The 70,994-nt window shown below is 44.5% G+C and overlaps 4 protein-coding genes and 1 long non-coding RNA gene across 26 annotated transcripts in view; all 5 read right to left on the bottom strand.

Annotated features, from left to right (window-relative positions):
* srebf2 (sterol regulatory element binding transcription factor 2) overlaps positions 1-9,530 on the bottom strand; it is a 14,365-nt gene extending 4,835 nt beyond the window's left edge. For 2 of the 7 annotated variants that reach the window (XM_045714318.1, XM_014193150.2), the window contains exons 1-13: positions 9,181-9,529; positions 3,761-4,291; positions 3,423-3,577; positions 3,097-3,246; positions 2,589-2,864; positions 2,194-2,305; positions 1,947-2,098; positions 1,612-1,816; positions 1,254-1,429; positions 819-1,068; positions 524-693; positions 224-395; positions 1-112 (exon numbers count right to left, since the gene is read on the bottom strand). The exon at positions 1-112 is cut by the window's left edge and continues 6 nt beyond it. In XM_045714318.1, coding sequence (XP_045570274.1) covers positions 1-112; positions 224-395; positions 524-693; positions 819-1,068; positions 1,254-1,429; positions 1,612-1,816; positions 1,947-2,098; positions 2,194-2,305; positions 2,589-2,864; positions 3,097-3,246; positions 3,423-3,577; positions 3,761-4,291; positions 9,181-9,280 — 2,561 coding nt within the window. In that variant the 5' untranslated portion in view covers positions 9,281-9,529. 7 annotated transcript variants of the gene reach the window in all.
* Positions 9,531-10,479: 949 nt separating this feature from the next.
* Positions 10,480-18,385, bottom strand: LOC106601214 (uncharacterized). Its single transcript, XM_014193235.2, has 2 exons — positions 18,202-18,385; positions 10,480-13,041 (listed from the first exon to the last, which is right to left on the bottom strand). Exons 1-2 carry the CDS (start codon positions 18,221-18,223, stop codon positions 11,099-11,101), a joined length of 1,965 nt encoding a protein of 654 aa, XP_014048710.2. The 5' UTR covers positions 18,224-18,385; the 3' UTR covers positions 10,480-11,098.
* Positions 18,386-18,492: 107 nt separating this feature from the next.
* LOC106601215 (coiled-coil domain-containing protein 134-like) lies at positions 18,493-37,820 on the bottom strand. 6 transcript variants are annotated; one of them, XM_014193240.2, is made up of 12 exons: positions 37,686-37,820; positions 37,221-37,305; positions 36,593-36,774; positions 35,636-35,717; positions 30,264-30,432; positions 22,242-22,345; positions 21,793-21,900; positions 21,539-21,660; positions 21,060-21,144; positions 20,631-20,812; positions 20,370-20,441; positions 18,493-20,092 (listed from the first exon to the last, which is right to left on the bottom strand). In XM_014193240.2, coding segments are annotated over exons 6-12 (696 nt in total). In that variant the 5' UTR covers positions 22,243-22,345; positions 30,264-30,432; positions 35,636-35,717; positions 36,593-36,774; positions 37,221-37,305; positions 37,686-37,820; the 3' UTR covers positions 18,493-19,966. The 6 variants fall into 6 exon arrangements, with proteins under 6 accessions (XP_014048715.2, XP_014048713.2, XP_014048716.2 ...); XM_014193238.2 differs by lacking the exon at positions 22,242-22,345; XM_014193241.2 differs by lacking the exons at positions 30,264-30,432; positions 35,636-35,717; positions 36,593-36,774; positions 37,221-37,305; positions 37,686-37,820 and adding an exon at positions 28,022-28,310.
* LOC106601176 (meiosis inhibitor protein 1-like) lies at positions 37,697-43,393 on the bottom strand. The gene is made up of 5 exons (XM_014193160.2): positions 43,279-43,393; positions 43,016-43,175; positions 38,525-38,629; positions 38,123-38,234; positions 37,697-37,835 (listed from the first exon to the last, which is right to left on the bottom strand). Exons 2-4 carry the CDS (start codon positions 43,170-43,172, stop codon positions 38,128-38,130), a joined length of 369 nt encoding a protein of 122 aa, XP_014048635.2. The 5' UTR covers positions 43,173-43,175; positions 43,279-43,393; the 3' UTR covers positions 37,697-37,835; positions 38,123-38,127.
* A 61-nt stretch (positions 43,394-43,454) lies between these two features.
* Positions 43,455-69,989, bottom strand: LOC106601216 (uncharacterized). 11 transcript variants are annotated; one of them, XR_006769205.1, is made up of 15 exons: positions 69,716-69,989; positions 69,135-69,580; positions 68,537-69,051; positions 67,767-67,871; positions 63,010-63,278; positions 62,710-62,879; positions 62,459-62,536; positions 59,348-59,454; positions 58,812-59,125; positions 58,319-58,718; positions 58,129-58,189; positions 57,574-57,671; positions 47,945-48,120; positions 47,057-47,149; positions 43,455-43,566 (listed from the first exon to the last, which is right to left on the bottom strand). It is a non-coding gene; the product is annotated as an uncharacterized lncRNA (long non-coding RNA). The 11 variants fall into 11 exon arrangements; XR_006769202.1 differs by lacking the exon at positions 43,455-43,566 and having other exon boundaries at positions 47,063-47,207; positions 58,812-58,903; positions 59,017-59,125; XR_006769203.1 differs by lacking the exon at positions 43,455-43,566 and having other exon boundaries at positions 47,063-47,207; positions 68,537-68,618; positions 68,715-69,051.
* Between the last annotated feature and the right edge of the window lie 1,005 nt (positions 69,990-70,994).

Below are 70,994 nucleotides of genomic sequence, written 5' to 3'. Positions count from 1 at the left end.
TCGTTCTTGGGCTTGCCTGCCTCCGTGTCAGTGTGGGGCTGGATGAGGGAGTGCACAGCCCTCTCCAGCAGCTTCTCACAGAAACAACGATGCAGCTGGGCGATGGGGTCAGCTTAAGGTAAAGAGAGAAAGAAGGAGGGAAAGATAATTAAAAGGCCTAATTGTTGCATGAGGGCATTTCTGTATACACTATTATCTCTTCTGTTGACTTTATTGTCCATGCCTGGGTCTCTCTGGGAAGTGTACACGCCTTCTCTGCTCTCAGACTTCACAGACCAATCACAGCTGAGGAAGAACTGCCTGCCCAATGGGGTGAAGAGCCAGTGCAGACAGTCAGGGATGGGCTTGGAGTCTGATTGGCTGGCCACACCCTCAGCACAGCTCAACAGGTAACCCTGGGACACAGACATGTAGGGAAAGATGACAGTGTGTGGATAGTATCAGAGATATCATTACCATAGCAGTAATGGAGGGATGTGGAGGGTTAGTAACAGAGGATGGAGGGATGCCCTGAGAAACTCACAGGCAGGCAGGAGAGATGGTGGCCCAGTACAGTGCGCAGAGCTGTTGCCGCGGTGACATAGATCTGGGCCTGCTGGGCGGGGGCCATCTTGCTTTGGGCGCTCTCACTGAGGTTGACGGCACTCATAGACAGAGACAGAGCCCACAGGCCACTGCGCTGGGGAAGCTTCCCTACACAGAGAGAGAGAGAGAAGTTCCAGACAGAGGATAGGGTACTACTGTGTTATGTTATCGTGTTTACAATGACTAATGATACTGACTTAGGCTCAATGTTCTAGACTATTCACTGTAGTCACCTGTGAGCTGCAGCTGGCTCAGCCTATGGTAGACCAGAGCTGCGTCCCGGGAGCTGGTCTTGGACTCCTCCCCCTTGTGCTTCCCACCAACCTGGCGAACCAGCCAGCCCAGAGGGGTGGGGTGATGCAGACAGTAGCGAATCAGGTTCCAGGAGAGGGAGAAGAGGAGGTCCCAACTGGTGGTGGGCATGGCTCTGGTCAAGACTGACAGGCAGGTTTTCAAACTGGCCATGGCTGCTGTATAGTCACCCTGTAGGAGTGGAGAGGTGGGAAAATCTATAAGAATACTTATGGAACTTGGCATTCATGTACCTATAGACAGAGAGATGGTTTAACCCAATCAGGGCACCAGTTTAAGAGATACTCAAACACAAGTACAGAGAAAAACAATGAGATAGGGGAAAATCCTTTAGACATAAAGGGATGTGAACTCACTCTGTTGAGATGTAGGTCTGCTTGTTTACGCTGCCTCCAGAAGGAGACGGATTTGGGCGAGTGGAGGGGGGTGACAGGCTCCCAGAGGTAGAGGACCCTAACACAGCCCCACACTGCCCCAACACCACTCAACATCCACACCGTCAACCATGGTAACAGGCACCAAAGCCAGGTCGCTGTGGGAAAGAGAGGGAGGAGTCAGTATAAGATACATATACTCTAATACATCCTCAAAACAACTCCCAACCGGGAACTACTACTGTTAAGAAAAATAATGACTGACTATAATAGCCTATCGTGAATGTATACATGCAAAAGGACTTGTATGGTCAGTGGAAGGGTAAACTAAGGGTCTGACCAAAGTTCTGGGTCTGGCTGGGTAATGAGAACAGCGTCCTGGAGGCTCCGTGTGCAGAGGTCAAGCCAGAGCTGCCCTGGGCCTCAGATCCCAGGAGAGAGGGCAGGGGGTTGAGGGAGAGGCAGAAGAAGGTGAGGGCGCAGAGGAGGAGACGAGAGCGATCCATCACTCCCACGGAAGAGGGTGAGCCAGGCTCACTCTTCACCTGAGAGAAGGAGAGAGAGAATAGTTCAACTACTATGTAAGTGTTCAACCTTCGCAACATTCAATTCAAACAATTTCCACACAACAACAAAAACCTCACAGTTTCTTGACTATCATCATCATCACAGTACCTGCTCATGGTCCAGTAAGGGACTGCCAGGCTCGGAATCGATGCAGTATGGAGAGAACTCACGAGGAGATCCTGAACCAGACTCTGAGGCTGGAGGTGACATCATCAGCATCTCTGGTTTCATCTCCACATCGTCAGACAGCACCACTGACTCTGACAGAGAGGAAGTGGGAGAGAGCCCAATGTGTTAAGGCCCGTTCACGAACGGAAGTTGTGATGGATTAACTAGTAATAAATGGAGGACTTACTGTTCTTGCTGTTCATCTTGAGGGCCAGGTTCTCCTGCCGTAGTTTGTGGTTGACCTGCTGCAGGTATTTGATGTAGTCGATGGCTTTCCTCAGCACTCCTGACTTGTGCATCTGCGTACAAACACATTAGCAATGTGTCAGTGTTCATTTGGTGAGAGTGCCCTATAGGTACAACTCCATTCCTCTGACTTCCATGCACTCTAAGAAATACCAAGAGTCTGTTGTTTAGCATATAGCCTAATTAAGTTTGACATCTGTGAAACATTCAAATTGTTCTAGCATGCTCCTCTCTAAGTTCCTATCGGACTTGGACCACAAAATAAAACTAAACCCACTGTTCCTGTAAGGTCAAAGATAGTCAATATTGACTATTGTATCACTTGGTTTTCCTGACCTTGGCGTCGCCGCCCATGACCAGTTCTCTCAGCTCCAGGATCTTGTCATTGATGGAGGAGCGGTACCTCTTCTCGATGATGTTGTGGGTGGTTCTCCTCTCCCCCTCCTTCATCACCCCCCCTGGACCCATCACCATCCCCATCCCGTGGTCCATCACCTGCCTGTTCCCACCTACACAGTGGGAGGTGCCTGACGACAGCTGTTTGATGGGCAGCTTGTCTCCGCCCCCCATCATGACAGGCACAGTGGTCAGGATGTTACTGCCCATCAGAGTCTGAGGGAAGAGTTAAGGTTTAAGTCAGTGGTGACATAGGAAACAGCTCAGATACTAAGGGGGACAGAGCAGAGAAGCATGTTCCATGGAATTCTCTTCTCATCTCTATTTAAAGTACTTTTCAGTCCAAGTTCAGGTTTAAATCGGGGTCTTTGTGACTGTCCCCATTAGACGCTGAACAGAGAGAATAGAAAGGGAGAGAGCGAAGCAGACAGATAGTATAGAGACCTACCGGTACCTGTAGAGTCTGTGTCTGGATAGGATGGGTCAAGGTGGTGATCCCAGGGTTCTGCATGGTGGACAGAACCTGTGTCCCGTCAGGCTTCAGGGTCGTCAGAACCAGATTCTCTGTCTTCAGAATCTGAGGCTGGTGGACCAGAAGCTGAGAGAGACCAGGGACACTGGATCAGTTACAACCAATGATGCCATACACAACACAAGGTCTATGGTTACAACATGCTAGGATCTGCACGTATTTAGAGAGACTTTATAAAGATTGGATGCAGCTAGTTTTGATTAGGGACTCAAACATTGTAAAGTATGAAGCTTGATACTCACGGGTACCTGTTGAACCTGCTGTTGCATGGTGTGGACTGTAGGCGCGGTGGAGAGAGTCTGGATGGTCTGGCCCGTCTGCAGTAGTCTCTGGTGCTGGATGGTCATGGGTTGAACCTGTGGTGACGTCATTATGCTCTGCATCTGCGGTTGGAGGACTGTGGGGAAAAAGAGAGGTATGTAGTAAGGATACATTGTCAAAGAGCACCATTCATATAGAAAAACAAGTAGGGCTCTGAATATCTTCACATGATAAACATCTTTAAGTGCATTTATAATGAATAACCCCGTTTCCCAGTGACCTAATCTTTTCAGTAAAAAACAAGAACGTTGCTCCTAACCTTGGAAGCTTGTAGTGGGACTCTGGTGGCAGATGACAGGGTTCTGGATGAAGCGGGACTGGCCGCCGCTGGATGTGATCATCACCGTCTGGGCCTGGGTCTGGATGGGCAGAGCCTGGTTGTGGGTCTGGACCAGGGTGTGCACAGGGAAGCTATGCGTCTGCATGGGGATGCTCTGGCTGTGGACCTGGATGGTGGGTTGCTGCTGGGGCTGGGGCTGGATGGCCTGCATCTGGGGCCGGGGCTGGAGCAGGGGAGGGGCGCGGATCTGATGCTGCCCTGAAGAGAAGGTCTGGACTGGGGTCTGTGGTGGGGTGAGGGGCAGGGACTGGGGGGCCAGTGTTTGGGTGGGGGTGAGGGTCACATTGCTGTTCTGGTAAACTGTGGTAGTGGTCTGGGGTGTCTGTGGGGCTTGAGGGGGTGGGCGTGGGGTGGGCCCAGCACCGTTCTGTAGGGAGCCCGCAGAGGCCATCTGGTCCTCAAAGAGGTCGGGGAAGTCCCCCACCTGGTTGCTGACGAACTGGAGCATCTCTGAGGAGAGAGAATAATTCAAGGGGTTCATGAGTCTCTGGTTGTGGGTGAGCTAAAATGCACTTTATTTCAAGCCATAAAATCATGTGCAATGGCAATTGATTGACTAGACAACAAATTTGACTTTACAGAGTTAGCATAAAATTGGCTTATTAGACATAATCAATTGGTTAATATGGCCCTCTAATGAGGTAGGGCTTCATCGTTGCAGTCAAATCAAATCTTATTTGTCACGTGCTAAATACAACTTAACCAACAATGCCGTTCAAGAAATACAGAGTTAATAAAATGTTTACTAAATAAACTAAAGTAAATCAAAAAGTAACAAGAAATGTACATAACAATAACGAGGTGATATACAGGGGGTACCGAGTCAATGTGCAGGGGTACAGGTTAGTAGAGGTAATTTGTACAGTGACTATGCATAGATAATAAACAGTGAGTAGCAGCAGTGTAAATAGGGGGAGGGGTCAATGTAAATAGTCCAGGTGGCCATTTGATTAGTTGTTCAGCAGTCTTATGGCTTGGGGGTAGAAGCTGTTAAGGAGCCTTTTGGTCCTAGACTTGACACTCTGGTACCGCTTGCTGTGCGGTAGCAGAGAGAACAGTCTATGACTTGGGTGACTGGAGTCTCTGACAATTTTTTGGTACTTCCTCTGACACCGCCTAGTATATAGGTCCTGGATGTCAGGAAGCCTGGCCCCAGTGATGTGCTGGGCCGTACAACCTGTCACAAGGGGAGATCCACAACTAGGGACTTTTCTAACGCCTTCAAAGGCCTGCCTTAAGGAAGTGGACCTGGAGTTCCTATCACTTTTTTAATAAATCTTTATTAAGAGCTGTCATTTATTATGAGGAAATGGAGTAATCTGACATTTTTTCAGTTTTGTCCTCTTATGTGAGTGAGGCATTGGAAAACCTCCCTGGTCTTTGTGGTTGAATCGGTGTTTAAAATTCACTGCTCGACTGAGGGACCTTACAGATAATTGTATGTGTGGTGTACAGAGATGGGGTAGTCACTCAAAAATCATGTTAAACACTATTATTGCATACAGTCCATTAAACTGTGATTTATTAAGCAAATGTTTTACTCCTGAACTTATTTAGGCTTACCAATACAAAGGGTTGAATACTTATTGACTTAAGACATTTCATCTTTAAAAAATAAAATTTAAAAAACATAATTCCACTTTGACATTGAGGTATTGTGTGCAGGCCAGTGACACAACATCTCAATTTAATCCATTTTAAATTCAGGCTGTAATAAAACAAATTGTGGTAAAAGTCAAGGGGTGTGAATACTTTCTGAAGGCGCTGTAGATGATTAACCTGCATTAGAAACTGGCATTGAGTGAAGAGATCACAGGAAAGAGGAGAATCCACAGTGACCTCCAGTAGAGATTTACAACAGTGACAATGCTATTTACTGCCAGGGCAAGGTCACTGAAGGAATTAAGAGGTTTATAGAGTAGTGGCCTTGGTTTGATACACTGCTTCTGTTCCGGCATCGAGTCAAGGAAGAGAGCGCCAGTTAATGCTTATTGGAAAGCCTTCCAACGACTAGCCCTGAAAAATGACATGGTAATCTAGTACAGATGCCCTGAGAGACCATGAGAACGAGGTAAAAGAACACCCTGGTAAGAACATTACTTCAGCTACTAGTGGAGTATGTCTTGATTGTAGATGGCTTTGTACTGATAAGAGCTGTGGAGTTGCACATGCTAAAAAAAAAAACGAGTAGTTTCAAACCGGTCTTGCAAGAAATGAGAGTAGCCTACATGTTGAAACTGTTTCTAACGCCCTCTACTGCAGGGTGTGTTTAACACTTGTCCATTTATCGTAAGACCACGTCTCAACCATGCCGGCATGCCATCTCTCAAATCCAGAGCTAGGCTAAATGTTCTCATGTGGTTTACCATTGTCTGGGGTGCATAACAGGCCTGTGATCAGTGGGAAGAGGGTGCCATTTCTCATTATTCAAATGACAGCTTTACATTTGACAATATAATTTTGTCCAGTTTAAAACTGCTGCTGTTAACAATACTGCCAAAATCCTTTCTCTAATGACAATGTCAAAGACATGTCACCTTATAGAGAAAGCATGTCCAGAGCATGGGCTTCAAAGGACTTTGGCATGGTCTTATAGATTACACTGTGACAGGAGGAAAAACTGTCCTGTAGGGACCTATGTATAGATAACGTTGCTCGAAGATTCAGGGTTAAAGAATATTCACACTTTTATCAATGAGGGGCTGCAACCTTGAACTCACACTTGCGATAAAGAAAGGCTGGACACCTAGGCCAATAAATGCACCGTCCTCCCACTTATGATTATGGTGACACCATTTATCAGAACGCAGCAGCCACTAGTCTAAAACCCTTGGATGCAGTGTACCATAGCCTGCTTCGCTTTATCACAGGTGACAGGTTTAATATCACTGCATCCTTTATCAGAAGGTCAGCTGGACCTCAATTCCCGTACTTTCTCCTTTTCGTTTACAAAGCTATTCTGTTAAAAGGATACTTCGGGATTTTGGCAATGATGACCGTTATCTACTTCCCCAGAGTCAGATGAACTCATGGATACCATTTACATGTCTCTGTGTCCAGTATGAAGGAAGTTAGAGGTAGTAATGACTTGAAGTCTATGGGTATCTACTAGCATGCTAGCATTGAATTATCATGTGAGTAGTTTGTTTTCAGGGCACGATTGGGAATGAGGCTTGTGGCTTCAAATTGGGCTCCCCTGAATAAATAAAAAAAGTGTCATAAATAATAACATTACTGTAAAGTAACATTACTGTAATAACATTACTATGGGTCAATTGATGAAATGGCTTATAGTGTCCATCTCACATTCGAAAAGGCTCGGAAAAAAATAATAAGTGGCGAGTCTAATATTAATCATTCATTGGAATCGTCTGCTTCATCGACCACACCAAAGACAGACTCACATGTACATGCGCACGGACTCCACAGGGGTTTGGCTTTCAGAGGCACAAAACAAAACAGAGCCCCAAGCCCCTAGACAATTGTGACACAAATGACTAAAACTGTCAAAACGGGGACAGTTTCCTAGGGCTGCTCAGCGCAGAGAAAATAGGTTATGCAACTAGAGCAGCTATTGCATTGGGAATAGTGGGGAGAAAAGTCTAGATAGTAGGGCCAGGACGATACCAGTATCACTCGTTGGTATTGTGGCAAGGAAACAAAACACATAGCGGATTTAACTTCTTTAGGAAAACAGCCCTAATGTTGGAAACAAACAACATTATCAGTCATATTGAATTATTTTCCAAGCCGTGGCACACTATATTTCACATACAGCAGAGACCTGAGGGGATCCTTAGTTCCAAGACTTAAATAGCCTAGATGTCATATAAAGGTATCATTAAAACACAAGTGAGTTTCTAATTGCATTAGTTTCTAACCTATATAGAGGCAAACAAAAGATTATACAGAGTCGCCCACCATCAAACTATTTAAGAGCTTTGGACTACATCTGGGTACCCTTTTAAAAGTTTAAATTGCTACCAAATCACAATCATTCCCAATATGTTTTCCTTTACATAGGTATAACATCTGACCAATTCAACTTACCAAATCTTTATTGTGGGGAGGAGTACATTTTTCATGAATAATTTAAGACTAAATTGAGTTTGACTCATACACAACGTTCTCTTTTTCCCCATTATTTAGTTATACCCAAGTCAAGGGGTCATAACTCTTTGCATACTTCTCTTTTTAACACTAAAGAGGGATTACATAGCATAGCCCCCGGGTTCTCTTAGTTCCTGCACTGCAATGGGTCCCATTTATCCCATATTGTATGACAGCGTCACATCATTTCGGTGACTTAGCATTCAGTAATTGGAATCTGGTGACCTACGCCGGTCAATTCTGTGTCCAAAGCTCCATCCTTTCACTGTGTGCCAAGGGTAAAACTGCTGTTTTGATAACATCACTGTTCCCATCTTATCTCCATACTGAGTCAATGTGCTGAGTCTGTGAATGAGCAGGGTGAAGCAGACATGTTTTCCCATCAAAAAACAGAAGGGGTATTAATGATGGGCCAGTAGACATTGCGAGTCACATTTTCTCCATAATTGATGAACAAACCCTCAATGGTATGACAGCCAGGTTAGGGGTAGACAAGCATGACAAAAAAAACATCTCATAACAAAATGTAATGAAGAACATAGATAAATAGGAAACTAGTAAAACTAGGCTAATAAGCCATTGGGAAAGTATAACGAACTTTTTGCCTACAGATAATTGAATGACACAGCTCACAGTTGAGTCACACTCAGTTACATTTGAGGAGTTGTTTATTCACACGCACACACTAAACTGTTGCATGACCACTGTGCTGTAGGCCAACCACCCATTTAAAATATGCTTGAATCTTCACCGATGTAAAATGCGATTGCAATATTAAAATCAGTGACACAGAATCATTTAAGCAAACTATTGTTTAGAAATGTAAAATTGTGGCGTGCTAAGTGTATCTAAGTATCCTATGCAACGCCCCCAAATAAAGGGTGAACAAGTTCCAATCCTATGGCATCCACAATAGTTTCATGGATGACGACATGGCCTACTGCCAATATTTGACACAGACAGAAAGTATATAATTATTTACACTCTTTTAATGTGAGGTGCATCATAATTAGCTAGTCTAAATACAGTACCTATATGTAATTGTAACCAATTGACTATCAACAAGCGGGCTTGTTTGACACATGATACAAATCGCCAGACTTCCGGCCTTACCGCAACGACGACACACAATACTGTCAGAAATCAGAAATAGGACACAAACTTTCGTGGACAAACACACACAATAATTCCATATTCTCTCATCAATTATGACATAAATAGTAACTCACCATCGATGTCTCCCAGTGTAAATTCGTCCCCTAGTTCTGACAAAGTCGGATCCATATTTTCCATGGTCGAGATGTACTCCCCACTAACGTTACTGTCCATAATGAAATTCAGAACTTCGCCTCCCCGGCTTTAACCGGAGGTTGCTGAAGGAAAGAACCAAGATGTCCAGAGATCTTTGAAGCGTTAACAACGCATAAGGTCACTTTATCTTAGCTCTAAGTTTATTAAACTATCAGAGGACAGGTAACACCTCACCAACGCCCCAGAGAGGCCGATTTCTATTTAGATAAAGTCATTTAGAATTTAGACGTCGCCATCTTGTTTCCACTACTTACGTCATTTACAAACAGTGTTTGTGAACCAGGACGACTCTTGATTGGCTTAATCCTGGCTGTTGTTGTCATGAGACCAGGCACCATTGTCCAATAGAAATGTCACCTTTACCGTGGCCTGATAGTACGTCAACGATCAGAAGCTTTCATGAAATTTACATTGACTCCGCCCAATAATTCCCTTTAAAAAAGAGCCCATCCAAAGAGATTCACCCTAATAAATATTTAATGATATCTGACTTTATATATGAGCCCGCCCCATCTGAACAACATTATTCATGTTCTGGCTATCCCCAGATGTTACGCAATACCTACCATCAGGATATTAATTACACAATAATAATTTAAAAGTTCACTAATTAATATTCTCATGTTTGTGTGAAAAAAAATCTAGTTGTTAGACGGTATGAAAATGACCTCAAGTATAAATACATTAGTTACATTTTGTAAACACAAGTAACATTTTATACAGATTTTCAACAAAGTCAAGAAATACTGCCTTGTTTCATAAAAAAGTTACTTGTTGCATGAATGTTAGTATGTCAGGGACGGAGTGTGATATCAAGATAAATGAAATAGTAACCGGTGCCCCCTCACATTTACTACGCCTCGCTATTGTTATTTTACTGCTGCTCTTTAAATTTGTTACTGTTATTTCTTTTTTTTTTAGGTATTTTTCTTAAAACTGCTTTGTTGGTTAAGGGCTTGTAAGTAAGCATTTCACTCTAAGTACTACACCTGTTGTATTTGGCACATGTGACAAATAACATTTGATTAGATTCAGTATGGCTACTAAACACAGTCACTTCTGTGTGTGTGCCTAAAGTCTAATTCTCTGGTGTGTCAACTGAGCTGAGGGTGACATACTATTTCTTAAAACCCACATCCTTGTATTAATTCATATTTATTCTGTGCACTCAATATTAATGTTGATCTGTATAAAAGAAAAAATGACAAGGACAGACATTTTTATCAGATTTCATTTTATTATGCATTTCAATTCTTTCCCCTTCAAAAAGCCACAACACTGCAACTGAATACATAATGTGAAATGTGTGTTATACAGTACATCATTTCAGTTGTGAATAAGAGCTAAAAAATATGTTTTGTAATACTGGACCCGACTAAAAAGTCAGATTATATCAGTGGATTTATGAAAATCTGCATGCAGAAATAGATAACTGTCTTTCATTAAAACAGTAAACTACTAATTTGATTGAATACAGTGGAAAACCATATTCTATAATGAATTAAAAATAACTATAGGATCACAAGTAACCATACAAATGGTGTAAGTGCATACTAAAAATCTCAAATAACCACGGTAAGTGCTTGAACAAAGCTAAAACGGTAGTTCAGTAATATTGTGGGAAAATACTTCACTGCAGAAGAGCTATAGTTTATTAACAGTGAATAGAGGAAATCACACCATCCACTGCCAGTAAAAAGAACAAAGACTTGCAACGTGCTTTTATTGATAATTGTGATAAGTTGCTTAATGATTGAACCTGAATCCACATTTTGAAAAGTCCTGAGAGTATCTTTTTCTTCTGTGGTCTGGTGGTGTTGCAGGCCTAACTGTCCTTTATTTGTTCCAGTAGATCTCATAGGACTTTTTCTCTGTGTAGTTGGCATCTGCTGAGCGGTTGCTGTTCCTGACCCTCTCCTTCACTACCTTCACCACCAGCCCTCCTGCCAAGGCAATTCCCGCTGCAGCCTTGCCTATCTCTGCCACCGCTGTCAAAATGCATGCTGTCGCTCCCATGGAGCCCCAGGCACCAGAAACAACCCGCCCTGCAGATCCACACACCCCACTGGCCTGAACCAGCGTCCCACTCGCAGCCACCCCATCTGCCACAGCGGCGGCTGCGCACTGAACAGCTCCAGTGGCCACTGCTTGCTGCCCAGCTGCTACTGAGCCAATAGTAGTAGCATTAGCCACACCTACTGCCCCTGCTGCGGTGCCCACCCCTGTCAGGGCAGTTGTGCTGACAGCTGCACCTTCCAGAGCAGCCCCCAGGGCCGCTCCTGCCCCCATGGCACCCCCCACCCCTGCTGCAACTCCTACTGCTGAAGTCCCAATCAGGCTCACCTGCCCTAGAGCATCCAAGGCAGCTGCCCCAGGACTGGCAGCTTCTGCCCCAGCTAGGGCGCCCACAGATCCCCCCAGCACTCCTCCGGTCGCTGCCCCGAGAGCCATGGCTGTTTTCCCTGTGGCTGCTGCCACTATGGCGCCCACAGCTTTTCCCATCCCTGTGCCGCCTGCCACCGACATCCCAGACAGCTGCCCAGCAGCAAAGCCCACAGTGTTCCCCATGGCTGCAGCTCCCGCCGCTGCAGCTAGAGGGGCAGCCGCCCCGAACACTGCCCCCACGACCATGCCAGTGGCTCCAGCAGCCACCAGGATCTTCACTTTCTCTAGGACCTTCTCAGAAAGGGCAGCCTCCCTCCTGAACTGCCCCAGGGCAGAGAGGAAAGACTGCCTCCTACTCAAGGCCCTGTCGCTGCCCCGCCGCCTGGTCTTGAACAGCTCCCTCCACCTGTCCCCTCTGTCCCTCAGGAGGCTAACAGCACTTCCTTTCCTCTCCTCTGTCCATCTCTCCACCTTCCATCCCTCCTCATTTACTCCTCCTCTCTCCAGGTCTCTCTTCTTTAATCCTGAACCTCCCACAGCTGCCCCCCTCCTCTCATCCCACCCACTCCCACTCTGTTCTAGATCACACTTCCGTCTTTTGGCCATCTTGTTCTCCCTGCCTTCTCCCTCCCCTCTCTCTCTCACCATCCTCTCCTGCTCCTCCCTGATAGCAGCCTCAGCCTCTCTGAACATAGAGTTGATGTAGAAGCCTCCATTGTTCTCTTCCACAATCCTCTCCACCTTCTCCAGCAGCCCTACAACCTGGTGCAGGTCACTTGGGTCTCTGTTGTTGAGGACGTGGTACCTGCCCCCACACCTCTCTATCAGGGCCTTCAGCTCCACCGGGGCGCTGGCTCCGAGGTACCCCTCCATCCCCCTCCCTTCTAGGTCATCACCACGAGTGAACAGGACCAGTGTGTGGTCATGGACCGCCCCCTCCCCAAATATACGGACCATGTCCCTCACGGCTCGGTCCTCATCCTCAGTGTAGCGTCCCAGTGGGATCACCAGGAGGAATGCATGGGGGCCTGGGGCAGACAGTGCCACACACTTGGCTATTTCAGAATGAGTCTGCTCAGCATCGAAGCGTGTGTCTCCAAAACCTGGCATGTCTACCACCACCACTCTCGTCCTCTTCCTCCTGACTCCTTGTCCTTCCTCCTCCTCCTCCTCCTCAGTCAGGTCTGCGCTGCCTTGTTCACAGATTTGGGTGACTGAGCTGGCGCGGAGCTCTGACAGGAAGTGCCTGCGGCCCAGGATGGTGTTCCCAGAGGCACTCTTCCCTGATCCTGTCTTTCCGATCAGGACAAGACGGAGCTCTGTGGCTAAGGACACATCCTCCTCCTTGCTCTCCGAAAAGTCATCAGGGTCTTCTCCCTCCCCTCTTGTCCTTCCTGGATGGACATGGAAATACAGTTTAATTTCTAATGACACAAAACAGCTATACAGTATTATTAGCTGCAGATTTAGCAAACAAATAGAAAATACATATATCATATATATAAAAACAATATGTTGACATCAATGATAGATATCTATCTATATCCCTGGATTGCTAATGATATGTATTGGCCAATGAGAGGCTTTGAAGCCACAGGTCAGCCATATTGGCACTCCCCAGAAGAAGCAATCCTTCATAGGAATGAATGAACTTCTACAGTATTTCAATTAAATGTTTCTAGGACAAAATTACATGTATTTGAGTATTTTTTGTTGTTCTAGTGGAGAAAATAAGATTATATATTTTTTCAAGTAAACTTCAAAGGCATGTAGCAGCTATTTCTCAATGACAGAAAAGCATATAATAGTAACTTAAAACCTTGCCAAATTACAAACTCTTAAATAAATTTTTATAATACTGTAATATTGTTCTAAAAGTTGGGTTAAAGAGGTTCTTTCAAAATCAGCTCTAACTTCAGAAACAATCCCACAACTCCCCGCGGTCAGCGTCACAGTGAGGAAATCAAAATGCATGCTCAGCCTTCATGTACTCGTGGGTCAAAATAATAATAAAAAACAGCCCGTAAATTCCAGACTATAAGCCGCAACTTTTTTCCCAGGCTTTCAACCTCGTGGCTTAAACAATGACGCGGCTAATATATGGATTTTTCCCGCTTTCAATTTTTTTTCTCCAAAAAAACACATTCTGTGACATGCTCAGTTTTTTGGCGGCATGAAGCTTTCATTAGACCAATGAAATTGCCGAACGGGTTAAGGTCAAACAACTTTTTTGTTTACTGTTTAGATTAAATCGAGCGCGCTCAAACTTCCCATCATTCTGATTACGGTAGTCATTTTGTCACCTTCATCATGGCAAAGACACGGAGAAATGCATATGATGCAGCTTTCAAGTTGAAGGCGATTGATCTGGCTGTTGGAAAAGGAAATAGAGCTGCTGCACGGGAGCTTGGTCTTAATGAGTCGATGATAAGATGTTGGAAACAGCAGCGTGAGGAATTGACTCAGTGCAAAAAGACAACTAAAGCTTACTGCTAATTTTTTTTTTTTTGTTACAAGCCGTGTTTCGTTAAAGCCTGTGTAAAGTATATTTGTTTCAATGTACCGGTAGGCACCTGCGACTTATAGACATGTGCGGCTTATTTATGTTCAAAATAATATATATTTTTTAATTCAGTGGGTGCGGCTTATATTCAGGTGCGCTTAATAGTCCGGAAATTACGGTAACTTGTGTGTTAGTGGTATGGAGCTAGCTAGCAATTGTATTTTTATTCATCAAGATGGTCAAGCTTTGTGTGGTAGCAGGGTGTAGCAACACTTACTACACAAATGTGAGTATGCCTCTATGGCGACGCAAATTAAACACTTCGTAAAAAGTGGGATACATTAATGAGAATGAGAGGAGCAAATTTGGCATCTACTCGTCAATCTGCGGTGCAAATTCCATGGCTATCAACAATGAAAGGAGGGCTTCAGTCAAATGATTAATGCTAAAGTAACCAAATGAACATGTCTGCCAGCTGTTGGTAGCTAACTGCTATCATACTATAGATAGGCTTGTACTTGTTTGTTTCTGTATAGACCCTGTGGCTGGGACTGAAACTGTGCGTGTGTGGATGGCGGGCTAAAGTGAAACGCAACACTTCAGCCATGTATTCTATCATGGATCTGGTGGCATTTCGGAAAAAGGAGCCAGGATTTCTTTGGAGGGGTGTATTGTGAACTTTACTCATTGGGAAAGTTTGTTTTTAGATCTTAGGATTTGGTATTTATTAGGATCCCCATTAGCCGCTGCAAAAGCAGCAGCTACTCTTCCTGGGGTCCAACGGAAACATGACATAATATAGAACATTATTAGTCAAGGACTGAACTACATTCATTTAAAACGTCACACATAGCCTACATTCAGTGCATTCGCAAAGTATTCAGACCCCTTCACTTTTCCACATTTTGTAACGCTACAGGCTTATTCTAAAATTGATTAAATTATTATTTCACTCAATCTACACCCAATACCCCATAATGACAAAGCAAAAACAGATTTTTAGACATCAGAAATACCTTATTTACATAAGTATTCAGACCCTTTGCTATGAGACTCGAAATTGAGCTCAGGTGCATCCTGTTTCCATTGATCATCCTTGATATGTTTCTACAACTTGATTGGAGTCCACCTGCGGTAAATTAAATTGATTTGACATGATTTGAAAAGGAACACCTGTCTATATAAGGTCCCACAGTTGACAGTGCATGTCAAAGAAAAAACCAAGCCATGAGGTCGAAGGAATTGTCCGTAGAGCTGCGAGACAGGACTGTGTCGAGGCACAAATCTGGAGAAGGGTACTAAAAAATGTCTGCAGCATTGAAGGACCACAAGAACACAGTGGCCTTCATCATTCTAAAATAGAAGAAGTTTGCAACCACCAAGACTCTTTCTAGAGCTGGCCGCCCGGCCAAACTGAGCTATCGGGGGAGAAGGGCCTCGGTCAGGGAGGTGACCATAGAACCCGATGGTCACTCTGACAGAGCTCCAGAGTTCCTCTGTGGAGAAAGTTCCAGAAGGACAACCATCTCCGCAGCACTCCACCAATCAGGCCTTTATGGTAGAGTGGCCAGATGGATGCCACTCCTCAGTAAAAGGCACATGACAGCTAGCTTGGAGTTAGCCCAAAATAAATCTCAGACCATGAGAAACAAGATTCTCTGGTCTTATGAAACCAAGATTTAACTATTTGGCCTGAACGCCAACGACCCTATGCACACAGCCAAGACAACGCAGGAGTGTCTTCTGGAAAAGTCTCAATGTCCTTGAGTGGCCCAGCCAGAGCCTTGACTTGAACCCGATCAAACATCTCTGGAGAGACCTGAAAATAGCTGTGCAGCAACGCTCCCCATCCAACCTGACAGAGCTTGAGAGTATCTACAGAGAATGGGAGAAACTTCCCAAATACAGGTGTGCCAAGCTAGTAGCGACATACCCAAGAAGACTCGAGGCTATAATCGCTGATAAAGGTGCTACAACAAAATACTGAGTAAAGGGTCTGAATACTTAAATGAGATGTTTTTATTTATTATAAATTAGCGAAAATGTCTAAAAAACTGTTTTTGCTTTGTCATTATGGGGTATTGTGTGTAGATTGTTTTTTTCCCTCATCAATTTAATATTTTTTGAAATAAGGCTGTAACGTAACAAAATGTGGAAAAGTCAAGGGGTCTGAATACTTTCCGAAGGCACTGTATATCAAATGACTGTCTCTTCACAGTCCCCTGTGTGCAGTATGGTGTTATTTTATCTGGTTGTATTGCTAGCCATGTAGTCATGGCTCTATTTAATACTGTGCGTTTCCCAGCCTCTGTTCTGAACCTGGGGACTGTGAAGAGACTTCTGGTTGCATGTCTTGTGTTGTACCGATGAGTGTCTGAACTTTGTGCCAACTGCATGAAGACAGTTCGGTACCTTCAACACATCAATACCTCGAACAAAGACGAATAGTGATGCAGTCAATCTCTCAACTTTGAGCCAGGAGAGACTGACATACATGTTACTGACGCTTGCCTTCTGTGTACATCTAAGTGCGATATGTGCTGCTTTGTTCTGGACCAACTACAATTTACCCATGTCCCTCTTTGCTGTACATGACCACACAGCTTGGCAGTTGTCCAGGTGCGACAAAACTAGGGCCTGTAGGACTTGTCTGGTGGACTGAAATGTCAAGAAGGCAGAGCAACGCCCTATCATGGACATACCTCTTCCCATTTTAGCAACCATTGAGTCTATATCAGTGGAGGCTGCTGAGGGGAGGACGGCTCATAATAATGGGTGAAATGGAATGGCATCAAACCATGTGTTTGATAATGTGTTTGATTCAGTCCAAAACAAAAAAAATTTGGGGGACAAAACATGCAACTAATGAATACCACAAACCCCCGAGGTGCCTTTTTGTTATTATAAACTGGTTACCAACGTAATTAGAAGAGTAAAAATAAATGTTTTGTCATACCGGTGGTATACGATCTAATATATCACAGCTTTTAGCCAATCAGTATTCAGGGCTTGAACCCCCCAGTTTATAATAGTCAGGGTTGTTTGAGCCCTGAATGTTGATTGGCTGAAAGCCGTGGTATATCAGACTATACACCAAGGTATGACACAAAATTACTTGTTCACTGTTCTAATTATGTTGTAACCAGTAAGGAACCTCTGGGGTTTGTGGTACATGGCCAAAGGGCTGTATTCAGGCACTTTCGTTACATCGTCCTTAACAGCCCACAGCGTGGTATATATGACAGGGTCCATTATCTGCTACCTGGACTTTAAGGAATATGTTTTAATATATTTAATGATTTATTTTTATATTTAGCTTACATAATATAATTTCAAAGTATGCATTAAGATGTCTAATAGAATAAACGTGGAAAAAACAAGTGTAGACAATACATGTATTTTTCTGTAGCTTCCTAAATATTTTTTTACACTGCTGAAGTGCCAAGATGGCTTCAAAACAGCGCTCGTCAGTAATCTATTTTATATATAAATAATTGGTTGACAGACAAGCAGCTGATTCTGACATTACTTAGGCTAGGTTCATATGTGCAGTTGTCAGCTGAACAGTCTGCAAACTACACTCGTTCTGAGAGACTAGGCCTACTATTTATACAGTTTTAAACAATTAGTCGAATCTATCCACTGTGCATTAACGTTACATAACTTGGTGTAGGCCTGACCTCACACCATTCTTTCACAGGCTGGTGAAGAACAGTCAGGAATGTTCAACTAATATACGCCGCAGATTGTTCAGCTTTGTTTCCCTTGTGAAAAACAGCACTGTTTATTAACGTTGACTAGAGACAGCACAATCATTAACTAAACATTGCCAAAAGATCAACCTTCAAATAGCACGTTGGTTAACTATTTCCTATTCTTTAAATAAAATTATAAATAGGACTATAGCTAGCTAACGTCAGCTAGCTCGCTCCGTTGTTGACAGCATGCTGCTAGCTAATGTTAGCTAGCTAGATTTGCATGAGTTTTAATTTAGCTAAATGCTATGTTCCAAACTGTCAATAAATATGTAGGAAAAAAAACCTTGGCCTACCCGATTCCACGAAATTAGACATGATCTCTGTCTGATTAAGATTCACGTCTACATTCGGGCTTGTTGTGTTGCGTTGGTGAAGTGTTTATGGCGGAGATTACGCTCTGTTCGGCAACAGTCCAATGACTTTAACCAAAAACAGTGGGGGAAAATATGACTTCATGACTGTCGATTGCACACCTTTGGCGCCGTCTAGTGGCAGATGTTCCGCATTCTGATTTCATTACATTGACTTTTATCATAATCTTCAACGATTGAGTGATTTATTTGTAATTATTTCAAATGAACAAGTATGATTCATAGTAATTTAATTTTATTAAACATTAAACAAAATGTATAAATCTCACGATAGTAAATTCTCAGCAATGAGACGCTTCATCTGAACCAGAGGAGGCTGGTGGGATCAGCTATAGGAGGAAATGCTCATTAAAATGGCTGGAATGGAATAAAACACAAACCTATGTTAACTCCGTTCCATTAACGCCATTCCACCCATTAAAATTAGCCCATTGACCTTTAGCTCCTCCCACCAGCCTGCACTTCTCTGAACATACATAAATAGTCGCATTTACAAAACAAACAAATCAATCAGTCATCACCTCTGTATATTGAATATAACTTATTTGCATTAAAATGAGCCAATTTCCCTCAAAATGTCAGAGGGAACAAAACACTAGGGGAATATCCCAATTGCATACTCCTCGCATCCTCTGGCTTTCTCAAAACCCATAGGAGGTGGTCAGAGAGGAGGGATTTCTGGTTGAATGGATTTTGAGACAGGACAGGAGGAGTATGGAATTGAGATCTTCCCTAGATATGCCAAAATATAGATGTTTTTTTAAAGGCATTGTTCTAGGTGACTGCTGTTCTGACATTTCATTACGGCCATCAGATGGACAGAAACAAATGTGACATATAGAAGTTTAAGCTGATGAGTGGTTGCCAAAAGACACAGCTCTAAGACATTATCCCTCCCTAATGGTAGGCAAAATAATATGTAAAATAGTTTTATTCAAACTCATAAGTGACCAAACCCCATTTAACAGTCATACGGACAGTCACACACAGAGAGAGCTAAGAAAGCATTCAGCTCTAGGAAAGCAAGTGGCAGACATGACAAATGGTTCTGCGATCAACACTTGTACCGCAAATCAAGAGGACACACCTAGAGTAGGACCATTCAACAACAAACTCATAAAATCTCTTATAGAAATCTGCTAACTCCAGAGAAGGTGACAGGAAAACTTAAACACAAAACAGAATTCAACATATTCAAGCTTTATATTTTAAAGCTTGTTGAATGGGAATGTAAACTCATACGTACAAATGCCATCATCAAAACAATTGTATGGTAGTAAATTGTATTCAATCTATTCACAAAAAATACAACATATTGGGTATTTGCTGTTTCTTCCAAAGTACAGTTATGTAATCTAGTTATGAAAATTATCTTTCCTTATTAAATCTTCAACATGTGCTAGCTGTATTTTCTTTGTTTCATAATAACTGCAGATTGGGCACAGTTCTGTATACAGTAAGTCTGAATCCACAGATGGAGCTCAACCTCCTTTCCTTCTCTCCAGTTTGTTCCTGCGCCACATAAACACTTCTAGTTCCCTCTCAAATTTTCTGCTGCCACTTTATCCCTTTGACAGAACTCATCAGTTCCAAGACCCAACCTCTTCATCACTGAATGTAGGACTCAGGACATCCCCCTACATTTTCCTTCTCCTCGTCATTTCTCTCCAAGAGTTGAGGTAAAGTACTATAGCTCAGTACGGGAGCGGGAGATGCGGGGCCCCTTCCTAATCTCTTTCCTCTTGTCCTCTTTCCTCCTCCTCTTCTCCTCCTCCCTCAGGATCTTCTGAAAAGCCTCTGCGGTGTGAAGCACCTGCACCAGAGAAAAGCAGAGCTCGTGAACGTGTGTTTTGAGAGGCATTTTTTTATAATATGTGTATGGAGTGTGGAGAATCAAACAGCAGAGGTTGGGAAAGCATAAAGGTGCAGTCAGTATGAGTTTTACTGATGTTATGCTCGTCTCAAACATAGTCAAGCTTGTTTGTTAAACAAGCCTTAAAAGAACACGCTTTCCAAGTCTGTCTGTTAGGCTTCCCTGCGATTGTATACAATGTGGTTACAGAGGCTGAGAGCCACTGTGTGTTACTCACGTTGTCTCTCTCAGTGCGGTATGGGTTGGTGAAGTCTGGGGATTTCTCTATTATTCCCAACTCCTGCGACATCTGAGAGACAAGGAGCGAGAGTTATCAGCCATTTTGAATCCATAGAAAAGTTATAATAGTATGCTTACAACATGCTTATAAAATGAAGTAATAAGGAGGTTATAATACATTACACCTGTTGACGTTAAATAAAGCATAAACATTTCCTCTATACCCCAGAATATACCCCCAGTTCTATCCCCGTCTCACCAGTGAGAGAACATGCTGGTGTGCCCCCCCGGTGAACACCCCAGTGAGGTTGCAGAAGCGTAGACCCCACCGCAGAAGGCCGCCCCAGTCAGGGTTACGGTCGTAATAGTGGTGGACGATACGTGGGAAACGCAACGCCACGTCCCCAAAGAACGCTGTGTTCTCCACCACATGGGAGTAGGCTATGGAGCGAGATAAAGAGAGTAGTCTACATTTCATACTTAGTAAATAAACTAGAACGTAAATCACTGCAGACTGACATACTAAAAGAGAGCGTAAGAGGCGGAGAGGGAAAAGTGGAGGGAGAGGGGAGGCAGGCAGAAGAGAAGAAAAACAAGATGGTGACAGACAAAAATCAGATTAGCATCGAGTGAGAAAGAGGGAGGAGAGAGCAAAGTGTAGTAACGGTATAATGGTCCATGATCTGACCTTCTTTGATTTTGTCATCCATGGGGAAGGGATCATCAGCCTGCATGTTGGCTGCAATAAGGACGGCCTTTGAGTCCTCCAACACCTTCACAGAACACACACACACACACACACAATGTAGATTGCCCACTGTGGGTTGACCACCATAGTTGTCCTTGGGCAGAGAGCAGATACAACATAGCAGATATGTCCTCTGGGAATCAAACAGTATATATCTGGGAAGAATACAGTATATACAGTGAGGCTTCAAGCACAATAGGAAGACTTGGAAGCTAAATCCGGGTTACTCTAGTCTTATTAGTGACCGGCTACTTAGATACTGCATAGCAAGTGGCCTTATTTGCCTACTCATGAGCTCATAATAATCTAAACATGCTAAGAAACTAACACCGCAATTACTTCCCGCTAAGGCCACAACATCCTGTTTCTAGCTAATGGTCAGCATGAAGGGAAGTTAAACAGGAGTGGAGCCAGCGTACCTTAAACAGGCCCTTCAGCATGATGTCTATGATCTTATATTGCTGGTTGATGTCATTGAGCTCCACCAGGTTCTTCAGAGCATTTAGCTGGTCTTTCCTCTTGGTCTCAAACAGACGCTTGTCTGAGAGAGGGGAGGGGGGGTGTTCAGGAAGAAATGCTGACAGACATTTCAATACATACACACTAATCAAGGGTCATCCAAGAGGACACCTCTTCTAATATTCTGAAGAAGGAAACAGACACAGTAGGATACAGATCTCCAGGTTGGAGTCGGAGTCTGCAGAGGAGAGGGCTGCAGCAGCAACCACCAGGAGGACTGTACACACACTCAGCATGGTCAAGAGGTGGCGATGGTGAGCCACTAACGCACACAGAACACAGTACAAGAGAAAATGCAGTTAAACAGTATTCTGAAATATTTATTACAATGTTTTTACTGAACTTGTAAAACCAACATTTACAGTAGGTCTGTCTGGTTGACAGAGCATATTTAGTATTTTGCTGTGTGTTTTGAGGGTTATCTATATTAAAAAATAATAATTAAAAGTATATTTAAGATCATATTTGTACTTTTTAAATCCAGTTTGGTCCTGTACAATAAATTACACAGGTTCTAATGAGGTTATACGTGTCCCATTTAAACAACTTCTAAAAGCCACTTGACATGTCACTTATCTAAACCCCAAAATAACTTTCACTGACTTCTTGCCAGCCCCTGTCTTGCATCCTCTTTCTTCCTCTCATCCACTCTCCATCCTCTAAGCTGTGGGCTGCCTCAACATTCCCCCAGGTCCAGCCTCCTCTCCCTTGGAGCATGTTAATACATTTGAACAGGATAAAAATGAGTCTTGGACTGCTGCATATTTGATGAGCATTGGCTTTTAAAACAACAATCAGCAGAAAACAAAAGTGTAGAGGGAGGAGACGACAGCATCGATAGAACACCAAATGTATAATTCAGCAATGTCTCCATCGATAGTATTATCAGAGAGTGCGAGAAGGGGAAGTGGCGGGGGGACGGGTGTTGTGAGAGGCAGAAGAAAGATGAGGAAAGTACTGTGGGATGAGAGAGACCCTGTGGGAGCCAACTGCTTTTCTGCTGAATATTTAATCTCTTTTTCAATATGCAACAAGGTTAAGCCTAAAGACAGAGATCTGATAGTGAGAGAAAGTGTCAGGGATGTGAGTGAAAGAGAATGAGGACTGACACCTGAAAACATCTTTTCAGCTGTTTCTCAAAACGGAGTCTCTCTATTCTGAACTCTTCAGTTGCATTCCCCTACTCTGACACTGACCCTCCTATGGTTAGACTATTTAATTAAAATACTGCCTGAAGATTCAGAGATTGGGTTATGCAAGCCGCATGATTTGACATAGGCTATGACAGGTCATTTGCCCGAATCACCACGACATACTTTGAGAAACTTTGCAACATCTACTCTGTCCGCAAAAATTGGTGCTGATGAAAAAGTTGGAGCAGCAGAATACAGACAGTGTTCGATTAGGAACAATTTGTGCATTCTGAAAACATCTTTGGGCCGCCTTCCAGCTTTTTGTACTAAACATGCAAGTCAATAAGTCAAATATTTCTAAGACGGACAACCAGGGAAGAGGCTTAGTAGTAGGGAGCCCCATATCCATGTTTTGTTACAAGCATAGCCAAGAAGGCCATAGATATTATTAGTGTCAACACCATGGACAAATGGAAACATCAATGCTGGATGCCCATCGGACTAGACAAAGTGCTGGGATATTAAGGTGGAGCAGAGGGGGCAAGCGACTAGGACAGATCAATCATATCCCACAGGCATCATGCAAAGCACAGAATTTGAGAAATGACACTCCAAAATGCACCCATTTACTGTAAGCCCCCCCATCAGCTGTGTCCAGAGGTGTCATGCACATAGGGGGGACAAGGGCACATGCCCCCTCAGATTTGTCCCATTTTAAACATTTTCAGATGTTAAATTAATGACTAAACTTCATTTTTAAGCCCATGTTTTATAATAATTTGTCAGTGGTACTTTACAGAGGGGGCACACTGACTGGACCACACAAACAGTAACCTTCCTATTCTCCCTAGTAAGTGGTTCCTTACAAGGTGCACCAAGGAGCAAGATATTCTAGGCAGGACATTAGATTTTTATTTAACTAGGCCTGTCACTTAAGAACAAATTCTTATTTACAATGATGGCCTACCCCGGTCAAACCCTCCCCTAACCCGGACGATGCTGGGCCAATTGTGCACCGCCCTATGGGACTCCCAAACATGGCCGGTTGTGATACAGCCCGGGATCAAACCCAGGTCTGTAGTGACGCCTCTAGCACTGCGATGCAGTGCCTTACACTGCTGCGCCACTCAGGATCCTTAGTGCATGCAGACAGTATTGTCAGTGGAGGAGACACACACAGCGTTTGATTTGATATGCCAGTGATGGGCAGGACTTGCAGGAGGTATGTTTGTAAATGAATTTGATGAAGCTTTGTAGCCTATTGATTAATAAATCAAACTAAAAATGGTTGTTTCTCTGTAATAATAGCCATTTAGCTAGCCCAGATAGTTATGAGGTTGGGCGACTGGGAAACTAGCTACCAAGCCATTGCAGGCGATCAAGTCAGAGTAGCTTGTCTAACTATCTTATCAGGCATGCCTGCTGGCAAGGTCGGTAGACTTTAGAAAAGCAAGAAATTACTAAATAAGACTCACGTTCCTTTAAATATTTTAGCAGAGATGTAGGCCAACCGGCCGTATTATTCCTTTTACGTAATTTGTCATCTGCATCCAACTGGGCTCCATGCAGCTGGCTATAGATGGGTTAGCTGACAACGTCACGAAAACGATGCGCACGCTTCAATGGGGCAGAGGTCCGTGAGTTGTGATTCTGGATGGCCAGATAGCTACAAACAATGACAAGAAACTCCCATGTGGGGAATGGTAAGTGACCCGTTTCAGCTAGATTCATGCCATTCTTGATATCATGTCTTGTTTCGGAGGTGTAAAGGATTTCATGTCAATGCTAAAATGGCTCAAATTCACTAGATAGCTAACCAACAACTATAACAATGTATGAGAGACAACAAGCACTCATTGTGCAAATGCATTTACACTGGACAAAAATAGAACCAACTGTTAACATGTTAAGTTTATATGTTTCATGAGCTGAAATAAAAGATCCCGGAAATGTTACACACAAAAAACTTAATTCTCTCATGTTGTGCACAAATTTGTTTACATCCCTGTTAGTGAGCATTTCTCCTTTGCCAAGATAATACATCCACCTGACAGGTGTAGCATATCAAGAAGCTGATTAAGGGCCATCGCAGTGGTAGCTGTGCCGCTAGAGATTCTGGGTTCGAGTCCAGGCTCTGTCGCAGCCGGCCGCGACCGCGAGACCCATGGGGCGGTGCACAATTGGCCTAGCGTCGTCCAGGATAAGGGAGGGATTGGCTGGCAGGGATGTCCTTGTCCCATCGCGCACTAGCGACTCCTGTGGTGGGCCAGGCACAGTGCACGCTGACACATTGGTGTGTCTGGCTTCCGGGTTAAGTGGAAATCGTGTCAAGAAGCAGCGCGGCTTGGTTGGGTTTCGGAGGACGCACGTCTCTCAACCTTTGCCTCTCCCGAGTCCGTATGGGAGTTGCAGCGATGAGACAAGACTAACTACCAATTGGATACCACGAAAAAGGGGGTTAAAAAGAAGCTGATTAAACAGCATGATCATTACACAGGTGCACTCTTACTAAGGCCACTAAAAAGTGTCATTGTGTCACAACAATGCCACCGATGTCTCAAGTTGAGGGAGCATGAAATTAGCATGCTGACTGCAGGAATGTCCACCAGAGCTGTTGCCAGAGAACTGATTGTTCATTTCTCTACCTTAAGCCGCCTCCAATGTAATTTTAGAGAATTTGTCCAACCGGCCTCACAAGTGTAACCATGCCAGCCTAGGACCTTCACATCCAGCTTCTTCACCAGCGGGATTGTCTGAGACCAGCCACCCAGACAACTGATGAAACTGTGGGTTTGCACAACTGAGGAATTTCTGCACAAACTGTCAGAAACCGTCTCAGGGAAGCTCATCTTCATGCTCGGCGTCCTCACCAGTCTTGACCTGACTGCAGTTCGGCATCGTAAACGACTTCAGTGGGCAAATGCTCACCTTTGACGGTCACTGGCACGGTGGAGAAGTGTGCTCTTCACAGATGAATCCTGGTTTCAACTCTACCGGGCAAATGGCAGACAGCATGTATGGCATCGTGTGGGCAAGCGGTTTGATGACAACTTGGTGAACAGAGTGCCCCATGGTGGGGGTGGGGTTATGGTATGGGCAGGCATAAGCTATGGCAAACGAACACAAATGCATCTTATCAATGGCAATTTGAAAGCACAGAGATACCGTGACGAGATCCTGAGGCCCATTGTCGTGCCATTCATCCACCGCCATCCCCTCATGTTTCAGCATGATAATGCAAGCCTCCCCATATCCCAAGGATCTATACACAATTCCTGGAAGCTGAAAATGTCCCAGTTCTTCCACGGCCTGCATACTCACAAGACATGTCACCCATTGAGCATGTTTGGGATGCTCTGAATCAACGTGTACAACAGCGTGTTCCAGTATCCGCCAATATCCAGTAACTTCACACAGCCATTGAAGAGGAGTGGGACATTCCACAGCCTGATTAACTCTATGCGAAGGAGATGTGTCGTGCTGGATAAGGCAAATGGTGGTCACACCAGTTACTGACTAGTTCTGATCCACCCTCCTACTTTTTATTTATTTTTAATAAAAAGGTATCTGTATTCCCAGTCATGTGAAACCCATAGATTAGGTCCCAATACATTATTTCAATTGACTGATTTCTTTATATGAACTGTAACTCAGTAAAATCTTAGAAATTGTTGGATGTTGCATTTATATATTTTGTTCAGTGTATGTTTTCAATAAACACTTGGAGACAAAATGTAGTTTACATGTTAACAATCTAAGCCAACCCCGTCTGTTTTCTCCATAGTTGCGCACGTGTCAGTTTTGTTGCGAAACAAACAACCCCTCTATACACTCATCCCCTGGCGACCGGCTCATACATAAAGCATCCTCAATTCAGACTGTAAGGGCTTCAATTTCCTCAACTAGTTTTAAAGAGCCACTGGGAAAAAATATGGGTACTGTCTAAAATGCTCCACCACCATGCTAGAGTGGCTAATGCTACCTCTGATGTTCAGCCAATCAGGCTGCAGCAGTCTGTTTATCCCTGGCTGAATGCAGTATGCAACATCAGGAAGTAGCACTAGCCACTCAAGCATGGTGGTCGAAAATTGTGTTTTATTAAGACAGTGTGCATATTTTTAAAGCTAGTTAAGGAGGAAATTGGCGCCCTCGCCCCTGAAAGGAGGATGTTTTATGTAGAGCCAGTCGCCGGCTGCATAGAGTCCAGTTGGATGCAGATGACAAAAGATGGAAAGGAATAATAAGTGCAATATGCAGCCAGTTGGGCTAGCAAAGATGCAGAGAAGCATATTTAAGGTTATGATACTATATACACCAGTGTGTCATTTTAATGAAAATTACAATTGAACAGGAAAAGAGGTATGCTTACATAACCTATGCAGAAAAATACATATCTTTTACATGGAATTAGGTATAATCATATGGCTATAGATTGAAAAATCCTAAATTGTCCAACACCTGAAACATCTTTTTCTTACAATCTGGAGGGGGCTCTAGACCATGCTAAAGAATTCAGCCACACATAATTCGTGCCCCCTATAAACTAATGTGTGCATGACGCCCCTGGCTGTCCATCATTACAGAATGGGCCATCCAATTCTGTGTATGTAGGCTGTTGTAAAATATTTTATTAATACATGAAATGTAATCTAGTACAGTATGTTGTACCATATAATCTGTCGGAGGTTTGAGGTTCAGGGTGGGACACATAAAAATATCTGAGCTCTCTGCGTGATACATACAGCTGTTATTTTATGCTTTCAGAGAAGCCCTGGGTATTGACTTAGTATTTTGTTGGCAATAATTGATACTTTGAGGAAAATGTCATACAAAACGTAAACTTGTTGAGATAAAGGTTAACATACTGCCAATCAAAATGACCCCTTTCTGACCCTGCTTGGAAACTGTTTTGCATACAGTGGACTTGAACGATCCCTTTAATTTCATGTTTCCCAGCATTAGTATGTCAGACACCATTTCAAGGAAGAGGCTCGAGCCACAATGATCTGTGTTGCATGGTTTTAGAAAACGTTCGCGTTTTTGTGGTGTGCAGTTCGTTATCTTTGAAAACAACCGAGGCACATGAAATAGCAGCATTTCATTACCTGACGGGACTACTTGTGAATAAACCGGTCATCGAGAATTTGAATGGCAATGTAAACCCATCTGGATCTGAATGCATGTATTTCGCTCGCTACAGGTCAGCTGTGGACACTAGACTTCGACATCACAAACTCGCCGTTCACTCACCTCGTAGTAAGAAACAGCACGATATTAAACGATAGCAAAACCAACGATTCTTTCACGCTAGCATCCGTTTCCTCGTAAAGATGGAGACATAACTTGCGGAGTATTTGCTGCAATACTCAGCTGACAATATCGCGTTTGAAATGTTAATTTACATACAGAAGTCGCTTGCTCCACTCCGCCAGTGCCACAATCGCACCGGCTGGCTCTGCTTGGACGAATGACAGCCAGCGATTACATGGAAGGAGGTGGTTTCCAGACGGTATATTTTGAGCGGCACACAGGCCTTTGTACGCGGTAAATCCCTCCCCCTCCCGCTTATCACGAAAGCAAGTAAACCCATAGACCGAGGACTCTAATGTCAAAAGCCCGTTTCAGCATGGGCAGCACCATTTGAAGTAGTCAACTGGGTGGGACTTCCTATGGGTTATGAAGGATCACATACAGTACCTCCATCCAGGTCATCAGGAGGGATAAGCCAATGAACTATACTCGTGAGCAAACATTCCATAACTGCAGTTGGCAGTAAATCGGCTAGAAGGGATACAGCAAGTGTAGGCAACCCTGGTCCTGGAGTGCCGCAGCCACTTCATATTTTTTGCTTTAACCAGGAAGACCAGTTGTGTTGAATTTAGGCAATCACTTTACTGATCAATTAGCTCAGTTGGTCAGGTGTGGTGCCTAGTTGGGAACAAAATCCTGCAGTACTCAAGCAACAGGGTTGCCTACCCCTGGGATACAGCTTATGTCAGAATTGACCAGAATGTACTTTTAGTAGCAGGTCAGGAGAACTTACGCAGCAGGTTAGGACAATTAACGTAGCAAGTTAGGAGAATTAGGTTCATCTTAGGAAAAGAGTTATGGTTAGCTAAAATGCAAAAAACAAAAACGTTTGACGTAAATTTGACATCTGTATCCCCTCTAGCCATGACCATCCAAATCGGTGGCCTCAGATTGGCTTATATTTCTACTGAAATGACATATGACAACTGTTCTTTTCCAAACAACTCTTTATTATAAACTTATGTTATTGAAGACCTCAAACCTAAAGGCAAATGAATGGATGCTCCCCCCTAGTTTTGTTACTGACACAGTCGGTCAGTAATAATGACAGGAGTCCTACCAGACACCTCTTCAGAATAAGGCTGTTTGGTTGCAAAAACAGCCATAAATAAATAGATCAATAAATCAAACAGGTCTATAACTGAGAGCCAATGTGTCCGTCTGTCTTCACAGTGAAGTCGGACAGGCAGAGATACATCTCTCCAACACGCCTGAGAAAGGGGGTTAAGGACAGATAGGAAGGAGAGAGAAAGAGAGCTCCTAGAAAGAGCACTGTAATGGCATGTGTCTGATGACTAAAACAAGTTGATGTACACCGTTGGTAGACAGATGTACTGAAACATGAGTGGAGACTCAGTATGTGGAAACAGCAGGGACAGCACAAGAGATGACGTGAAATCCATCACGTATGACAGATGTAGTCAATGGCCTGTAAAAATCAATAAAGACTGATAAGTACTGCTCTGTCGACTTAAAAAAAAAGAGGAGCATCTCTTGCACTAACTATCTTTTATGCTATAACCTGTGTGTGTGTGGGGGGGGTCGCTGCCCAGCTTTTCTTAACTGCCTGGCTGAACACACCTTATCATCTGAATCTGTGTTAGACCATCACCAAGACTTGGCAGATTTATACATTTGTTTTGTTTGTATTTACAGCATATTTCAGATTCTCTTTGTAATGAAAAGCGCAATATAAAATAAATCTATTATTATTACTATAAGAGGCAGCATGCAGCAGATATCGTGACAGGACAGTCTCCCATAAGACCCGCTCTGATATGACAAGCTACTGAAGCGCACACTGCTGGAGTACATTCAGCTCTGTTAACGCCTGAATAAGTCACTGATCACACGCACACACTTGTCAAAGCTCTGTCACTAAGGGAGGCAGCAGGGCCAGCACGATGCTGTATCACATGACAAATGGGGACAGTGATGACTTTTCAGTGCAGTGACATTCCATTACTGAGCCAGATGAATCCTATGAGGGCCTGTGTCCTGCCACTCATGTGTGACACAATGGCGTAGAGGTGGTGACAGGGGGCTGCTTGGACATGGGACAATTAAAAGAGTGCGTCTCAGTGACATTCAACATAGTCTCTCAGAGCTCTGTCTGTGTGCTCTCTGTTTGCGTTTTACTCTGCTGCTGTATGTGTTCAAGTCAGTGTGTTGTGTACTCTACCTGTGTGAGCAGCTTTCTCAGGGCCTGTGTTGTGTTCTCTCCCAGCTTGTTCAGGCCTCTCTTCTCCACCGCCTCCAACACCTGACACAGGTCTGGCTCCCACAACACCACACCAACAGTAGTATGAGTGTGTCTGGGTGCAGTCTTGAAGCATCTGCATATTTCCCATCTGAAACAGTTCGGAGTAGTTCATATATGTGCATTTATTATGACACCATTTTGGGACGTTTTGGTCTTCGGCAAGGGCTTTTTCGGTTATTTGTCCACACAAACATTTTTCTTGTGACAAGCTGAAATTCGGTAGAAAATGTCTACGCCCCTTCTTCGGTGATTGGTCAACAGTAGGGATTCTTCAATTAAGTGATTGTTGTCATTCAACGACAGAAAATTATTTTTCATGCAGATATTTTCACTTGAGAAATACTGCACCAAACATAAGTATGCTGAAAAATGAATCAAATGGCCACCGGACTATTTACATTGACACCCCCCCATTTGTTTTGTACACTGCTGCTACTCGCTGTTTATTATCTATGCATAGTCACGTCACCCCACCTACATGTACAAATTACCTCAACTAACCTGTACCCCTGCACACTGACTCGGTACCAGTACCCCCTGTATATAGCCTCGTTATTGTTATTTTATTGTGTTACTTTTAATATTTTTTTTAAACTCTTCTTGTACTGCACTGTTGGTTAAGGGCTTGTAAGTAAACATTTCACGGTTAGGTCTACACTTGTTGTATTCGGTGCCTATGACAAATAAAGTTTGATTTGATCTGATTTGAGACATGAAAAGACAACCAGACACTGGCCATACAATGACAAAATCACCAGCACACACTGTGGCAAAACTCTAGATCACCTTTACTCCACACACCTTCCTCGCCCTCCCATTGGCAAATCAGACCATAACTCTATCCTCCTACAAGCAAAAACTCAAACAGAAAGTACCAGTGACGGACTCAATACAGAAGTGATCCGATGATACGTATGCTAATCTACAGGACTGTTTCGCAAGCACAGACTGGAATAGGTCCCGGGATTCATCCGATAACATTCAGGAGTTTACCTCTTCAGTCACCGGCTTCATTAATAAGTGCATCGACGACGTTGTCCCCACAGTAACCCAACCAGAAGCCATGGATTACAGGCAACACCCACACTGTGCTAAAGGCAAGAGCTGCTGCTTTTCAAGGAGCGGGTCACTAATCTGGATGCTTATAAGAAATCACGCTTAGACCGCCAACGAGCCATCAAACAGGCAAAGCATCAATAAAGGACTAAGACTGAATCCTACACCGTCTCTGACGCTCATCGGATGTGGCAGGGCGTGCAAACTTTCACAGATTACAAAGGGAAACCCAGCCGCGAGCTGCCCAGCTACCCGAGCCTACCAGACAAGCTTAAATGCCTTCTATGCTCACTTCGAGGCAAGCAACACTGAACCATGCATGACAGCGCCAGCTGTTCAGGAACGACTGTGTGATATTGTTCTCTGTAGCCGATGTAAGACCTTTAAACAGGTTAACATTCGCAAGGCCACGGGGCCAGACAGAATACCAGGATGTGTACTCAGAGCATGTGCTGACCATCTAGCAAGTGTCTTCACTGACATTTTGAACCTATCCCTGACCCGGTCTGTAATACCAACTTGTTTCAAGCAGACCACGATAGTCCCGGTCCCCAAGAATGCCAAGGTAACCTGCCTAAATAACTATCGCCCCGTAGCACTAAGATATATAGCCATGAAATGCTTTGAAAGGTGGGTCATGTATCACATCAACACCATCATCCCAGACACCCTGAACCCACAGATGATGCAATCTCTATTGCACCCTACACTGCCCTCACCCACCAGGACAAAATGAATACTTATATAAGAATGATGTTCAATGACTACAGCTCAGCAATCAACACCACAGTCCAAATAAACAAATAGTCACCAAGCTCAGGACCCTGGGACTGAACACCTCCCTCTGTAACTGGATCCCAGACATCCTGACAGGCCGCCCCCAGGCGGTGAGGGTAGGCAACAACACATCCGCCCACGCTGATAGGACTGATCACCGACAACTATGAGAAAGCCTATAGGGAGGATGTCAGAGACCTGGCAGTGTGGTGCCAGGGCAACAACCTTTCACTCAAAGTCAGCGACACAAAGGAGCTGATCGTGGACTACAGGAAATGGAGGGGCGAGCATGCCCCATCCACATCAATGGGGCTGTAGTGTAGTGGGTCGAGAGCTTCAAGTTCCTCAGTGTCCACATCACTAAGGAATTAACATGGTCCACACACACCCACACAGTTGTGAAGAGGGCACAACATTGCCTCTTCCCCTGAAGAGGCTGAAAAGATTTGGCATGGGCCCTGAAATCCTCAAAAAGCTCAACAGCTCCACCTTTGAAAGCATCTTGACTGGCTGCATCACCGCTTGGTACGGCAACTGCAAGGCGCCTGACCGCAAGGCTCTACAGAGGGTGGTGAGTAAGGCCCAGTACATCACTGGGGCCAAGCTCCCTGCCATCCAGGACCTCTATACCAGGCGGAGTCAGAGGAAGACTCCAGCAACCCAAGCCATAGACTGTTCTCTCTGTTCTACCTGCTACAGCTTCTAACCCCAAGCCACAAGACTGCTAAACAAGGCTGCTAAATAGCTAATCAAATGGATACCCGGGTATACCTGCAATGACCCTTTTTTTAACTAAATCTCACAAACACTGGACTCTACCCACACACTCACACATACTTACACTGACACCCCAACACACACACTACATATGCTCACACACACACATAACATGCGCATACAGGCATTCTGACGCCACACACACACTTTCACACTCACCACATACACTGCGGCTACTGTCTATTATCTATCCTGTTGCCTCGTCACTTTACCCGTTACCTATATGTACACATCTACCTCAATTACCTCGTACCTCTACACATCGACTCGGTACTGGTACGCCCTGTATATACAGTTGAAGTCAGAAGTTTACAAGCCCTTCGGTTGGAGTCAGTAAAATTCTTTTTTTCAACCACTCCACAAATTTCTTGTAAACAAACTATAGTTTTGGCAAGTCGGTTAGGACATCTACTTTGTACATGACACAAGTAATTTTTCCAACCATTGTTTACAGACAGATTATTTCACTTATAAATCACTGTATCACAATTCTAGTGGGTCCGAAGTTTACATACACTAAGTTGACTGTGCCTTTAAACAGCTTGGAAAATTCCAGAAAATGATGTCATGGCTTTAGAAGCTTCTGATAGGCTAATTTACATAATTTGAGTCAATTGGAGGTGTACCTGTGGATGTATTTCAAGGCCTACCTTCAAACTCAGTGCCTCTTTGCTTGACATCATGGGAAAATCAAAAGAAATCAGCCAAGACCTCAGAAAAAAAATTGTAGACCTCCACAAGTCTGGTTCATCCTTGGAAGCAATTTCCAAACGCCTGAAGGTACCACGTTCACCTGTACAAACAATAGCACGCAAGTATAAACACCATGGGACCACACAGCCGTCATACCGCTCAGGAAGGAGACACATTCTGTCTCCTAAAGATGAACGTACTTTGGTGCGAAAAGTGCAAATCATTCCCAGAACAGCAGGAAAGGACCTTGTGAAGATGCTGGAGGAAACAGGTACAAAAGTATCTATATCCACAGTAAAACGAGTCCTATATCGACATAACCTGAAAGGCCGCTCAGCAAGGAAGACGCCACTGCTCCAAAACCGCCATAAAAAAGCCAGACTACAGTTTGCAACTGCACATGGGGACAAAGATCGTACTTTTGGGAGAAATGTCCTCTGGTCTGATGAAACAAAAATAGAACTGTTTGGCCATAATGACCATCTTTATGTTTGGAGGAAAAAGGGAGAGGCTTGCAAGTCGAAGAACACCATCCCAACCGTGAAGCACTGGGGTGGCAGCATCATGTTGTGGGAGTGCTTTGCTGCAGGAGGGACTGGTGCACTTCACAAAATAGATGGCATCATGAGGACGGAAAATTATGTGGATATATTGAAGCAACATCTCAAGACATCAGTCAGAAAGTTAAAGCTTGGTCGCAAATGGGTCTTCCAAAAGGACAATGACCCCAAGCATACTTCCAAAGTTGTGGCAAAATGTCTTAAGGACAACAAAGTCAAGGTATTGAGGTGGCCATCACAAAGCCCTGACCTCAATCCTATAGAAAATTTGTGGGCACAACTGAAAAAGCATGTAAGGAGGCCTACAAACCTGACTCGGTTACACCAGCTCTTTCAGGAGGAATGGGCCAAAATTCACCCAACTTATTGTAGGAAGCTTGTGGAAGGCTACCCGAAACGTTTGACCCAAGTTAAACAATGTAAAGGCAATGCTACCAAATACTAATTGAGTGTATGTAAACTTCTGACCCACTGGGAATGTGATGAAAGAAATAAAAGCTGAAATAAATCATTCTCTCTACTACTATTCTGACAGTTCACATTCTTAAAATAAAGTGGTGATCCTAACTGACCTAAGACAGGGAATGTTTACTAGGATTAAATGTCAGGAATTGTGAAAAACTGAGTTTAAATGTATTTGGCTAAGGTGTCTGTAAACTTTCGACTTCAACTGTGTATATATATATATATATATATACACACACACACACACACACACACACACACACACAGAAAGCCAGTATGAGGGTTTGCGCTCATGCTAGAATGAAAGAATGCGTGGAAGAGAAAACATCTGTAGAGTCCAAAAAGTACTTGCACTCAAATCATAAAAAGGAATAACCCAATGAGGCTGAGATGCAAAAATAATATCATTCATTTAATCCATGCTCGAAAGAATACAAAAAGTGAAAGGTGCTATATAAAAAAGGAATGGAGCGTTCCATTTTTTAAATTTTATATAGCACCTTGCACTTTCACACAGATTGTAACGATGTACAGTAGCTATGCAGTCATTCAGCGATACTGGACACAGAAACCAGGCTAACCTTCCAAAGAATGCTGACTAAATCAGTTTGAGCTCTACAACTAACCACAATATGAATGATATTTTTCTGTACTAAAATTGTAAATACTGTACCACATGGCAGTTATGTACATATTGTTGCTTAATTCCTTTTCCTCATTTAACTGGAAGATGTAAATATTGTGTTTTTTGTTGTTCCTGGAGGCTGTTGCTATAGTGATAACCAAAAGATACCCGTGTTGTTATTTTTACTCGTTGTTGTTATTCATTATTCACTGTGTATTTATTCCGTGTGTCACTATTTCTATTGTTATCTTTAACACTGCATTGTTGGAAAAGGACCCGTAAGGAAACATTTCACTGTTAGTCTACACCTGTTGATTTGATTTGTCTGAGTCAGGTACCTGTAGATGGACTTCTCCTTTGCAGAAACCGCAGCAGAGACCCCAGGCAGTTCACTGACACACTGAGCAACAGCTCCTGCTTCTGGAAGAGGCGGAGGACAGAAAGACATTTAGCCAGCTGGAGGGATGAATAGAAGAGGGAGAGAGAAGATATTAAGCCAAACAGAGGGATGGAAAAGAGAGAGAACCAGATAGAAAGAGAGAGAGTGAGGGATTATTTAATAATGCATTACCTCCCACTCCACAGCCGCCCCTACTGAGGCAGTGACTAGTGATTAGTGTCCCAAAATAGTGAAGTAGGGCAGATGGCTATAGAGAGGAGGTCCACAGAGAGTTCCAGTCTAATCCTGGAAGCCAGTGCAGCCTCACATCATCGGCTTAGCGCACCACAGCGCAGTGGACCGAGGGGCTACGCTCTACAGAGCAGCCACTGATATGGAACTACTGCCCTGACTGATACAGGGTGGTATTATTCAACACCAAATTGGTTATATAGGAAGAGGAAGACATGAAGTGCATTCTTCACTATACATACACAGCATAGACTAAACTCTGCTATAGAGACAGCGGGAGAGACGGGAGGAGTTGAAGATGCTTCATGTAGAGTTACTGTGAGCTCTGACCCAGTCATTAGGTGATGACAGTAATGATACGCAGTATTTATGAAGTGCGTTTATCCCCATAACACTGCCATTAACACCAGTGTACTATACATAGACTATAAAAGGTGTATATAAAAGGCTGCACTGTAGAGAAAGAGAAAAAGAGGGTAGAAAGGAAGGACACATTTGAGTGCTTTACCACATCAGCCTTTTGTTCTATCAGGGATGCTTTTCGAACAACAATGAATCAATGGAAAATGTAGGAATAAAAACAGTATAGGGAAGAACTCTGGGGTGTTAACAGCTCTGTAGTGTGTGTGTGTGTGTGTGTGTGTGTGTGTGTGGTGTGTCTGACCTGCAGCAGGAGGCCGTAGAGTGCGGTGATGAGGCAGTGGGCCCCGTAGGATCCCAGCGGGTACAGAGAGCTGTCTGTGTCCCTCAGGGGCCTCTGTGCTGCCCCGGGGCCAACACTCACACACAGCACTGGAGACTCCAGGTCAACATCTAGAACAGCCTGCAGCAGCCTCAGGGAACTAGCTGTGGGGTGGAAGGCGAGGGAGGAGAGGGAGAATGAGGGAAGACAGATGAACGAGGGGGAAGAAGTGGAATTCAAGGAGATTTGGAGTGAGGAAAGGGAGAACGTGGGCAGAGAAGAGAGAGGGGAGAGGTTGAAAGAGGCCCTTTTGTCAAACACTCATGTACACTGAGATATTAGACCCCTCTAAGGGAGAGAAGAGACAATTAGCGATAGCAGAAAGAGAGAGGGAGAGCGAGAGAGAAAACAGAGACAGAGGGAGGAGGCGGCAGCGGAGGAGAGAGACCGTAGATCCCCTTGGCCCTGACAGCCCACTCATACAACAGGGAGAAAGAGATACAGAACATTTCTATTCCAACTCCTCTGTTGGAGGAAGGCCACATAACGGAATTAAAGCCTGTGTTAACAATTCTGCTTTGTTCTGCTTAGTGTGGTGGAGCGTTATTACCCAGTAAGAGGCTGCCTGTCTTCCTCTTCCCAAAGACCAGGGTCTGCACCATGAAGCCCACGTTCAACCTGATGCTTCTATGGACCTTGGGATACAGAAAGGGAAGAAAATGACAAGACATGATAAGGCAACAACCATAGAACTAGGAATGTAATTTAACAGGATCTCTATGTCAACAACGCTCTCTGTTCAACAACACACTGTCCTACAGTACAAGAACGCTCTCTGTTCAACAACACACTGTCCTACAGTATAAGAAGACAAATATATTGTCTAACATCAAGGTCTCTGATACATTCTTCTGCTTTGAGTGCTGTATTCAATGTGTGTGTTCCATTGTCAGCTGTAGAGTACAGTGTGTCTCCCCTGGTAAGTCCCCTGCTCCTGTCCTCACTCGAGTGTGTTTTGTACTACATTGTGTAGCCTGTGTAAAGGTCTTCATGAGGGTTAGCGTGACAGAACAACCTGAGCTGAATGAGTGTGCTGCAGCGTGACGAGAGAGGACAGGAGCAGTTGAGAGCAGCACAGCAGGACAGACGTAGGAGAGAGGGAAGAGGAGAGGTCCAGCCTGCAGTTGGTCCATCAGCCCGGCGTTACACAGCAGCGTGGACACAGCTGGGGAGGAGAAAACAAAAAGACAAGAAGAGATCACACAAGATATTATCCAATATATAAAACATACTACCAAATTAATGTGTGAGTGTGTTGTGTGCCCTTGTGAATGGCACCGACTGGTTCTGTACAAGTGTGTGCCTTTCGTACAGGCCAGACGGCACAACCCAATCTGTGTCTCTGGGGGACTGTGTGTGTGAGAGAGAGAGAGGCAGGTGGCAGCGTGTATGAAGGCTGCTCGCTGTGCTGCACTTAATGAGAAGGACAGGGTGGCAGACTGAGTTTGTCACCTCAGTCAGTGCAGTGAGGGGGGGGACAGGTGCAGACAGCAGTACAGGTAGCTGAAGGCTGGCAGCAGACACTCCGTGTTGGAGGCTTGCAGCTTCCCTGCCAGCTTACTCACTGGAACGCGCCCACAATAAGACAGGAGACAAAATAAGACATCCGACAGAATACAAGATCATAACATCTATAGTCAGAAGAAAGCCGCCATGTTATTGATACTTAAATACTACTTTCACCTACAAATTCAGATTATGCTTATGTCATACGCTTTGTTGATGTGAGCAAAAACCCTAAGGCATTTATACATCGATTGAACAGATATTGAATGTAGAGAGTGAGTACAGAGTGAGTACAGCGAGAAATAGTGAATTATGCACGGCTGACTCCTTTTGACCCTGTGACCTCACCGTGGTAGAGCAGTCTGAAGTGGATGCCGTCCATCTCATTCTCAGTGGAGCCACTGGTCTGCATCAGGCACAGCAACCTCAGGACCAGAGGGAGAGAGCCCACGGCTAGAGAGATTGGGAGAGGGATAAGGGGGAGAAATAATTAACGAGAGAGATGAAAGAGCAAGAAAGAGGCCAAAAACACTCATTTCCATACTCCCCTGGCTGCATTTTATTTACATTAGATAGTCACCCAACAGCATTATAGGTTAATATAAAGTATATCAACCCAGCAAAAAAAGAAACGTCTTTTTTTCAGGACCCTGTCTTTCTTTCAAAGATAATTCGTAAATATCCAAATAACTTCACAGATCTTCATTGTAAAGGGTTGTAAACACTGTTTCCCATGCTTGTTCAATGAACCATAAACAATTAATGAACATGCACCTGTGGAACGGTCGTTAAGACTCTAACAGCTTACAGACGGTAGGCAATTAAGGTCACAGTTATGTAAACTTAGGACACTAAAGAGGCCTATCTACTGACTCTGAAAAACATCAAAAGAAAGATGCCCAGGGTCCCTGCTCATCTGCGTGAGCGTGCCTTAGGCATGCTGCAAGGAGGTATGAGGACTGCAGATGTGGCCAGGGCAATAAATTGCAATGTCCGTACTGTGAGACGCCTAAGACAGCGCTACAGGGAGTCAGGACGGACAGCTGATCGTCCTCGCAGTGGTAGACCACGTGTAACACCTGCACAGGATCGATACATCCGAACATCACACCTGCGGGACAGGTACAGGATGGCAACAACTGCCCGAGTTACACCAGGAACGCACAATCCCTCCATCAGTGCTCAGACTGTCCGCAATAGGCTGAGAGAGGCTGGACTGAGGGCTTGTAGGCCTGTTGTAAGGCAGGTCCTCACCAGACATCACCGGCAATAATGTCGCTTATGGGCACAAACCCACCGTCGCTGGACCAGACAGGACTGGCAAAAAGTGCTCTTCACTGACGAGTCGCGGTTTTGTCTCACCATTGGTGATGGTCGTATTCGCGTTTATCATCGAAGGAATGAGCGTTACACCGAGGCCTGTACTCTGGAGTGGGATCGATTTGGAGGTGGAAGGTCCGTCATGGTCTGGGGCGGTGTGTCACAGCATCATCGGACTGAGCTTGTTGTCATTGCAGGCAATCTCAACGCTGTGCATTACAGGGAAGACATCCTCCTCCCTCATATGGTACCCTTCCTACAGGCTCATCCTGACATGACCCTCCAGCATGACAATGCCACCAGCCATACTGCTCATTCTGTGCGTGATTTCCTGCAAGACAGGAATGTCAGTGTTCTGCCATGGCCAGTGAAGAGCCCGGATCTCAATCCCATTGAGCACGTCTGGAACCTGTTGGATTGGAGGGTGAGAGCTAGGGCCATTCCCCCCAGAAACGTCTGTGAACTTGCAGGCGCCTTGGTGGAAGAGTGGGGTAACATCTCACAGCAATAAATGGCAAATCTGGTGCAGTCCATGAGGGGGAGATGCACTACAGTACTTAATGCAGCTGGTGGCCACACCAGATACTGACTGTTACTTTTGATTTCACGCCCCCTTTGTTCAGTGACACATTATTCAATTTCTGTTAGTCACATGTCTGTGGAACTTGTTCAGTTTATGTCTCAGTTGTTGAATCTTGTTATGTTCATATAAATATTTACACATGTTAAGTTTCCTGAAAATAAACGCAGTTGACTGTGAGAGGACGTTTCTTTTTTTGCTGAGTTTATTAATGCAAATGATATCGTGCAGCATGTTCTAGTGGGAGAGCTGATGGTAACTAGTTAGTTCAACCCCTCAGAGTGGACATATAGTTGTGGTGTGCCCTTGAGCTACAGAAATTAACTTACACAACCTCAATGGGTATCCATCCACCAGAATGGGTGGCAGGAGAGTGTATGAATGCAGTGTAACCGAGCCTTGATAAAAGCTGTCTGGGATGCTGAGACACTGTTGGGGGGTGGATGTGATGTGCTCACTCGCGGCTGTTGGTGAAGCTGCTCTAGTTAAAGTCTCTCAATTACTGCCTGCTCCTATAGGAGAGGAACGTCAAAGCTCATTTTCTTCTATTGGACTTGATATCACGCCACAGAGTGAAGCCGCTTTGTTCTCCCTGCAAATACACTGAACAAAAATATCAACTGCAACATGTAGTGTTGATCCCATGTTTCATGAGCTGAATTGTTTTTTTTAATCCCAGAAATGGTCCATACACAGAAAAAGCTTAATCTTCTCAAATGTGTTTACATCCGTGAGCATTTTTCCTTTTCCAAAATAATCCTTCCACGTGAGAGGTGTGGCATATCAAGAAGCTGATTAAACAGCATGATCATTACACAGGTGCACCTTGTGCTGTGGACAGTAAAAGGTCACTTTAAATTTGTTGTTTGTCACACAACACAATGCTACAGATGTCTCAAGTTTTGAGGGAGCGTGAAATTGGCATGCTGACTGCACGAATGTCCACCAGACCTGTTGCCAGACAATTGAATGTTCCTTTCTCTACATCGTTTTAAAGAATTTGGCAGTACATCCAACTGGCTTCACAACTGCAGACCACATGTAACGACGCCAGCCCAGGACCTCCACATCCGGCTTCTCCACCTGCGGGATCGTCTGTGACCAGCCACACGGACAGGTGATGAAACTGAGGAGTATTTCTGTCTGTAATAAAGTCCTTTTGTGGAGACATAGTCTGATTGGCTGGTCCTGGCTCCCCAGTGGGTGGGCCTATGCCCTCCCAGGCCCACCCATGGCTGCGCCCCTGCCCAGTCATGTGAAATCCATAGATTAGGGCCTAATGAATTTATTTAAATTGACTGATTTCCCTATATGAACTGTAACTCAGTAAAATCGTTTAACCTCTCTTGGGCAGGTGGGACGCTACCGTCCCACCCACGGTTCACACTATTCAACAGCCAGTGAAAAATCAGAGCACCAAATTCAAAACAACAAAATGTCATAATTCAAAGTTCTCAAACATACGACTATTTCACACCATTTTAAAGATACACTTCTCCTTAATGTAACCACATTGTCCGATTTCAAAAAGGCTTTACGGCAAAAGCATAAAGTTAGATTATGTTAGGACAGGGACAACACAAGAAAAACCACACAGACATTTTCAAAGCAGGAGAGGGGTCACAAAAAACAGAAATTCAGCTAAAATTAAGCACTAACCTTTGACGATCTTCATCAGATGACACTCCTAGGACTCAATGTTAGACAATACATGTATGTTTTGTTCGATAAAGTTCATATTTATATCCAAAAACAGAATTTTACATTGGCGTGTGATGTTCAGAAAATATTTTGCCTCCAATACTTCCGGTGAATCAGCACAAAATTTTACAAAAATACTCATCATAAACGTTGATAAAATATTAAACTGTTATTCAAAGAATTATAGATAACCATCTCCTTTATGCAACCGCTGTGACAGATTTCAAAAAAGCTTCACGGGGAAAGCACACTTTGCAATAATCTGAGTACGGCGCTCAGAAAAATACACCAGGCAATACAGATACCCGACATTTTGGAGTCATCTAAAATCATAAATAGCATTATAAATATTCACTTACCTTTGATGATCTTCATCAGAAGGCACTTCCAGGAATCCCAGGTCCACAATAAATGTTGTTTTGTTCGATAAAGTCCATAATTTATGTCCAAATACCTCCTTGTTGTTAGCGCGTTCAGTAAGCTACTCCAAATGTAGGAAGCGCGCCCAAAATTTCACGACGAAAAGTTAAAAAAAGTTATATTTACGTTCGTTGAAACATGTATAGCATCAATCTTTAGGGCCTTTTTAACATAAAACTTCAATAATATTCCAACCGGACGATTCCAATGTCTTGAAAAACATTATGGAACACAGCTACCTCATCACGTGAATGCGCGCCACAAAACTCATGTCATTTTCTGAGTCACCAACTTCCCGGCCTTCTTGTTCGCTCTCTGTTCACTGCAAAAGCCTGAAACTAGGTTCTAAAGACTGTTGACATCTAGTGGAAGCCTTAGGAAGTGCAAAATGAACCCTAAGTCACTGTGTGTTAGATAGGCAATGACTTGAAAAGACTACAAGCATCAGATTTCCCACTTCCTGGTTGGATTTTTCTCAGGTTTTTTCCTGCCATATGAGTTCTGTTATACTCACAGACATCATTCAAACAGTTTTAGAAACTTCAGAGTGTTTTCTATCCAAATCTACTAATAATATGCATATTCTAGTTTCTGGGCCCGAGTAGTAGGCCGTTTAATTTGGGTACGTTTTTCATCCGGCCGTGAAAATACTGCCCCCTACCCAAGAGAGGTTAAAATTGTTGCATGTTGCATTTATATTTTTGTTCAGTATACATGGATCTTCTTTCCCAATTGTATTTGTAACATGAGGATATATGGATAATTATATAGATAGACTATGTATCTAAATAATGGTATACTCTCGTTTTTCTCCTCACCTCCTGTCCCCTGGCTGCTCTCCAGGCCCAGTCTCTGGAGCAGCTGTAGCAGAGTGGGTCTGAGTAGGGTACACAGGCCGGCCTTACAGCCCCGCAGGAAACTCCCCAGCACCTCTACAGCACGTTCTGCCAGGGGATCCTCCCTGGTACACACCATGCCCTACATACACAGAGAGGCAGGGGTGCATGCAGAGAGCTAGGGTTGGCAAAGAAACAGGCTTGTGCCCAGTCTCTGGACAGTAAATAAGGTCTCCCTCCCTCACCAGCAAGTTCAGTATGACAGTGGGGCTCTTCTCCAGCAGAGTCAGCAGGGCTGTGTTGTCTGGATCCTGGATCTGCTCTGACGGGCCCTCTGTCTTCTTACTGTTTGTGTCTAACTGCGGTGTGGCCTCAGCACGGTGGGACAACCACAGCTCCAGGACCCGGGGCCCAAAGTGCTCGGCCAGCTCTGGGTAGCAGAAGAGGAAGTGTAGGAGTGGAGGGTGGTGGATGTAGAGGGAGGCGAAACTGGGGCTGGAGGACAGGGCCTTGCTGATGCAGTTTAGAGGAGGCTGGACAAGAGAGGGGGGGACAACGACAGAGGACTAAAGAATGAGAAGGAAGTCTTACAGGTGCACAACTTTGATGCTTAAAGTCATTTGTTGTGACTTGACTAACAAGAAACAGAGGAGTTATGGCTTTGTACATTCATCAACCACTTCATTTACCAATAAGGTGTTGAGGAATAATGGAGACTTGCAGAGCCATGTCCTTAATTCCCGTGTGAGTTCCAAATATCTTTAACCGTCGCCCCTGTGTGAGTTTTTTCATGTTCGTGATGTCAGAATGCTCTCACTGTTCCATGCAACAGGACAGTTACCCGCGCTGCCCTCAAACCAAGGCACTCTGCCTGCTAATATTATATATAGGCTGTTTCAACTTGTCATTTTCAAATTATTTTCTAACAACAGTTTGAATTGAGGTGTGTTCCGCCTCCTCGTTAATTTGCATAAGAACTAGCCCATATCACTGCTGCGAACAATTTATGTTTTTAGGCTTTACTAAGCGGACAAACTTCTCTCTTCAACGAGAGCCCAAGCACTTCCCTAGTGTTTCCCCAGATCAAGTATGAAGACATTGCGCATCTCTAGTCAGAACAAGCCTTGCACATACGTTTTCCCCCAGCACATTTTCTGGCTGGCGCCCGCATTGCCTTCATGATTGTTTTCCTTACAAATTGGACACGTGTGCGTTCCTATCAAAGTAAGTGGCTTATTTTCTGTATATCTTGTTGTTTCTGCTGTAGCACACCATATGTATGCATGGATCATAATGTATTTACTGTTTTATTCATGTTTTCAAGTACTGGTGACAAATCATGCATTCCGATTCTTGCATAAATTGTACTGGACACACGTGTGTAAAATACTTTTTTGAATGTAGTACTGATTATGATGTGCTGATGCTAAGCTATTTGCCAGCTATGTGTGGCGCCATGTTTGTTGACATCATACAATGCATTCTGGTTGTCATGTAAGCTTCTGTCAGACCAAAGATGTTATACCAAGGGATAGTTCACTCAAATGAATTATGTTGGTTTCAAGACAACTGTAAAATCACGACGTCAATGATCTTCAGGTCGGAGCTCTGGAAAGAGGCATGAGTTCCCAAGTTGGAATTCCGAGTTGGATGACTGTTCAAAACAATTTTTCCCAGTCGGAGCTCGTTTTTTCTAGAGTTTCCAGTTGTCTTGAACACACAAGTCGGAGATCTCCCAGTTCCCAGTCGTTTTGAATGCGACATCAGATTGTAACTTTGGTACCTCATGGTTTCCAGCTCAGACCCCCCTTTCCAGGGGTTTTATTTTTGTTTAGTATAAACTTCCCCCCTGGCGCCGGGCACCCCAGCATTACGCACTCCCGCCACCATCATTACGCACACCTGCTTCCCTCGTCACACGCATCAGCGATCATTTCGACTCAATCACCTGTTATTTCCTTCCCTATATCTGTCTGTCCTCCAGCTCTGTTCCCCCCTTCCTCATTAACGTTCGTATGTTGTTTTGTTACCCGTGTGCTGAAGCTGTTTCTGTCTTGTGCCTTGTCTGTTACTCATTAAATGTTTGACTCCCCGTACCTGCTTCTCGACTCCAGCGTCAGTCCTTAAAGAATGCGGAAGCCATCAAACGAAGCGTCGGGGAGTGCTGTCGTTTCGGTTGGTGGTGACGTTGGGTCCAGGGGCTGCTGCCGATGGAACCGGGGGTGCCTAAGCCAGCTCGTTGGGCTACCCCGCCCTAGCTGGCTCGAGAGGTTTCCTTGCCCCGGTTGGCTCGGCAGGCTCCCATCCCATGTCAGGCCTCAGCCGGATCGCCAGGCGTCAACGCTTCAGCCGGCTCATCAGGCTCCCATGTTCCGGCGGGATCAGCAGGCTTTCACGCCTCAGCCGGATCATCAGGCTCCTATGCCTCAGCCGGCTCGCCAGGCTCCCACACCTCTACCGGTTCATCAAGATTTTTACACCCAGCCGGCTTGTACAGTGCCCGTGCCTTGGCCGGCCTATGAGGCTCGCCCAAGTGGGACGCCGGGTACTGTCACGCCTGCTCCCGCTCTTCCCCCTGGCGCTCGAGGGCGCTGGTCTTCCCAGCATTACGCACTCCTGCCACCATCATTACGGACACCTGCTTCCCTCATCACACGCATCAGCGATCATTTGGACTCACCTGGACTCAATCCCCTGTTATTTCCTTCCCTATATCTGTCTGTCCTCCAGCTCTGTTCCCCCCTTCCTCATTAACATTTGTATGTTGTTTTGTTACCCGTGTGCTGAAGCTGTTTCTGTCTTGTGCCTTGTCTGTTACTCATTAAATGTTTGACTCCCCGTACCTGCTTCTCGACTCCAGGGTCAGTCCTTACACATAGTAATATTTCCTGCATCATATCCCCCCACAATACCTTTCCCCAATGAACTTGAAAAACCCCCATAAATGAAATTACCCCCCCCCCACAAACCCCCCTAAAATTGTTTCATCCCTGTTTAGCTTTCTCGCTATGGTTAGGCTAGGCAGTAGTCTTGTATTTGGTGTGATGATCTGTGAGGTGAAAACATTTTATTTACTTTGTGATTTGTCAAAAACGGTAAACGGCTTGTCAAGTCATGTGCTCCGATTCTTGTATATACTGTAACAAGTACATTGACGATTTGTAATATGCTGAAAAGTGGCTAAACTAAGTTCATATTTTTCTGGCAATGAGCGCAGTCATCTTTGACTTTGTTTATTTGCGTCTTATAGTGAATGGCATTCTGGGATTAGAGAGTTTTTGCCAAGTCAAACATAAAACATGGCTGCCATCATAAAGAATTTAGCTGCTGTTAGCTTTGTTGACACGCATTTCTTTTCTAAACAACATTACATTAGTCTCTCGTGCTCACCAGAGATGTAGTACATCAGCACAACCTGTTATTTAGACTGGTTTATGGAATGAGTTTGGCTGTGGATGTGTTCCGTGTGATACTTGGAAGACGAAGTTCGCATTTATCTTTTACAATAAAAGGTCAAATTGAGGAATAAAGTTTAAGACGTTTATTTTCCATCAGTACCATAAAATATATAGATGCTGTTCAGACAACAATGCTGTTTAGACGTGTTTGTTGCGTCATACGTTCTGTTGCTACTGTTCCAGTCACATATTTGAGATCATACGCTGCAGGGACCAACCATCAACAATCACAAATACGTGATCGTACGCGTCAAAGGGAAGGACTAGAGTTGTGTTAGCACTGTTGTGGACATAAAAGGGAAAACTCTCTCTCTTTCGCTATCATTAATACCCAGCTTTCAAAAAGAAAGGTATATATCGTTGATGTAACTCCATAACCGAGTTCCAAGAATGAAGAGTGTTAGTTGGAGCCTTTTGCACCAAAGTGGGATTCTATTTCATTGACTATAACTACATAACTTCAGTTAAATTCTCCAAGGAATGAACAACCCTTCTGCAATTTATTACATGTTGTTAGAGTGCCAGCAGCCCACTATTATCATGGTATTGAAATGAGTTGACTTACCCAGTCCAGGTCAGGGCTCTTGTCCTGTGTGACAGACAGCAGGTAGAGGGCAGACCTGAGCACACAGGGAGGCAGGGCAGAGTCTCCCTACTCCTGCACCGAGCACAGCAGAGTCACCACACAGGAGAACACCGTGGAGTCAGGGAGCAGCCTGGTACACACACACAAAGTTTTATGATGCTACACACACACACACACACACACACACACACACACACACACACAGAGTGTACAAAACATTATGAACACCTTCCTAATATTGGGTTGCGCCCTTTTTTCAGAACAGCTTCCATTAGTCAGGGCATGGACTCTACAAGGTGTCAAAAGCGTTCCACAGGGATGCTGGCCCATGTTGACACCAATGCTTCCCACAGTTGTGTCAAGTTGGCTGGATGTCCTTTGGGTGGTGGACTATCCTTGACAAACACGGGAAACTGTTGAATGTGAAAAACCCAGCAGCGTTGCAGTTCTTGACACATTCAAACCAGGGCGCCTGGCACCTACTACCATACCCCATTCAAAGGCACTTAAATCTTTTGTCTTGGCCCTTGAACCTCTGACTGGCACACATACACAATCCATGCCTCAAGGCTTAAAAATCCTTCTTTAACCTGTCCCCTCCCCTTCATCTACACTGATTGAAGTGGATTTAACAAGTGACATCAATAAGGGATCATAGCTTTCACCTGGATTCACCTGGTCAGTATGTCATGGAAAGAGCAGGTGTTGTTCATGTTTTGTACACTCAGTGTATACACACACACACTCACATACATAACCCTCCCATGCTATGTAAATCACTGGCCGCAGTAAACAGACATCTTTCAAAGCAATGCTGTGTCGTTAATAACCATACAACTGTGCCAGTGTCTACATGTCCCCAAGTACCTGTCTCCATGCTGCAGGGCCAGGTGCAGCAATGTGAGCAGACAGTACTGAGTGGCCCTGGGGCCAGCAGGGTCACATTGAGGCCCTGGGGACTCACAGCAGAGAGGGCCACTCACACACACGACAACACAGAGAGGGCAGGCTGGACCTCAACACAGCCTCTATCTCCTCACAGTCTGGGGAACAGAGAGAGAGAGAGACAGAGACAGAGAGAAATAGAAAGACAGAGAGACACTCAGAGAGAGAGAGAGACAGAGAGAGAGACAGAGACAGAGAGAAAGACAGAGAGAGAGAGACAGAGAGAGAGAGAGGTGAGAGAGAGAGACAGAGGAAGGGATAGAGGGAGAAAGAGAGAGGTGATAGCGAGAAGAGAGAGCGAGAGAGGAGAGAGGTGATAGAGAGAGAGAGAGAGAGAGACAGAGGTGAGAGAGAGACAGGAATGGAGAGAGGGAGAAAGAGAGGTGAGAGAGGACAGAAGAGAGAGAGAGAGGGCGAGAGAGACAGAGGAAGGGAGAGAGGGAGAAAGAGAGAGAGGGCGAGAGAGACAGAGGAAGGGAGAGAGGGAGAAAGAGAGAGAGGGCGAGAGAGAGAGCGACAGAGAGAGAGAGAGTTATGCTCAACATGAGCTCCTGATATATTCATATTTTTTTGTTTTTAGAATGAGATAAACACTAATCGAAAAAGGATTCCAGACAAGAAGTGATGAACAACAACTCTATTCATTCAGAATAGAAAAAGTAACTTTGCGCCTCAAGTTAAGAAGTTTTGACTCTAGCTAGCTAGCTAGCTACACAACAAAGACCTAGCCAACAGACTAACAAGCTAGCCAGAAGAAACGAGCTAGAACAAACCTAGCAAGGGGAGTTAATACAATTACATCAAACGACCAAACTGAGTGAGTAAACCAAAAAGGAGCACGGACTAACTTTAAACATATCTTCTGTTTTTTGGTGTGAAGATTTGTCACTCTTTTTGCTGGTTTTTGAACTAAATTAGCGCTAGCTAGCAACAGCAGCAGACAAACAAACCGGTTGCTATGACAACAGGGCAGCGGAACACAGCAGCAGCAGCTGTAGTAGCAGAGCCCACAGGTACCATGTCCCCACTCCCCCTCAGCGCCGAATCCATTCTCTACCCTCCAGAAGACAAAAATGACACAACGAGGAAAGCTTTTAAACAGACACTACTAAAGGGGAGGCCAGAAACCCTTTTCGCAGACCTCTATAAAATGGTGATGTGAGTAATCTCATCTTCCTCACTGACCAGCCAAATGCATGGCGCTCAGCAGTCTGCTCTCACTACCCATCCATAAAGAAAGAGGGAATCTGTAATGGGTGGAAGCTGAAAATCAAAGAGACAGACGACCCTGAAAACACCATGATAACAATCAACCTCTGGGACTGGGACTGTCATGGTGCCAGATAACATTAGGCTGTTTGAAACAGACTGGGACTGTCATGGTGCCAGGTAACAGACTGGGACTGTCATGGTGCCAGGTAACGAGACTGGGACTGTCATGGTGCCAGGTAACATTAGGCTGTTTGAAAGAGACTGGGACTGTCATGGTGCCAGGTAACATTAGGCTGTTTGAAAGAGACTGGGACTGTCATGGTGCCAGGTAACATTAGGCTGTTTGAAAGAGACTGGGACTGTCATGGTGCCAGGTAACATTAGGCTGTTTGAAACAGACTGGGACTGTCATGGTGCCAGGTAACAGACTGGGACTGTCATGGTGCCAGGTAACATTAGGCTGTTTGAAAGAGACTGGGACTGTCATGGTGCCAGGTAACATTAGGCTGTTTGAAAGAGACTGGGACTGTCATGGTGCCAGGTAACATTAGGCTGTATGAAACAGACTGGGACTGTCATGGTGCCAGGTAACATTAGGCTGTATGAAACAGACTGGGACTGTCATGGTGCCAGGTAACATTAGGCTGTATGAAACAGACTGGGACTGTCATGGTACAGAACAGGGCTCCGGGCAGCCGAGCGGAAATGGAGGAAAACTCGCCTCCCTGCGGACCTGGCATCCTTTCACTCCCTCCTCTCTACATTCTCCTCTTCTGTCTCTGCTGCTAAACCACTTTCTACCACTCTAAATTCCAAGCATCTGCCTCTAACCCTAGGAAGCTCTTTGCTACCTTCTCCTCCCTCCTGAATCCTCCTCCCCCTCCCCCCCCCCCTCCTCCCTCTCTGCGGATGACTTCGTCAACCATTTTGAAAAGAAGGTTGACGATATCCGATCCTCGTTTGCTAAGTCAAACGACACCGCTGGTCCTGCTCACATTGCCCTACCCTGTGCTTTGACCTCTTTCTCCCCTCTCTCTCCAGATGAAATCTCGCGTCTTGTGACGGCCGGCCGCCCAACAACCTGCCCACTTGACCCTATCCCCTCCTCTCTTCTCCAGACCATTTCCGGAGACCTTCTCCCCTACCTCACCTCGCTCATCAACTCATCCTTGACCGCTGGCTACGTCCCTTCCGTCTTCAAGAGAGCGAGAGTTGCACCCCTTCTGAAAAAAACCTACACTCGATCCCTCCGATGTCAACAACTACAGACCAGTATCCCTTCTTTCTTTTCTCTCCAAAACTCTTGAACGTGCCGTCCTTGGCCAGCTCTCCTGCTATCTCTCTCAGAATGACCTTCTTGATCCTAATCAGTCAGGTTTCAAGACTGGGCATTCAACTGAGACTGCTCTTCTCTGTGTCACGGAGGCTCTCCGCACTGCTAAAGCTAACTCTCTCTCCTCTGCTCTCATCCTTCTAGACCTATCTGCTGCCTTTGATACTGTGAACCATCAGATCCTCCTCTCCACCCTCTCCGAGTTGGGCATCTCCGGCGCGGCCCACGCTTGGATTGCGTCCTACCTGACAGGTCGCTCCTACCAGGTGGCGTGGCGAGAATCTGTCTCCGCACCATGCGCTCTCACCACTGGTGTCCCCCAGGGCTCTGTTCTAGGCCCTCTCCTATTCTCGCTATACACCAAGTCACTTGGCTCTGTCATATCCTCACATGGTCTCTCCTATCATTGCTATGCAGACGACACACAATTAATCTTCTCCTTTCCCCCTTCTGATAACCAGGCGGCGAATCGCATCTCTGCATGTCTGGCAGACATATCAGTGTGGATGACGGATCACCACCTCAAGCTGAACTTCGGCAAGACGGAGCTGCTCTTCCTCCCGGGGAAGGACTGCCCGTTCCATGATCTCGCCATCACGGTTGACAACTCCCTTGTGTCCTCCTCCCAGAGTGCTAAGAACCTTGGCGTGATCCTGGACAACACCCTGTCGTTCTCCACTAACATCAAGGCGGTGACCCGATCCTGTAGGTTCATGCTCTACAACATTCGCAGAGTACGACCCTGCCTCACACAGGAAGCGGCGCAGGTCCTAATCCAGGCACTTGTCATCTCCCGTCTGGATTACTGCAACTCGCTGTTGGCTGGGCTCCCTGCCTGTGCCATTAAACCCCTACAACTCATCCAGAACGCCGCAGCCCGTCTGGTGTTCAACCTTCCCAAGTTCTCTCACGTCACCCCGCTCCTCCGTTCTCTCCACTGGCTTCCAGTTGAAGCTCGCATCCGCTACAAGACCATGGTGATTGCCTACGGAGCTGTGAAGGGAACGGCACCTCCATACCTTCAGGCTCTGATCAGGCCCTACACCCAAACAAGGGCACTGCGTTCATCCACCTCTGGCCTGCTGGCCCCCCTACCTCTGAGGAAGCACAGTTCCCGCTCAGCCCAGTCAAAACTGTTCACTGCTCTGGGACCCCAATGGTGGAACAAGCTCCCTCACGACGCCAGGACAGCGGAGTCAATCACCACCTTCCGGAGACACCTGAAACCCCACCTCTTTAAGGAATACCTAGGATAGGATAAAGTAATCCTTCTAACCCCCCCCCCTTAAAAGATTTAGATGCACTATTGTAAAGTGGTTGTTCCACTGGATATCATAAGGTGAATGCACCAATTTGTAAGTCGCTCTGGATAAGAGCGTCTGCTAACTGACTTAAATGTAAATGTAAATGTAATGGTGCCAGGCTGTTTGAAACAGACTGGGACTGTCATGGTGCCAGGTAACATTAGGCTGTATGAAACAGACTGGGACTGTCATGGTGCCAGGTAACATTAGGCTGTTTGAAACAGACGGACTGTCATGGTGCCAGGTAACAGACTGGGACTGTCATGGTGTCAGGTAACAGACTGGGACTGTCATGGTGCCAGGTAACATCAGGCTGTTTGAAACAGACTGGGACTCTCATGGTGCCAGGTAACATTAGGCTGTTTGAAACAGACTGGGACTGTCATGGTGCCAGGTAACATTAGGCTGTATGAAACAGACTGGGACTGTCATGGTGCCAGGTAACATTAGGCTGTATGAAACAGACTGGGACTGTCATGGTGCCAGGTAACATTAGGCTGTTTGAAACAGACTGGGACTGTCATGGTGCCAGGTAACATTAGGCTGTTTGAAACAGACTGGGACTGTCATGGTGCCAGGTAACATTAGGCTGTTTGAAACAGACTTTCAGACCATTAAGGAGAGAGCGGAGAGAGAGAAGGACACCACCAGTGACACGCCCTCCCACAAGACAAACTCCACCAGCACCACCCTCACCCCTACTATCCCCACCCAAAAAGGCACATCCAGCACCTCTCTTCCCACCATAGTGGAGGACACGCCCCAGGAGGAGAGCGACCCCTCAGTGCAGAACAGGCTCAGGCCCTCCTCACCATCATGGCTGCCATGAGGGAGGAGTTCACCAGACTGGAGGGGGAGGTGGTCCTGCTCAGGGAGAGACCAGACATCCTCACCTTAGAGGAGCTCCTAACCAAGGTGTTAACATCAACCAGACCTTAGAGGAGCTCCTAACCAAGCTGCGGACAGAGCAGGACAGTAGCCTTGCAAAACAGCTGAAAGAGGTTCAGCAAGAGAGAGACGGACTCAAGAGAGAGCTGGCTGATCTAACAAAGGAGGTGAGAGAGCTCCAAAAAGACAGGCAGAGCAGTAATAACGATCTGACCACACTAAGAGAGGAGCTGCAGGAGAAAGAGAACAGAGGACAGGCTGCAGGAGAGAAAGAGAACAGAGGACAGGCTGCAGGAGAGAAAGAGAACAGAGGACAGGAGGACAGGCTGCAGGAGAGAAAGAGAACAGAGGACAGGCTGCAGGAGAGAAAGAGAACAGAGGACAGGAGGACAGGCTGCAGGAGAGAAAGAGAACAGAGGACAGGAGGACAGGCTGCAGGAGAGAAAGAGAACAGAGGACAGGCTGCAGGCGAGAAAGAGAACAGAGGACAGGAGGACAGGCTGCAGGAGAGAAAGAGAACAGAGGACAGGCTGCAGGCGAGAAAGAGAACAGAGGACAGGAGGACAGGCTGCAGGAGAGAAAGAGAACAGAGGACAGGCTGCAGGAGAGAAAGAGAACAGAGGACAGGAGGACAGGCTGCAGGAGAGAAAGAGAACAGAGGACAGGCTGCAGGAGAGAAAGAGAACAGAGGACAGGAGGACAGGCTGCAGGAGAGAAAGAGAACAGAGGACAGGCTGCAGGAGAGAAAGAGAACAGAGGACAGGAGGACAGGCTGCAGGAGAGAAAGAGAACAGAGGACAGGCTGCAGGAGAGAAAGAGAACAGAGGACAGGAGGACAGGCTGCAGGCGAGAAAGAGAACAGAGGACAGGCTGCAGGAGCAGCTAGATCACCACTCTATGACCTGCCCTCACACAGCAGAGGAGCCCAGCTCAACCAGCCAGGCTTCCCCAGCCCTGCCTGCTGCACCCCTCCTCCCCAACCCACAGAACAGCCTCCGTGTGCTTACGAGGCTTTGTTTGTGGAGTCGAGGTTTCTCCTCCGTGTGAACAATTTATTCCCTGTGGGTGGCGACTACGTTGGTGCGTGTTTTCCCACTTGTTTGTATTGTGCCTTCGGGACTGCCTGATTACGGCGGGACGAAATCGTCCCACCTACTCAACATCCAGTTGAATCCCGTGGCGCGTTATTCAAATACCTTAGAAATGCTATTACTTCAATTTCTCAAACATATGACTATTTTACACCATTTTAAAGACAAGACTCTCGTTAATCTAACCACACTGTCAGATTTCAAAAAGGCTTTACAACGAAAGCAAAACATTAGATTATGTCAGCAGAGTACCCAGCCAGAAATAATCAGACACCCATTTTTCAAGCTAGCATATAATGTCACATAAACCCAAACCACAGCTAAATGCAGCACTAACCTTTGATGATCTTCATCAGATGACAACCCTAGGACATTATGTTATACAATACATGCATGTTTTGTTCAATCAAGTTCATATTTATATCAAAAACCAGCTTTTTACATTAGCATGTGACGTTCAGAACTAGCATACCCCCGCAAACTTCCGGTGAATTTACTAAATTACTCACGATAAACGTTCACAAAAAACATAACAATTATTTTAAGAATTATAGATACAGAACTCCTCTATGCACTCGCTATGTCCGATTTTAAAATAGCTTTTTGGTGAAAGCACATTTTGCAATATTCTCAGTAGATAGCCCGGCATCACAGGGCTAGCTATTTAGACACCCACCAAGTTTAGCACTCACCAAAATCAGATTTACTATAAGAAAAATGTTATTACCTTTGCTGTCTTCGTCAGAATGCACTCCCAGGACTTCTACTTCAATAACAAATGTTGGTTTGGTTCAAAATAATCCATAGTTATGTTCAAATATCCTCTGTTTTGTTCGTGCGTTCAAGACACTATCCGAATGGTAAAGAAGGGTGACGCGCACGACGCATTTCGTGACAAAAATGTTCTAAATATTCCATTACTGTACTTCGAAGCATGTCAACCGCTGTTTAAAATCAATTTTTATACCATTTTTCTCGTAAAAAAGCGATAATATTCCGACCGGGAATCTGTGTTTAGGTTCAAAGACGAAAGAAAATAAAAACATGGGGTCGACTCGTGCACGCGCCTAAGCCCATTGTCCTCTGATAGAGCACTTGCCAAAAGCGCTAATGTGTTTCAGCCAGTGGCTGGAATTACATCATTCAGCTTTTTCCCGCCTTCTGAGAGCCTATGGGAGCCGTAGGAAGTGTCACGTTACAGCAAAGATCCTCAGTCTTCAATAAACAGAGTCAAGAAGCTCAAGGAATGGTCAGAGAGGGCACTTCCTATACAGAATCTTCTCAGGTTTTTGCCTGCCATATGAGTTCTGTTATACTCACAGACACCATTCAAACAGTTTTAGAAACTTTAGGGTGTTTTCTATCCAAAGCCAATAATTATATGCATATTCTAGTTTCTGGGCAGTAGTAATAACCAGATTAAATCGGGTACGTTTTTTATCCAGCCGTGTAAATACTGCCCCCTACCCCCAACAGGTTAAACGTTGTGTGCCACAGGAACTTCTCTGTTCCCCTGCTTTTTTCCTTGACGAACAACGTCCTGAGCAGAAGCCAGATTGGATTTCTAAAAAATGATCGTACAACAGACCACATTTACACCCTCCACACTCTAATTGACAAACAAGTAAACCAAAACAAAGGCAAAATCTACTCGTGTTTTGTAGATTTCAAGAAAGCATTTGATTCAATTTGGCACGAAGGTATTTTTTTTATAAACTAATAGAAAGTGGTATTGGAGGGAAAACATATGATGTTATTAAATCAATGTACACTAAAAACAAATGTGCAGTTAAAATTGTCAACAAGCAAACAGATTTCTCTCAGGGACGGGGAGTGAAACAGGGCTGCCCAATAAGTCCAACACTATTTATCATCTACATTAATGAATTGGCAAAAACATTAGAAAAATCGGCAGCACCTGGTATCACCCTACACAACACTGAAATCAAGTGTCTGCTGTACGCAGATGACCTGGTGCTGCTGTCTCCCACTAAAGAGAGGTTACAGCAGCACCTAGATCATCTTCACAGGTTCTGTCAGACCTGGGCTCTGACCGTTAACCTAAAAAAAACAAATATAATGACATTCCAAAAAGGTCCGGAAATCAGGATGACAAATATAAATTCTATTTGGACACAGTTCTATTAGAACACACCAAAAACTACACATATCTAGGACTACATATCCGCAGCACAGGTAGCTTTCACATGGCTGTGAATGAGCTGAGAGACAAAGCAAGAAGAGCATTCTAGGCCATTAAAAGGAACATTAAAATCGAAATTCCAATTAGAATCTGGCTCAAGATTTTCCAATCGCTTATAGAACCAATTGCTCTATATGGCAGTGAAGTTTGGGGTCCACTCTCTAATAATGAATTCACCAAATGGGACAAACATCCAACTGAAATACTGCATGCAGAGTTTTACAAGACTGTATTGCAAGTGCAAAGAAAAATTCCAAATAACGCATGTAGAGCAGAATTGGGCCAATACCCCCTCCTCATTCAAATAGAAAAAAGAGCCATAACATTTTACAACCATATAAAAACAAGTGACCCCAAAACATTCCATCACACAGCTCTACAATGTCAAGAGATGAAACCAGAGAAGAGTCCCCTCAGCCAGCTGGTTCTGAGGCTCAGTTCACAAACCCAAACCAACCCCATAGAGCCTCAGGACAGCACACAGAAAATCTGGCCCAATCAAATCATCACAAAACAAAAATAAAAATATATCACCTATTGGAAAGACACCACAAAAAATCTAAGTAAACTTCAATGCTATTTGCCTCTAAACAGACAGTACTTGGTGGCAGACTATCTGACCACTGTGACTGATAGAAAACTGAGGAAAACACTGACTAGGTACAGATTCAGTGAGCACAGTCTGGCTATAGAGACTGGTCGTCACAGACAAACCTGGCAGCCCAGAGAGGACAGGCTGTGATCACTCTGCTCCAGGGGAGAGGTAGAGACAGTGCTGCATTTCCTATTACGCTGTGACAAATACTCAGACCTAAGAGAATATTTCTTTCCCAAAATTATAATTCAATACAAAGAATTTGAAACTATAAAAGATGAAGAAAAAATCAAATATTTATTGGGTGAAAAGCCAAAATGTGCAGTTTTGGCAGCCAAATATGTGTCCTCCTGCCACAACCTGAGGGACAGCCAGTGAAAAGTGCAATGTAATGTGGATAATATTTCCCATCTTGTTTTGTTTTGTCTTTCATACCATGTCATGTGTCTTCTCAGTCATGTTGACACTGGTCTACTACCATTGCTTTAATGTATTGTTGTTCTGATTAATATTGTTGTTGTAGTTGTTGTTAATGGTAATCCCATGTCCACTACTACTATTATTGCTGTTGGTCCCACCATTTATTTATATATAAATATATATATTTTTTTTCTTCTATATGTATACTTTGACAATGTAAGTAATAATGAACTTACCATGTCAATAAAGTCAATTGAATTGACAGAGAGAGACAGACAGAGACAGACAGAGTAAGAGAGACAGACAGAGAGACAGACACACTGACACCAGTTCTCAGTAGACCTGTTCATTACTGAATTGCATCAGTCACAAACAGGACATCCACACCACACGTTACCTTGCATAATAAAGTCCTTCTCCACAGACTAAGTGCTACAAAGTGCTTTACTGTGACATGAAACGTTAATGTTACTGTGTTTTCCTGGCTAAAGTGTTGTGTCAGTACCTCGTGGGAGGATGCTGGCTGCAGGGTCTGGTTGGGACAGAAGAGACACACTGAGCCTCTGCAGAAAACCACAGCAGACTGCGTTCAGAGCTGGGTTTCTACCGTGAGATGAGAAAGAGCGAGTGGGTGTGAAAGAAAGAGAGAGAGGGACAACTAAGAAAGGTAGATGTTATCTTCTATACAATATATCTAATAATAGTATCAAACCTACTCCTGTGTGCAGTAAATGTTCTGACTTAGCATTTCATTACAGCTCAAAAGGGAGAGTTACAGTGAGTGAACCTCAAGCACAACCACACAGCCAGCCTGGCCTGTGAGCTTCCTCTTCTTCTGCACACAGACAGACAAGACTGATACACGGATGAGAGAAGAGCTTTCATGGCCAGACTGAAACAAAGTGACGTGAAAGAAGCTTCTGTGTGTCAACTCTCACGTTCCTGGGCACTTTTACTGGGTCCACTCAATAACAAGTCCACACTATAACAGCGCCATTAGCAATTACCTGTCTGGGGGGTGATAGTGGTCTGTGTGTGTGTCCTCAGGTTCTCCTGTTACCTGTTTCCTGCACAGAGGACAGCTTTGTGCTCCAGAGCCAGCCTGAAGAAACCAGAGGATGCTGGAAAGAAGAGAGGAAGAAGAATGGAGGAAGAGGGGGATGAGTCGGAGGTATGGTGGGAGGACAGAGACATGGGTCATTATACCTGGGGGTGAGAAAAACAACGATGGAAAGAAATGATCCCCCTACCCCCGGACAACATGCCTCCCCCAGTTTGGCAGCGAAGAGGGGCATGGGGGAGGGTAGAAGGGAGAACTGGTACGACAGGATGGAGAAGAAGTGCTGGAGCACCTGGGCGCTGGGGGTGAGCTCACAATGCCTCTACACACACACACACGGGGCAGGGCTCACTGTGACGGTGGGGATGCAAACAGTGTCACAGCAGTGTAGCAGACACAGGGACTCGAGCGGGTCCTGACCCTGAACCTGCTTGGATGGAGCTGTGAACCCATTCTCCTTCAGGCCAGGCTCAGATCAGGCCAGGCTCAGATCAGGCCAGGCTCAGATCAGGCCAGGCTCAGATCAGGCCAGGCTCAGATCAGGCCAGGCTCAGATCAGGCCAGGCTCAGACGAACACTGCTCCACTAACCTGGAACACACAGACACACATTAAACACACTGAAAATAAGGGGGGTGGTAAATGTTATCTGTGACTGCAGCAATTGCATTTTGCCTCACTGACCTGCAGGCGGCATGGAAACAGACCAGGGCCTGGAGTAGAAACCCTCCCTCTCTCGAGGCCTGGCTGCTGGGCTCAGCTCCTCTGAGGCTCACCTGGAAGAGAGAGTAACAGGGACACAGACAAGAAACCTTTCCAATGGTGATTCCTGAAATGAAGTGGAGTTGTCCCCTTGCTGACACACAAAGGTGGACAGAGACTGACTCACTCAGCACCGTGAGGAGGCAGGTAAGGGCAGCTCAGTGCACCGAGCAATAATGTCTTCCACCAGCTTCTCCAGGTCTTTGTACTGTACTGGGCTGGACTGGTGCTTCACCCTACAGAGACACACAGTAGAGAGAGGGAAATCAACATGTCTCTTTAGCTCACGTTTGTGGTGCTCACAGCCTGTCTGTCTGTCTGTCTGTCTGTCTGTCTGTCTGTCTGTCTGTCTGTCTGTCTGTCTGTCTGTCTGTCTGTCTGTCTGTCTGTCTGTCTGTCTGTCTGTCTGTCTGTCTGTCTGTCTGTCTGTCTGTCTGTCTGTCTGTCTGTCTGTGTACCTGAGGAGGGCGGTGGCAGACAAGGGGAGCAGACTCCTGAGAGCACCACCTCTGCCACGGCCACAAACCCTGGAGCGCTGGGGAACAGACGCACCCCCGCAGGCTGCCTGGAGAGAGACACATAGATAATAAACAGCTGTGACCCGTCTCTGTCACAACGCTCCACAGTGTTGTTCTGATGTCAGCCACATGGCACCATTAGAGATGTGGTCAGGCAGGCTGTTGCCACAACAACGCTGGACAGCCCAGAGGAACCTGGAAGATCCTCGAAACAACCCACGGCTGTAGGCCGTCATTGTAAATAACAATTCGTTTCTAACTGACTTGCCTAGTTAGTTTTTTTTACAATCGCTAGGACCCATTTCTCAATACTTAGGTCACTTTTTCAAAACTCTTCACACAGTTCTCCTAACTAACTTTCAGATTGGCACAGCAGTTCATGTCACGTTCAAAATGCCCTAAAACTACCAAAACACTTCATACATGTCTCAAATCAACTCGTTCTTCCATAACACTAACAACGGTTGTCACCCAACAAGCACACATTGTCACTCATAAAACAACGACCAAAGCAACACTAACAACAGGTAGCATTACACAATGTTTCCTTTACAAGACCTCTCTGTTGTTTAGAATTCACTGCAGTATATGTTACAGGAATGGATCAGACATGATGCAACATGTCATTTTATGGCATTGAGTGATTCCAAAATACAATCATTTGTATATACACCATCTACAGATACAGTAGCAATACTAGTCAACCCTGTCTTCTGCATTTGGCCACAGGTTCTCATCCACGTCACATCTTATGTCATCTTGGGCAATACACATAGGAAAGAATCTTTTGGCATGTCTGGTCCATCCCTGGCAATCTTCTGCAGATATGTCCAGGCATCCAGCATGCATTGCGTCCAGGAGGGACATTTGATCATGTGGATGGTGGTCATAAACCTTCCACCTCCATGAGGAAAATCATTTCTCTACGGGGTTGAGGAATAGAGAGTAAGGAAGGACGAAAAGTGACATCATCCTGGGATGGGCTGCAAACCACTCTGAGTGGTGAAATGCCACGTTGTCCCATACAATTACAAACGTTGGTCGATTTGGCCTCACTGCAACCCTTTCCTCATCTGGCACAACACTTCCATAGAGGTCACCCAGGAATGAAATGAGACGCTCGGTGTTGTATGGCCCAATTAGTGGTTTGTGTAACAGAAATACATCAAGAGGATACTGCTGCACACATTGTGATGTTGGCACCCCTCTGGCCCGGGACATCCACTGTGGCTCCTTTTCCCATCCCATTCTTTCCTCGCCGCCGTGTTTTGGCCAAGTTGAAACCAGCCTCATCCATGACTCTCTAAAATAAATCCACAAGGCAACATAAGAGTTAGGCTGTTACGGTAGTTTACATTATACCTAAAAACATGCCATTGTGTGCCCCTGCCCTGTTTGGTTTTATTCAAAACCAGTTGTGTATTTTATAGTCATCTTACCTGGGCATATTGGTTCCTGAGTTGCTTGACTCGTTCAGAGTTCCTCTCAAAGGGGACAGTGTACAACTGCTTCATCCTGACTTGATGTTGTTTCAGGACTCTAGAAATATTTGTTATGCTTACATTGTCTGTCAACACTTGTCCCAAATCTCTGAGTTTTATGCCATTATTTCTGATGACCATATCAACGATTGCAGTTTCCTGCACAGCAGTGAAAATCCTACCTCTCCTGCCTGTAGGAGGTAACCGTTGGGTCCTAAGCAGAAATACAAAAACAACTACACACAAGTAGGTTTGGAGGCTTTGCTCAATTTACTTCTGTAATGTGCAGTTCAGTCAGATGCCCTTGCAGAATGCACATCTTACCTGTTGTTTTGCAGGACATTTCTCAGAATAGATGCCAATGTTGAGTGGTGCAGATTTGGCTGCACTCTCAGACCAGCCTCTCTCATTGATAGACCATGATTTATTAGATGATCAATTATCTCATCTGAGACTACAGCTCTTGATCTTCCTCTCAGTCTTCTTCCACCACGCGTACCTACTCCTCTCCCTCTCCCAGCCAGTCTTCTTCCACCACGCGTACCTACTCCTCTCCCAGCCAGTCTTCTTCCACCACGCGTACCTACTCCTCTCCCTCTCCCAGCCAGTCTTCTTCAACCACGCGTACCTACTCCTCTCCCTCTCCCAGCCAGTCTTCTTCCACCACGCGTACCTACTCCTCTCCCTCTCCCAGACACTCTTCTTCCACCACGCGTACCTACTCCTCTCCCTCTCCCAGACACTCTTCTTCCTCTGTCAGCCACTTCTCTCTCTCTGTCTGGGTCCATGTTTACATTACAGTACAGCATTATTCATAAGATCTCCCCTTTTGTATAGATGGTAATGTAATTGAAAGACTAACACATGGGTAGGTGTTCAGCTACAATGGGAATCAGCTGTGGTTGGTCTAATTGTTTTGATAGTATTTCATTTTTTAGATTTGGAATATATTTCAATAGGGTATTACTGTAGGAATGTAGCAAATTTATGTCTTATTCAATTTTGTGTTATTTTAGGTTTTGAACTTAAGTTTAACTGTTTTGAAAAGAGTATGTAAACATGTGCAAATTGGCCTGTAGGTACATAGAGTTTTGGTGGTGGTTGTGTCTGAGTGAGAAAAGAGTTAATGAAAATTGAAAGATGTAGTCATTGAATGCATTTTGTGCCGAAGCAATGATAAATGATCCACAGTTTAGCCCACATAGACTGCTGTTGTACTCATTGTGTGAAGAGTTCTGAAAAACTGACCTAAGTATTGAGAAATGGGTCCTAGCGATTGTAAAAAACTGTAAATAAAAATACATTTAAAAATACGAGATGCTGAGGTCAAATTACCCCTCTCTCTCACACCTTTCTCTGTGCTTGGTCAGCACTGAGATCAGTCTTGTCACTTTCACTGAACGTAAAGGACAACTTGCGATACATTCACAAAATGTCAAATAGACCAGCTGTTATGTATGAGGTAGACAGACCTGATGCCTCACCTCTCTGCTGTTATGTACGAGGTAGACAGACCTGATGCCTCACCTCTCTGCTGTTATGTATGAGGTAGACAGACCTGATGCCTCACCTCTCCAGTATCTCTGTGAGCAGCAGCAGGCCCTGTCTCTGCACCTCCACGTTAGTCAGCCTCAGGGCCTCCTTCAGACTGCGTACCAGAGACACACACACACACACACACACACACACTAGTCGTCATGACAATGTCTTCAAACACTGCCGTTTTATAGACACTCAATGCAATCAGTCAAAGATGGCAGCAGTAGAGACAGTAGAAGCTCTCACATTTTAACAAAAAAATGGTGGTAGATTGGTGAAAACCTTTTTGAGTATGAGTGGCAGTGGGCAGCGCTCCAGGGAGAGCTGTGTGCTGGACTGGGCCTCTTGGTCCTGGTCCAGGCTCTGATCCAGATCAGACCGGATCTGCTCACAGGGGCTGTTCATCAGCAGAGACACCAGCTGACCCAGCTTCAGCAGCTGCTTCAGGAAGCCTGACGCACAAACAGAAAACACACTTCCATATTCACTGATTCATACTAAATGTTAGGTTACATGCACATATGATACTACCGCTTATTATATGGTAATACGCACCGCCCCCCTAAATATGATGGTTCTCACCCAGGCAGTTGATGGTGAGCTGAGAGGAGCAAGCGTGGGCCAGGGTCTGCATCAGCAGCACACACACCACACCCTGTCTCTGGGGGGGAGGGATTGGGCAGCTCCCTGACTGAGGCCTTCAGACCCTCGTCTGGGTAGAGCAGCGTGGAGCACAACCGCTCCAATCAGGGGCACAGGAGCGAGAGAGAGGGGGAGCGAGGAGGGGAGAGAGGAAGAGAATGAAAAAAGGGAGGTGGGGGGAGAGGAAATGAGATAGACACATAAACACACTTAAGGCAGAAACAGACAGAACATAAGGGCGATGGGTGAGAAAAACTAGAGATCGACCGATTCATCGGAATGGCCGATTAATTAGGGCCGATTTCAAGTTTTCATAACAATCTGTAATCGGTATTTTTGGCCACCAATTTGCCTAATTTGTTTTTTTTACACCTTTATTTAACTAGGCAAGTCAGATTAAGAACACATTCTTATTTTCAATGACGGCCTAGGAACGGGGGTTAACTGCCTTGTTCAGGGGGGATTTGGGGATTCGTTTTTGCAACCTTCTGGTTACTAGTCCAACGCTCTAACCACCTGCCTTACATTGCACTCCACGAGGAGCCTGCATGGCAGGCTGACTACCTGTTACGCGAGGGCAGCAAGAAGCCAAGGTAAAATGCTAGCTAGCATTAAACTTATCTTATAAAAAATGATCAATCTTAACATAATCACTAGTTAACTGCGGTGCCTGTTAATTTCTCATCGAATCATAGCCTACTACGACAAACGGGTGATGATTTAACAAGCGCATTGTCACGTCCTGACCAGTATAAGGGTTATTTGTTATTGTAGTTTGGTCAGGACGTGGCAGAGGGTATTTGTTTTATGTGGTTCGGGATGGTGGTTTATTTAGTAGGGTGTTTGATTTATTATTTCCGGGTTTTGGTTTATGTTCTATGTTTTGTACTTCTATGTTCTTTCTGGGTTGGTATATTTCTATGTGTAGGTTAATGGGGGGTTGGACTCTCAATTGGAGGCAGGTGCTTTCTCGTTGCCTCTGATTGAGAGTCCTATATATGGGTAATTGTTTGGTTTAGTGTTTGTGGGAGATTGTTTCTTGTTTTGCGTGTGTGAGCCTGACAAGACTGTTTTGTTGATCGTTCGTTCTTCATTTTGTTATTTTGGTGTTTTCTTGGTTTAAAATAAAATACAAGATGAGCATCCACATTCCTGCTGTGTTTTGGTCCTCCATTCCAGACGACAACCGTTACACGCATTTGCGAAAAAAGCACTGTCGTTGCACCAATGTACCTAACCATAAACATCAATGCCTTTCTTTAAAATCAATACACAAGTATATATTTTTAAACCTGCATATTTAATTAATATTGCCTGATAACATGAAATTGTGTCACTGCTCTTGCGTTCACTGCCTGGCTCGTTGCGAACTAATTTCCCAGAATTTTACGTAATTATGACATACCATTGAAGGTTCTGCAATGTAAGAGGAATATTTAGACTTAGGGACCCGTTAAATAAATTATGGACCGGTTCCGTATTTCACTGAAAGAAAAAAAAACGTTTTGTTTTCAAGATGATAGTTTCCGGATTCGACCATATTAATGACCTAAGGCTCGTATTTCTGTGTGTTATTATGTTATAATTAAGTCTATGATTTGATAGAGCAGTCTGACTGAGCGATGGTAGGCACCAGCAGGCTCGTAAGCTTTCATTCATACAGCACTTTCGTGCGTTTGCCAGCAGCTCTTCGCAATGCATTGCGCTGTTTATGACTTCAAGCCTGTCAACTCCCAAGATTAGGCTGGTGTAACCGATGTGAAATGGCTAGCTAGTTAGCGGGTGCGTGCTAATAGCGTTTCAAACGTCACTCGCTCTGAGACTTGGAGTAGTTGTTCCCCTTGCTCTCCATGGGTAACGCTGCTTCGAGGGTGGCTGTTGTCGATGTGTTCCTGGTTCGAGCCCAGGTAGGAGCGAGGAGAGGGACGGAAGCTATACTGTTACACTGGCAATACTAAAGTGCCTATAAGAACATCCAATAGTCAAAGGTATATGAAATACAAATCGTATAGAGAGAAATAGTCCTATAATTCCTATAATAACTACAACCTAAAACTTCTTACCTGGGAATATTGTAGACTCATGTTAAAAGGAACCACCAGCTTTCATATGTTCCCATGTTCTGAGCAAGGAACTTAAAACGTTAGCTTTCTTACATGGCACATATTGCACTTTTACTTTCTTCTCCAACACTTTGTTTTTGCATTATTTAACCCAAATTGAACATGTTTCATTATTTATTTGAGGCTAAATTGATTTTATTTATGTATTATATTAAGTAAAAATAAGTGTTCATTCATTGTTGTTGTAATTGTCATTATTACAAATTAAAAATAATAAATAAATCGGCCGATTAATTGGTACCGGGGTTTTTGGCAAAACGCACGAAAGTGCTGTTTGAATGAATGCTTATGAGCCTGCTGCTGCCTACCACCGCTCAGTCAGACTGCTCTATCAAATCATAGACTTAATTATAACATAATAACACACAGAAATACGAGCCTTAGGTCATTAATATGGTTGAATCCGGAAACTATCATGTCGAAAACAACACGTTTTTCCTGTCAGTGAAATACTGAACCGTTCCGTATTTTATCTAACAGGTGGCATCCCTAAGTCTAAACCTTCAACGTTATGTCATAATTACCAGGCGGGCGGCCCAAACTGTTGCATATACCCTGACTGCGTGCAATGAACGCAAAATGACAATTTCACCTGGTTAATATTGCCTGCTAACCTGGATTTCTTTTAGCTAAATATGCAGGTTTAAAAATATATACTTCTGTGTATTGATTTTAAGAAAGGCATTGATGTTTATGGTTAGGTACAGTCGTGCAACGATTGTGCTTTTTTCGCAAATGCGCTTTTGTTAAATCATCACCCGTTTGGCGAAGTCGGCTGTATTTGTTAGGAAGAAATAGTCTTCACAGTTCGCAACGAGCCAGGCGGCCCAAACTGCTGCATATACCCTGACTCTGTTTGCAAGAGAAGTGACACATTTTCCCTAGTTAAAAGAAATCATGTTTGAAGGCAATATTAACTAAATATGCAGGTTTAAAAATATATACTTGTGTATTGATTTTAATAAAGGCATTGATGTTTATGGTTGGAGCAACGTGTACCTAAGCGATTATATGCAACGCAGGACAGGCTAGATAAACTAGTAATATCATCAACCATGTGTAGTTAACTAGTGTTTGATTGATTGATTGTTTTTTATAAAGATAAGTTTAACGCTAGCTAGCAACTTACCTTGGCTTCTTACTGCATTCGCGTAACAGGCAGGCTCCTCGTGGAGTGCAATGTAAAGCAGGTGGTTAGAGCGTTGGACTAGTTAACCGTAAGGTTGCAAGATTGAATCCCCGAGCTGACAAGGTAAAAATCTGTCGTTCTGCCCCTGAACAAGGCAGTTAACCCACTGTTCCTAGGCCGTCATTGAAAATAAGAATGTGTTCTTAACTGACTTGCCTCGTTATATAAAGGTTAAAAAATAAAAATATCGGCCAAATCGGCGTCCAAAAATACTGATTTGCGATTGTTATGAAAACTTGAAATCGGCCCTAATTAATCGGCCATTCCGATTAATCGGTCGACCTCTAGTATATAGCCTCGCTACTGTTATTTTTCACTGTTGTTTTTATTTCTTTACTTACCTATTGTTAACCTAATACCTTTTTTGCACTGTTGGTTAGAGCCTGTAAGTAATTATTTCACTGTAAGGTCTACACCTGTTGTATTCGGCACACGTGACAAATAAACTTTGATTTGAACTATAAAGATTAGCCTACATCACACAAAACGCAGACTGCTCCAATGCGATGTGTGGGGACTGCGCCCTGCTAGTGCAGCTGCGTGGTTTTTATTTCAGCTATTCAAAAACATGAGGCAGCGAGATCGGCTACATCTTGTTTCATAGGGTGAGTACAGAGAGAAACGTGAAGGGAGGTGGAGTGTGAGCAGCAGCTATGTAGAAAACATGCGTGTGTAAAATAACGTGCAGATCCTGAGCTTTGATAAAGAGGTTTCCACGGCCAAACTATAAAACCAGTACACGCAAATTGTAACGGTTGCCTTTAGAGAGAGCGGACCAAAACGCAGCGGAGTTAGTGTTTGTCATATTTAATTGAGAAAACGGACACTATACAATACAAAACAATAAACAGACAACCAAAACAGTCCTGTCACGTTAAACACAGTAACACGAACAGAAACAATTACCCACAAAACCCCAACGGAAAAACATGCACTTATGTGTGACTCCCAATCAACAGCAACGAACTTCAGCTGTGCCTGATTTGGGAGCCACACACGGCCCAAAACAAAGAAATACAAACACATAGAAACAGAACATAGAACGCCCACCCAATGTAACACCCTGGCCTAACCAAAATAAAGAACAAAAAACCCCTCTCTATGGCCAGGGCGTTACACAAATTCACAATAACACACACAGGTCACCACCAAACAGGCTAAAACCTCTCAATAATATGCCAGCACCACCTGACCTAAGTTAAGATACAAATTACTAATCGACCAAGTACCTGGTCATTACACAGGTAATGGTGGTAAAAGAAATATGGCAGAGAACGCATTGAGGGTGAACGAATGTAGACACTCAATAGGTAGCACAAAGGAGATGAAGAGTATTTTAATGTGAGCTTAGTGAGAGATGGTGTTGGTGTGGTATACTGTCTCACCATGGCTGGAGGCCAGGCTCTGTGCAGGGAAGGAACAGCATCTACCAGCTTCCCCAAGAAGGTGAAGGTGGGCAGGAAACCCCTCACACTGGACTGGTCACACAGCTGGACATGGGACAGAGAGGAGGCTCTACAATCATTTTCACACACTTTTGTGTCTAAATTCATACCAACCAAATCAATCTATTCCTAGTGTACAGTATCACTTCATTCCTGTCAGTCTGTCAATGATAGTTAGTCCACAACCCTTCCATTCCCACCAGTAACACAGGTGCACCAACTTCTTTATTCCACCGTTTTAATATAATCAAGTTTCTTCCTAGTAGTGTGAGAGGACTTGTCCACACCTCAGCCCGCTGTTATCATCCCCAGTCAACCCTACAGACAGCCCTACCACCTGCTGCTTACACTAGACTTTCCACTGTATCCCAAGGTGACACAACAACACAGACTACAGAGCCAACATTTCAACTGTTTACCAAACAAGCTGGCTTAACCCAACTGATGTTGGATTGTGTGTGTGTGTGGTAGTAGACCCGGTCATCTGCGGGTGTAAAGGAGTGTTGGACTGAGACAAACATGTTAATATTAACAGACAAAGCCAATAAAGTGATGACCAAAACAGTGGAAAATCCAAGTCTATCGACAAGCTTAGTGTAAAACAATGGGTAGGCATGAGATTCTATGTGGCATTTATTCCTGGCTCTTTGTTTCTGAGTGAATTTGGAACAGAGAGACAGTGATAGACCTGTATGTGTGATATTACTCACTTGTGTGTGTGTGTGTGTATCTCATCCAGGATGTAGCGCGCATACTGTTCACTCTGTAACTCCAAGAGCAGCTGAACCAGCACTGAACCAAGACACAGAGAGAGAGACTTATCATAGCATTATTCATGGGGCTCAATTGACACGGTTTTGAAAACAAATTGTGCATTTCACACTTTACCCTGGCGCAGTGCACACAGTGATTTTGTTAGTGCTTCAACACAGTGGTCCTGTGGGGTTCCATAACCAGCAACACTCTAATTAACAATTCTGCTGAGGCACTCAACAACCCATATCTCTCTTCAACCCAGACGATGAGAGCCAATGAACCTGGTCATGCTATAGAAAGTAGTGACATGAGGTAAAAGTTGAGACAATAGTACAAAGATACTATGATTTAGTCAGTAAAGAGTGAGCATTCTCAAGCTGCCGTGTGTATAATCAGGCCATTTAAGCTTTCCTCTTACCCTGTATGGCCTGCTCCAGAGTGGCTGGGTCCTCTACTGTGTGAAGCATCCCTATACGGAAAACAGAGAGTCAAATAAAGTTAGATATAAAGCAAGGCTTTGTTTGAGTGTGTGTGTGTGTGTATCTTTCTTACCCAGTAAAAACGCTGTGAAATGCAGACAGACCCTGTGGTCCTGTAGTAGCAGCTCCTTCAGAGCCCCAGGACAGCTCTTCAGGACCCTACTGATCCCTGACAGCGCCACAGACTTTCTCACAGACTATTGAAGGGCAAGAGATGTCATTATAATAATAATACATTTTATTTGCGACTTTCAAGATACCCTGGACACTCACAGAGTAAAACAAATGATGGAACCACAGGGGTAGCCAAATGCATATAAGGGTTGATGGCAGCTCATGTCATGTTAGCTGTTGTAGCAGAAATACCAATATGTGGTCAATAAAACATGTTCAATAGTTAGAAATCATACGACAACGTTGTTGCTTTCCATCATCTCAATGACACAAGCGACGCAGATCATCAAGCCGCTCTGGTCCGGGTGACCCATGCGAACACGAACAGACCATTTCGGATCGTGCCTGAAGTGAATATTTTCATAAATCACGTCTACGCTCGTCATTTTACCCTGAAAATTAATGCAGACCAGAATGGTTTGATTTATTGTGTAACTGATCATATTTCAATGTAGCGAAAGTAAATGTATTGTAACCTACCTTCTTGCCTTTCCTACCGCGGTTGCTAGCTAACTTTAGCTAACTTTAGCTTAGCTAGCTAGCTGACTGTCACCAGAGATAATTTGCTAGTTTTATTCAAACTGCCAGATAATGGGTCAAAATGAATAGGATAACGTTGTCTTAAATAACTAATTGCCGCTAAATAATGTTATTACAAACAATGCGATCAAGTCTAGCCAAGTAGCTAGAGAAGTCAGAGATTGAACCTTCTCTAAAGAAAGGCATGTAGCTAACTAGCTACTGATGTTCGCGGCAAAACTGTCAATTGTGAATCATGTGAAGGCTCATTTCGGTCTCAACCAATGAAATCACTTCATTGATATTTGGACTGAAACAAGTCAAATAAATAAATATAAAAATAAGAAAAATAAATAATGGTTATATCTAACTCTAACCAGTAAGTGTCTTATGGCCTTGATATATAGCCAACAAAAGCGCTGCATTCGATGGCCAGCCTGGTTTGAGGCAGGGGAAAAGTCTGCATATGCCACAGAAAAGGGTTTTTATTTCAAGCCGAATTTGAACCTGCGATCAAAAACAAGTGCACTGCCTGTGGCAGTCTTGAGGCCAGGAATAAAATACGTTTTTAGCCAACACAAGCCCACTGCACTGCTGGTGGCCTGTCATAATGGCAGGCTCAGCCGCAAGTAACGCCCTGGACCAGAGCGAGTTAGTGATCTGACTCCTGTCAAGGTGTTGGAAGGGTGGGGGGAAGAGGGGGGTTGGACCTACTATCAAAATCATAATCTCTCATTTGCTTTGATCTGAGTGCTCTGATCTGCACAGGCCAAGGTCTCAGAAACTGGAGTCTGCATTTCTTCAGATGTTCATATCATCATTCATCTTCATACATAGGGGCCGTGGTCTGTTGCAGTTACAGTGTGTGTCTCAGTATGTGTGATGCTCAGCTTCCTGTCGAAATGACAGACAAGACTGACGTTGCTTAGAGACACCATAGGTCTGTGACCACCAGCCAAAAAAGACTGACTGACTAATGTGGAGGCAAAAATAAGAGACTTCAGAATGTAATACATGGATAGTTCTGTAGGACAGGTGCACAATAACATTTTATCATTGCATTAGCTACTTATTTCACATTTTGTAATAGGCTTACATTTGCCAATTAGGTTATTGATGCAAAGTGACTGAGGAATATTAACATTAGCCTATTGATATGGAGCCACTACTTTATCTACCTTATTCCATCTAGCTGTATAATAATGTGAATTCTGAATTGGTCCGTGAACGTAAGCCTCAG

This window comes from Salmo salar, chromosome ssa03 (genome assembly GCF_905237065.1).
Source record: "Salmo salar chromosome ssa03, Ssal_v3.1, whole genome shotgun sequence".
Classification (NCBI taxonomy): domain Eukaryota; kingdom Metazoa; phylum Chordata; class Actinopteri; order Salmoniformes; family Salmonidae; genus Salmo; species Salmo salar.
This window is presented reverse-complemented; position numbering and strand designations above follow the sequence as displayed.

Coding starts and splice junctions, on each gene's coding strand:
- LOC106601215 (XM_014193236.2), bottom strand. CDS start 28,361: ATGGGTTTACTTGCTTTCGTGATAAGCGGGAGGGGGAGGGATTTACCG. Junction 21,901..28,177: donor GAGTGGAGCAAGCGACTTCT/GTATGTAAATTA, acceptor TGTGTGCGTTAG/TGGCTCACCATCGCCACCTC. Junction 21,145..21,538: donor TGCTGAAGGGCCTGTTTAAG/GTACGCTGGCTC, acceptor TGTTCTGTGAAG/GTGTTGGAGGACTCAAAGGC.
- LOC106601214 (XM_014193235.2), bottom strand. CDS start 18,223: ATGTCTAATTTCGTGGAATCGG. Junction 13,042..18,201: donor GTCTAATTTCGTGGAATCGG/GTAGGCCAAGGT, acceptor ATGTCCATCCAG/GAAGGACAAGAGGGGAGGGA.
- LOC106601176 (XM_014193160.2), bottom strand. CDS start 43,172: ATGGTGTGTACCAGGGAGGATCCCCTGGCAGAACGTGCTGTAGAGGTG. Junction 38,630..43,015: donor GAGCAGCCAGGGGACAGGAG/GTGAGGAGAAAA, acceptor CAATCTCTCTAG/CCGTGGGCTCTCTCCCTCTG. Junction 38,235..38,524: donor CTTCAGACTGCTCTACCACG/GTGAGGTCACAG, acceptor GGCGCGTTCCAG/TGAGTAAGCTGGCAGGGAAG.